At 54.4% G+C, this 68513-nt stretch overlaps 4 protein-coding genes across 6 annotated transcripts; 3 read left to right on the top strand and 1 right to left on the bottom strand.

Annotated features, from left to right (window-relative positions):
• Positions 1-10359: 10359 nt before the first annotated feature.
• Positions 10360-17121, top strand: AQP2 (aquaporin 2). The gene is made up of 4 exons (XM_039705767.1): positions 10360-10794; positions 13193-13357; positions 14091-14171; positions 15098-17121. The coding sequence occupies exons 1-4, from the start codon at positions 10429-10431 to the stop codon at positions 15311-15313; spliced, it is 828 nt and encodes a 275-aa protein (XP_039561701.1). The 5' UTR covers positions 10360-10428; the 3' UTR covers positions 15314-17121.
• A 6398-nt stretch (positions 17122-23519) lies between these two features.
• AQP5 (aquaporin 5) lies at positions 23520-28770 on the top strand. Its single transcript, XM_039705737.1, has 4 exons — positions 23520-24834; positions 26105-26266; positions 26494-26577; positions 28086-28770. Exons 1-4 carry the CDS (start codon positions 24472-24474, stop codon positions 28269-28271), a joined length of 795 nt encoding a protein of 264 aa, XP_039561671.1. The 5' UTR covers positions 23520-24471; the 3' UTR covers positions 28272-28770.
• Positions 28771-41417: 12647 nt separating this feature from the next.
• LOC120500628 (pro-glucagon-like) lies at positions 41418-43113 on the top strand. Of its 2 annotated transcripts, none has more exons than XM_039705763.1 (3): positions 41418-41514; positions 42172-42318; positions 43028-43113. In XM_039705763.1, the coding sequence occupies exons 1-3, from the start codon at positions 41420-41422 to the stop codon at positions 43035-43037; spliced, it is 252 nt and encodes an 83-aa protein (XP_039561697.1). In that variant the 5' UTR covers positions 41418-41419; the 3' UTR covers positions 43038-43113. The 2 variants fall into 2 exon arrangements, with proteins under 2 accessions (XP_039561697.1, XP_039561696.1); XM_039705762.1 differs by having other exon boundaries at positions 42169-42318.
• Positions 43114-46152: 3039 nt separating this feature from the next.
• LOC120500626 (electroneutral sodium bicarbonate exchanger 1-like) lies at positions 46153-64490 on the bottom strand. 2 transcript variants are annotated; one of them, XM_039705760.1, is made up of 24 exons: positions 64418-64490; positions 63156-63290; positions 62634-62769; positions 61768-61928; positions 60867-61052; positions 59121-59209; positions 58854-59011; positions 58434-58521; positions 57573-57719; positions 57322-57413; positions 56626-56800; positions 56248-56381; positions 55146-55391; positions 54951-55056; positions 53754-53915; positions 53031-53144; positions 52417-52578; positions 51629-51880; positions 50237-50305; positions 49457-49630; positions 48423-48560; positions 47742-47839; positions 47207-47310; positions 46153-46470 (listed from the first exon to the last, which is right to left on the bottom strand). In XM_039705760.1, the coding sequence occupies exons 2-23, from the start codon at positions 63259-63261 to the stop codon at positions 47223-47225; spliced, it is 3081 nt and encodes a 1026-aa protein (XP_039561694.1). In that variant the 5' UTR covers positions 63262-63290; positions 64418-64490; the 3' UTR covers positions 46153-46470; positions 47207-47222. The 2 variants fall into 2 exon arrangements, with proteins under 2 accessions (XP_039561694.1, XP_039561693.1); XM_039705759.1 differs by lacking the exon at positions 64418-64490 and adding an exon at positions 64153-64230.
• Between the last annotated feature and the right edge of the window lie 4023 nt (positions 64491-68513).

Here is a 68513-nt window from a genome sequence, read left to right as displayed (position 1 = left end):
TGTACTTCAGCCAATGGGGAGGGAGAAAAGGGAAATGCGGATGGGAAATTGGGATAAAAAGGAGGCTGTGTCCTCCAAAAATTGGAGACACCCCATGGGAATGCCCCGTGGCCTCTCCCTTTATTGGAATAAAGTAAAAGGACTCCTCTGTCTCCTTTTCGGACACAAACCTCTGATGTTTGTAGATTATTTTTCCCGACAGTGTGGACACGAAGGAGCAAACGGAAGCGAGATCCGTGCTCCCACGTCAGAGCAGCAGCTCTGTGTGCTCCCGGGGCCGAGCAAACACCGCAATCCAGGCTCTGCCCAGGATTGAATTGTGCAGCTCTCAGGCCTTGGCAGCGCTCCCTGCCCGCTGCCAGCAGAGCCTGTCCTGCCCCCGGGTGCAGCCGGGCTGCTGGAGGGCAGGAATTGCTCAAGAGCTCCCAGTCCTGGCTGGGAGGGGGAGCAGAACAGGTTTGGGGACACTGGCAGCGCCACCTCAGTGCCACCGAGCAGTTCCTGCTCCGAGCTGCTTGCAGGGGTTTTATATAACACAGCCCAGGGTGGCCACGGGGTGTGTGACACTGCTGCTGGTCCTGGTGGCATCACTGCATCCTGCCCAGCACAGCACATAGAGGAAGGACTTGGGTCAGCCTTGGGGCTCCTTTCCTACTCAGGGTATTCCAGGTTCTGTGGTTCCAGAGCCCAAATCGCCAGCAATTGGCTCAGAACCCAGGTTTGCTGGTGTTCTCCTGGAAGGATCCTCTGCCCTTGCCCTGGAAGCCCAAATTTAGAAGGAAGGGCATTTCCCACCTGGCCTAAGGATGTCCCAGGAATGGAACTGCACAATCAGGGGATCCTGGAATGGTTTGGGTTGGAAGGGACCAGGGCAGGGACACCTTCCACTGTCCCAATGTCCAACCTGGCCTTGGGCACTGCCAAGGATCCAGAGCAGCCACAGCTGCTCTGGGAAATCCATCCCAGAGCCTCTCCACCCTCACAGCCAGGAATTCCTCCCCAGTGTCTGAGCTGCACCCCTCAGGTTCTTGCAGCAGTTTGTAATCCAAGCCTGTGGATGATGCCTCCCTGACCTTCATCCCTGGGACACAAAGACCTCCCTGTCCTCCTTTGTGTGGCTCCAGACATCCCAAAAGCCACTTCTTTCTCTCTTTCCTCCCCAAACCCCACCTTTCCCATGACATCCCTGCTCTCACATCTCTGCCTGGAAAGCACCTTCAGCCCCTAAATGGGGGCAGATTTCTTTCTCTTCCCCGTTCCACCATGAGGGAACGGCTCCAACCCTCCCAGGATGGACCTGGGGCTGCCCCCAGCTCTCTCCCTGTCCCACTTTGTGATCTTTAGCCCCAAAACCTCCAGGCAGAATTCTTTTAGTCTTACTTTGTGCTCTTTGGGTGGACTGTCCCAGGTTTTGGGGTACAGCAAAGCTCCTCCACCCCAGCAAGGCCCAACCCCTCTTGGATTCCAGAGCAGCAGATTCACGAGCTCCACTGGGGCAGCAAAATGAAATTCTGAGCTCCCTGAGCAGCTCTGTCCCCACCCAGGAGAGGATTTCAGAGCTTTCCTCACGCTGGACTGGCTGGCATGGCCTCGAGGAGCTGCCAGGGCTCCCCGAGCCTCAGCACAGCTCAGAGAGCCAAAGCAAATCACAGTGACAGCGGGGCCAAATCCCATCAGCACGGGCATGGGCACGGAGGAAATCAGAGCCACAGCCCAGATTTAAAAACAAAACTCCTCCAAAAGTCTCTGTACCGTGGCAGGAGGGCAAATCCCAACCCAGGCCTCACCACGCCCAAACCCCACTGAAATCCAGTCACCACAAAGAAAAATATCCCACCCTGAACCTTCACCCTCCCCTTCCTCCTCCACAGTGAGAAGGAGACAGAGCCTTTGCAGAACCTATTTTGGGCTTCTCTTGTTTCAGCCTCGGCATTGAGGAGGGGTCAGGAAGGACCAGGAAGCAGAAAGAGGGACATGGAGGATGGAAGATGAAGAAGGTGATGAGAAGAGATGGAAGGATGGAAGATAAATGGCCCTTCCACTGAAGACTGGAAAGCAAGAGGTTGGATCTCCTGCCTGCACCTCCTGTGTAAAAACAAAAGTTTTGGGAGCGGTTTTGGAGCCTGTCCCAGCCCCTTTCCAGCTGTTGATCACACAGAGACCTCTGCAGAATCCGGGCTGGTGGGAAGGGCTGCCGCCAACCCTGACGGCTGTGGAGGCCTTTCCATGGGGATGTCCAGCTTGTGGAGCTTTGTCCTCCTTCTCCCGCACTCCCAGACTCCATCTCCATGGGAAAAACTTCCTGAAGCAACGTAGGGATCATGAAGAACATGAGGGTTTCATTTGCTGTGCCTGGAGGTTGCCAGACCAGCTCCCAGAGGCAGCTTGGTGGGATGGAACTCCGGGAATTCATCACAAGCTCCCAACCTTGCTCCTGATGCTGTCCCAGAGCCCAGGAATGGCTTCCAATGCCTTCCAGCCCCAGGAGGGACAGCCCCAGGCAGGGGGCAGCTGCTGGAGTACAGAAACCATCCCTGTCCTCCTGGCTCTGGGCAAGGTGACTTCCCTGGATCCCATCCTGGGTGGGATGGACCTTCAGCAACCAACTGGTCCTGCACAAACCCCACTGGACTGGGGAACTCAGCACTGGGAATGCTGGGGCAGTCAGAGCCCAGCTCAGTGCCCAGATCCCAGCTCAGTGCCCAGATCCCAGCTCAGTGCCCAGATCCCAGCTCAGTGCCCAGATCCCAGCTCAGTGCCCAGATCCCAGCTCAGTGCCCAGATCCCAGCTCAGTGCCCAGATCCCAGCTCAGTGCTCAGATCCCAGCTCAGTGCCCCCGATCCCAGCTCAATGCCCAGATCCCAGCTCAGTGCCTCTGATCCCAGCTCAGTGCCCAGATCCCAGCTCCACACCCACGTCCCAACTCCACATCCAGATCCCAACTCCCCACCCAGCTCCCAGTTCCCCACTCTCCCAAAGCAGAGGCAGGAGCAGTTCTTGCTCAGGAATTATTTGAAGATGTTCCATGGAAAGGCTGGGTGGTATTTGGTGCAGTCCAACACTTCCTCCAGCTTCCTCTGATTGCTGCATCTCAGCCTGAAAATTATCCTTGTTTTTTTTCCCCTGTGGACCCCAAAGCTCCCTGTCCTGCCTCTGCTGTGTCTGGCCCACAAAGGCCATGGACTGACCCTGGGCTCAGGTGAGAGAAGTCAAAAACCTTTTTCTTTCTGCCTCAATCCCAGCTGGTTTTTAAGAGGGATTTTTGGCAATAACCCTCTCTTCTTTCCCTGCCCATCCCTGCACCTCCTCACCAGGAGCAGCTCCCCAGGAAAGGCACTGGCACAGGGATAATGTGCAGGGGACAGGGAATGAGAACCTTGGATCCTGGGGCTGGAGGGGACAGGGAGAAGGGGCTGCAGGTGCCAGGTGAGGAAGGGATATGGGACATTATTCCTAGAGCCACCACCAGGACCAATTCCCAGCAGCATCTAACACTGGTTTTAATTTTCTTTTGAACTCTGGGGTCACCTGGAGCTGGCATCTCCCAGAGCTCATTCCCTTCCAGCCCACGGCCCCGGATTACTGAGATTTACATAAAATGAGGAAAGCTGAGCTCAGCCTGGCACTGCCCCGTGTCACTGCTCGTCACTGCTCCGTGTCACTGCTCGGTGTCACCGCACCATGTCACAGCCACTCCCCAGTCCCACCCGCAGCACTGGGGCTCTCGGAGGTGTTTGGTTGTGCAAACAAACCCCGGTGCAGCCAAGCTGAGCTCTCCTGCCCAGCTCTGTCACCAGGGTCGTGTCCCACCCTCCCTGCTCCTCACCGGTGTCACATTCCTGCCTGGTCAGGTGGCAGAGAGCTTCCAACACCCAGCAGGGCCATGGGGGCTCCATCACTTGGGAGTCTGCTGGTTTCTGGATGTTCTGGATCTGGCTGAGTTCTTTCATGGATTTGAGAGAAAAGCATTCATTATTTTCCTAGAAATGTTTATGTGCCCTGGCCTGAGTTTCAGCACCCAACAATGGGAAGAACGTTCTTCTCTCTGCCATGCCTTAGGTGGGACTGAAGGGAGGTCCCAGCTTCCATCTCTGATGTCATGGGATGTTGGGAATGGCCAAATCCCAGAGCAGCTGTGGCTGCCCCATCCCTGGAAGTGTCCAAGACCAGGTTGGACGGGGCTTGGAGCAACCTGGGATATCAGAAGGTATCCCTGCCATGGCAGGGGTGGGACAGAATGGCTTTAAAGTCCTTTCCAACTCAAACTGTTCCATGATTCCTGCTGGGCCAAAAGGCTCCATGGTCTCCACAGCCATGGGAATGTCTTGATCCCAGCAGGATCCACAGCCTGGCTCTGGCAGCACCAGTCTTGCTGTCTGCCTGCACTAAAGCCCGGGCAAACATTCAGGACTGAACTTGCAGGTCCTTGAGATGGGATAAAGAAACCAAGCAAAGCCTCTCAGGCGGGTTCTGCTCCTGGCCCACGCCCAAGGTCCCTTCGGGAGGCACTGGAGGGAATCGGGGCTGCAATAATCTATGTGCCTCCCTAAGGAACAACAAACACAGCCAGAGCCAACAGAGGCTTTGTGCAAAAAGGGACTTAGGACTCGGCCTGAAAGGCAGAGAAGGTGGGGATTCTGTCCCTACTTTGCTCGCCTGGGTGAACGCCCTTTGGATGGAATTGGGCAGTGGGAGAAAATCCCTTCTCCTGATGGTCACCAAAAGGGACCTTAAACCCTAAACTCCCTCACTGCCACAGCTCCCTGCTGGAGAGAGGTTTGGGACAAGGGGTGGAAGGACAGGACACAGGGAATGGCTCCCACTGCCAGAGGGCAGGGATGGGTGGGATATTGGGATGGAATTCTCCCTGAGACGGTGGGGAGGCCCTGGGATGGATATCCCAGAGCAGCTGTGGCTGCTCCTGGATCCCTCAAATTGTCCAAGGCCAGGTCCAGGCCAGGTTGGACAGGCCTTGGAGCAGCCTGGGGCAGTGGGAAGTGTCCCTGGCCATGGCAGGGGGTTGGAATTCTATGTTTTTTTAATACCCTTTCCAACCCAAACTGGTCTGGAATGAGACAGCAGGAGCTAAATCCTGGAAAAACCCAGCACAGGCTCCCTCCCACAGTCAGGGACCTACATTTGGTCCTGTCCCTGCTGAGGGACCCCCACTCACAGCCCCTCCTGTCTGGGGATCCTGCCAGGATCAGGACCTCCAGGGTGCAAAATCCCTGGAGCCAAACTCCTGCTGCTGCTCCAGTTCCCAGATGGAAGCCAGGCCAAGGGGTTTCTGCCCCTGCTAATCCCAAGAGAGATGAGCCCATTCCTTCATTCCCATCTGCTTCCCACATCCACGGCTGCCATTCCCCACACTTTGCTGGGGAGCAGGATGGGACCAAATGCTCAGGCACATCCATTTTTCCAGGCAGCCAACAGAGAACCAAGAACAGCATTTGCCACAATACAAGAATTTATTTCTTTTCTTTTAAGGGCCGCTCCTGGAGAACTCTCTGAGACAGGATTTCAGTTTTACCTATTCCAGTTTTACACATTTCAGTTTTGCCCTCCTTTGTGGGACAGAAATCTTGCATTTCAAGGAACAGCAGAACCAAAACCATTCAATTTGTGCAAAATTTTCTCCTAAGCCTTATTCCAGTGGTGGATTCTCTGGTGTCCAATGAAAAGGGCTTCTGCTGCCTTGGGAAGCAGCAGTTCAGGTTGTCCCTTGGGCTGTTTTAGAGGAGAGGGAGTTGCCTGCAGGAGCTCCCTGCTCCCAGAAAAGAGCAAAAAACGGGATTTCCAGTAGGGTCTGGCACATGGGACTCCTGTGACAGGTTGGATCCAAGCAGGAAAACTGTGTGTTGTTTATGCAATAAGTGTTTTTGTGGCTCCGAGGTATTTCAGATGGAATGGAGATACCTCGGGATGTTTATACTTTCCTGGAAGCCAGGGGAGCAGAGATATCAGGGCCATCTAAAGCACTGGAGGAGCTCCTGGTTGTGCAAGAACCATTCCCTGCCTTGCAAAACGTTCTTCAAAATACGGCACCTTCAAAACATTCTTCGAAACGCGGCACCGGGACCTTCCCTGCTGCACCAGCACGGGGCTCAAACAGGGGGTTCCAAACACAAACACCAGCACAGGGCTCAAACACGGGGCTCAAACAGGGGGTTCCAAACACAAACACCAGCACAGGGCTCAAACACGGGGCTCAAACACAAACACCAGCACGGGGCTCAAACAGGGGGGCTCAGACAGTGGGCTCCAAACACAGGGCTCCAAATACAGACGGGGCTCAAACATGGACACCAACATAGGGCTTCAAACACGGGGTTCCAAACACAAACACCAGCACAGGGCTCAAACAGGGGGCTCAGACAGTGGGCTCCAAACATGGGGTTTCAAACACGGGGTTCCAAACACAAACACCAGCACAGGGCTCAAACAGGGGGCTCAGACAGTGGGCTCCAAACATGGGGTTTCAAACACGGGGTTCCAAACACAGGGAACTCATAGAGGACTCCAAACACGGGGTTCCAAACATGGGGTTCCAAACACGGACAGCAATATGGGGTTCCAAACACAGGAAACCCACACAGAGCACCAACACAGGGCTCCAAACACGGGTTACCAACCCAGTGTTCAAACATGGACATCACCAGATTCCAAACACAGGGAACCCACACAGGGCTCCAAACACGGGGTTCCAAACATGTACACGAACATGGGGCTCAAACACGGGACACTAACACTAGATTCCAAACACAGGAAACCCACACAGGGCATCAACACCAGGTTCCAAACACAGGGTTCAGATATGAGGCACCAACACAGGGATCCAAACACAATGTTCAAATATGGGGCACCAACACCAGATTCCAAACACAGGAAACCCACACAAGGCATCAACACAGGGTTCCAAACATGGGGCACCAACATGGAGCTCCAAACTTTGGGCACCAGGATGGGGCACCAACAGGAGGCACCAGCACAGGATTCCAAACATGGGGCTGCAACATGGGACACCAACACCATGGGAGTTCCAATTATGGGGTTCCAACACAGGGCACCAAGATGGGGTTCCAAATACAGGGAACCCACACGGGGTTCCCAACACAGGGTTTCTAACATGAGACACCAACATGGGGCTCCAAACTTGAGGCACCAACACAGGCACCAACATGGGGTTTAAACACGGGGCACCAACACACCGTTACAAAGATGGAGTTCCAAACATGGGCATCAACACAAGGCTGCAAACACTGGACACCAGCCCAGGGTTCCAAACACAGGGTTCCAACACGGGCACCACCATGAGGCATCAGCTCAGGGAATCCACACAGGGCACCATCAAGGGGTTCCAAACATGAGGTTCCAGCATGGAGTTCCAGCATGGGACATGAACACAGGGGATCCATGGGCTGGAACACAGGCACTAACACAAGGTTCCAAATACAGGGCACCAACACAGGGCACCAATACAGGGTCCAAACATGAGCACCAACACAGGGCACCAATACAGGGCACAAATACAGAGTTCCAAACATGGGGCTCCAACACAGGACACCAAAATCAGATTCCAAACACAGGACATGAAGATGAGACACCAACACAGGGTTCAAACGTGAGGCACAGGACATCAACATGGTGTTCCAAACGTGAGACATCAACGTGGGGCTCCAACACAGGACACCAGCGTGAGGCACCAACAAAGGGCTCCAACATGAGGCACCCACAGGGGTTCCAACTTCCTGCAGATGCCAACCCGCTCCTCAAGATCATTAAATTTGCACTTGGTCCCAGGGAGGGCTGATAACACCGTCACACTCCAGGGGCTGGGGTTGACAGGTAAAATAATGCACTTTCCCAAACTCGTTGGACGCCCTGCAGGGCTGGAATGCTCCTGGCTGCTCCCAAAGCAGCAGCACACCTGGGGTGAGGTGGAAAGCCACATTTCCATCATCTCCAGCAGCTCCAGGACCCCCTCCTAGACACAAGCACAGATTCAACAGCCCATTCCCAGCCCTTCAGCTTGTGGGATCTCCCATTTTTCCGGGGCAATGCCCAACCATGGCACTGCCAGGAAACCTTGGCTCTGCCACTGGCTCAGTGCCTGGAGTCAGCAGGGTCTGGTTTTGTGCTGTGGATGGATTCCTCTGTAAAACCAGTGGAATTACAGTGCTGGGGGTCTCTGGGGAAAGCTGGGATGGGCCGTTCTTGCTGGAAAACACCATCTCCCAGCAAATGCCATGGACACCACGACAGCCAGTCTCAAAATACAGCTCTGACCCTTTCCCCACAGTCCAGCACCAGAGGAACCCCCCAGCCATGGCACAGACTGCTCCAAGCTCAAAACAAACGTCTCCAATTTCAGCACCAGCATCTCCAAGCTCAGTACAAATGAGCTGCAATGAGTTTTGCATCTCCAGACAAAAGTCAGGACCATGGGGTTGGACTTCTAAGTGGCTCAGAACTAATCCTGCTGACTTCTCCCTCCTTTTAATTAGTCCTGAGTACTGAGACATCCCCACGCTCCCCAGGAGTAACCACTAATCAGGCAGGGTATGATCTCCAGTAATTACCCAGATTTGCTCTCCATCCTCCCTGCAGTAATTGCAGCCCTGAGTAACTCCAGCCCTGAGTAGGGCTGAGCCCTGTGCCAGGCATGTGGAGCACGAGCCTGGCCAGGACTATGATCCTGAGGCTCAGCAGCACCCAAATCCCTTTAGCCTCCAAACCTGTTTTACGAGACTGACTCCACTGATGGAAGAGCTCTGGCTGGAGAGATGCTGGGGCGGGACACAGTCCAAGGGAGGATTTTCAGAGAAAAAGGTTTTATTGGACCTTGTTCCCATCTTGTTCAGACTCAGCCATGGGCTGGACTTGTTTCTCCCACAGTCCCTCACTTGTTAAGAGTGATGTTCCCAAAAAATATATATTCTCTCTTTTTTTAGAGGGAAGAAAAGGGAGAGGGAGAGGAAAGGGGAGGGGGGAAAGAGAAGGGAAAAGGGGATGGAGGAAGGGGGAAAAAAGGGGGAAGGGAAAAAAAGGGAGAAGGAGAAAGCAAAGGGGAAGGGGAAAGAGGAGGAGGAAGAAAGAGAGATAAGAAGGGGGAAGGGGGAACACAAGAAGAACAGTTCCATTGGAAGGGACCTACATCCATTCTCTGCACCTCCTGGAGTTCTGTTCCTACCTGTCATGGAGAAAAGAACCTTCACAAACCCCTGTGGGTCCCTTCCAGCCTGAGATACCCCATCATCCCATGATATAATCCCAGCAATAAGGAACATTGGCCACCAGTCCCATGGCACTTGCATAGCTCCTCTGGAAGGGAAAAATACTCCGTTTATTGTAGAGCAAGAGACTCTGTTAGAGCCCAAACATGGACACTTGGTCCTGCTGCTCTGCATCCCTCTGGGATAAAATGATCCCACCTCAGAGCCGGCTCTGGGGAGGAAAAACCAGCTCCTCAATCTCCAGTAAAGCCACCAACCCCAGTGACGAGGTGAGGAAAAGGTTTTGCAGACATCCCTCAGGAATGGGAAATGGAGAAAAGGGAAAATAAACTTTCTAGCAAGGAGCAGATGGGAAGAACCAAACCCCAGAGAAGAAATTCTCACTCTGGGATTGACACCGAGAACTGAAAGGATGTTTATGAAGAGCAGAGTTGACCAAAATGGCCATAATCAGGGTACAGTTGGTGCTCCAGCCCTGGGGTCACATTTTCACATGGGAATTTCTGACAGTCTTCACTGAGATTGGTTCCCAATTTTCTGGGTAGGAAATCTGTGCCTGGGCTGCAAAATTCTGGTGCTCTGGGTAGCTGAGCTGTAGTGAATCCCTTTTGTGCCTCCCCCGCACTCACTCTTCATGGAATCATGGAACATCCTCGGTTGGAAGAGACCCTCAAGGATCATTGAATCCAACTCCTAGCCCTGCACAGAACACCCCCAGGAATCCCTCCATGCTCCTGGATTTTCCTGGTTGTTAAATCACAGCCCACAGCCTGATTTTCAACACAACCCGACCTCAACTCCAGCTCCACGGACCCCCCCCCAGCTTCCTGCCCTCTCCATGCTCCCAGGTCCAGCTGCAAGAGCAGCTCTGGGGATTGATCCCAGGTAAGGAAGCCCAGGAGAAGGGGAGCAGTCCTTCCAGCACTGCTGGAGGCTGATCTACGACCTCCCCAGGGCGGCGAGCGCTGCATTCCCCGGCTCTAATAGAAGGGGCAGGATCTGATGTTCCCTCAGCTGGAACACAGCAGGAAAAAAGCATCAGATTTCCCGGGACCGTGATCCCATCCCCTTCAGCAGCTGATCCTGTGCCCCCCCCACCTCCGGGTATATAAATGTCATCCCAGGTCACCCTCAGGGACACAGCAGGAGGTGGCACTGAGGACGCTGCGGGCAGGATCGTTCCGGGGAGCATCCATGATGTGGGAACTGCGCTCCATCGCCTTCACCAGGGCCGTCCTTGCGGAATTCCTGGCCACTCTGGTCTTCGTCCTCTTCGGCCTGGGCTCGGCCCTGAACTGGCCCTCGGCGCCGGCCCCCAGCACGCTGCAGATCGCGCTGGCCTTCGGCCTGGCCATCGGGACGCTGGTGCAGGCGCTGGGCCACGTCAGCGGCGCCCACATCAACCCCGCCGTGACCCTGGGCTGCCTGCTGGGCTCGCAGCTGTCCCTGCTCCGTGCCCTCTTCTACGTGGTGGCACAGCTGCTGGGCGGCGTGGTGGGCGCTGCCATCCTGCACGAGGTCACCCCGGCCAGCGCCCGCCAGGGCCTGGCCCTCAACAAGGTGAGGCGGCGGCACAGCGCGGGCTGGCAGGCTGAGGGGAGCCTGGCAGGGGCTGGGGAGACTGAGGGGTGGCAGGAAAAACCCCCTCAGCTGGCCCAAGACCTCCAGCTGGGGATCCCAGAATTCCCCAATATTCCCATGATTCCCCAAGATTCCCATGGGATTTTCCTTAGAGAACCAAGAGAAGCCCAAAATCAGAGGAATTCCATGGGAGTTTCATCCCAAATCCACCCAAAAAATCCCTAGAAGCCCCCTCAGCTGCTCCAAAACCTCCAGCTGGGGATCCCAGAATTCCCAGAATTTCCAAAAATTCCAGGGATTCCCCAAAATTTCCACTGGGATTTTCCTCAGAGAACCAAGAGAGGCCCAAAATCAGAGGAACTCCATGGGAGTTTCATCCCAAATCCACCCAAAAAATCCCTAGAAGCCCCCTCAGCTGCTCCAAAACCTCCATCTGGGGATCCCAGAATTCCCAAAAATTCCCATGATTCCCCAAGATTCCCATGGGATTTTCCTCAGAGAACCAGGAGAGGCCCAAAATCAGGGGAATTCTGTGGTAATTTCATCCCAAATCCACCCAAAAATCCCTAAAAACCCCCTCAGCTCCCCAAAACCTCCTGCCAGGGATCCCAGAATTCCCAAGATTCCCAAAAATTCCCAGAACTCCCAGTGAGGAAGCCTCTGAATGTCACAGCCCAGCACCTGCTGGACCCTGCTGCTCCAAGGGTCCTGCCAGGGCCAGCGATGAAGGCAGGACTCACCTTCCTCCTCCTCTGATTTTATGGCTACAATTTCCTGAGGTCCATCAACTATTTCCCATTGAGCCACTTCTTCCACCTGGGAAATTTTTGCTCTTTTCATATTGGTGCCAAAAATGTCCCCTGTTTTTGGGGCTAAAGCCAGAGGAAGGATCCAGCCAGCCACAGACTCGTCCCTTGGAGTCACAACCATCTCATTTTTCCCCAGGACTGTACTCAGAGGATTTGGATTCTGGGGGTCCCAGGGGTTTAAGGAAGGACACATCCAAAACACCCCCTCTCCATCCCTCTTGTCCCAGGCTCATCCCAAGTTCCCCTCAGGTGTGGGCACAGGCAGCCTTTTCCTGGCTCTGCTTTGGCCAAGCCACGATTCCCAGGTTGCTGAAGTGGTGGGGGAGAGATTTGGAGAGAGATTTGGGTCAAAGTTGGGATTTGGGAGAGAGATTTGGGTCAAAATCCCAGACTTTCCTTAGGTTCAGCTCATTGCCTCCCACTGTGACGGGATGATCACACCAGATCCAGCTGGTTCATCCCAAAACCCAACACACGGATTCCCTCCAGCTTCACAAGGATCTCAGGCTGGTTTCAGACAGGGAAAAAATAAAGCCAGGGAAGCTTAGGATGCCCATGGGGGATTCTCCAGTGGCATCCTGGCCTCCAACAGCCCCTTCCCCACAGGAGGGGGAAAAGGAAATGAAACCCAGGGATTCACTGTCCCCTCCCAGGGGGGCACAGGCACCTGCCAGGATCAGCATCACCCAACCCCAAGGGAGCCAGGGAGGAGCAGGGAGCTGGGCTGGGAAGCAGCACATGGAAATTGCCTTTCCCCTGGCAGGGAGGCACTGCCAGGACTCAGCAGCACTGCCAGAGTGATTAAGAGGGTTAAAAAGAGGGAGTTTTTTGTGGTTTAATGTGAATGAGGGGATTTAGACTGGCAGTGACTGATGGTAATAAAAGCGGGAGGTTTAAGGGAGACTCAGACTGCTCAGCTTTGTTGGTTTACAGCTCAAAGTGGGAACTGGGGATTTTGAGAAGGCTTTTTTCCCCTGTGAGCTGTTCATGGTGTGGCTGCCCGCACAGATTATCCCTGTAAAAAGGGAGGGAAATACTGGGGAGAATAAAGAACATCTGACTCCGGAGCTTGGGCAGAAGGTCACTCAGGACCTTCCTGGGATTGCCTGGGATTAGATTTGGGAGGGGAGAAGGAAAGAAGGGACTGAGTAGGAGATGGGTTACCACCAGGATCAGCTCCAGATCACACCTGACAAATTCTCTGAGTCAAAAAAGTGTGGAAAGAAAATTTTTTTTCTTTTTTTTCATGCCAAAATATTTATTTTCGATGTCTTCAAAATGCAACTTGCAAACTTTTCCAAAAGGCATTTTGAGTAGGAGGAAAAGAAAAAAAAATAAAAGAAAAAAAGGAAAAATACCAAAAAATTGCCAATAAAATTTCCTGAGAGGTCAATCAAGCATTTCCCATTGAGCCACTTCTTCTACCTTGGAAGATTTTTCTTACTGGTGCCAAAAATCTCCCCTGTCTCCTTTGTCCCCCCCTGATTTTGGATTCCTCCTCCATATTTCCTCCATACCTCCATACTCACAGAACCTGGCCTTGGAACATGTTTTTCCTCCCATTCCAGCTGAACAATGAGACCACGACGGGGCAGGCGGTGACGGTGGAGCTGTTCCTCACCTTCCAGCTGGTCCTGTGCGTCTTTGCTTCCACAGACGAGCGGCGTGAGGACAACCTGGGCTCCCCTGCCCTCTCCATTGGCCTCTCTGTGGCCGTGGGGCACCTCCTCGGGGTGAGTGGATGGGCCAAAACTCGGTGCTTTTGGGGTTCTTTTTTTGTTTATGCCCCAAGTTGGTTTGGCTGCATCTCCAGGCTTGGCAGGGAATGTGTAACCCATGGTTTTCCAGTAGAGAGAGGGAAAAATCCCACTGAAGACATGGGAGAGCTGTGGCCTGAGCTCAGCCTTTATTTGGCATTAAAAACTTGATTTTCTGGACCCTGCCTCTCCTTGAGTCCCACTGGGAGTTCCAGGGATCTGTGGGATCTCTCCTGGAGTGAAGACGTTCGCCGCTGGGGCTCCCAAGTGCAGGATGAGCCTGGGAAGTGTTTGGGATGGACACTCAGGGAAATCCCACCTGGGTCACGGCCCAAAGCAGCCCCCACCCCAGTGCACGCAGGAGAACGCTGTTGGTCACACCACACCTCCCATCCTCAGCACTCCACGAGCCCCTGTGTCCGTGGGACCATTCCTCTCCTGTCCTCAGAGGCACGAGAGGGAATTTTCTGCAGGACTGGGAGCTCATCCCTGCAGGTCCTGGGGCTGCAGCACAGCAACACTGGGACACACAAGCTCAGACACCTCACAGTGCTGACTCAGGTGGAGGCAGCTCCTGGGATCCCTTTTCCTGGAACAGGAATGCTGAAGGGTGAAGCAGCAGCTCAGCTGTCACCCTAATGACACCCCAACATTTTAAAAATGGGATAGAAGGGCTCAGTGCTGACAGAGGCCGTGGTGTTCCCGGCAGATCCGTTACACCGGCTGCTCCATGAATCCCGCCAGGTCCTTCGCCCCCGCTGTCGTCGTGGGAGACTTCAGCGACCACTGGGTGAGAACTCGGCTCCGGGGGTTGGGTTGGATGAGGCCCCCTCACTGCCAATATTCCTCGAAACTCACCAAGCCAGACAAATTCCGGGCATTTCCATGCCAGCTCCCAGCTGGAGGAGAGATGGAGAGATTAGGAGAAGGAGGTGGGGCTGCTGGGTGCTTAATTGGCTTTTCCAAACTCCAAAGTGGGAGCATTGCAACAGGATCAGGGTGTGAGGTCTGTTGACATGACTTGGCACAGGGAACAAAACCAATGGAGAGCGCAGCTCTTGCCAGTCCTGGGGAACTTTCCTGGTTCCTGGATCTAGGTGCACTTTGGGAACACTCCCTGGCTCCCCAGGGAATGGCCATGGCTCTGAGCCTGCCAGAGCTCCAGGAGCATTTCAGCAATGCTCTCAGGCACAGTGGGGTTGGTGGTGGTTGTCCTGAGCATGTCCAGGGAGAATTTTCAGGATCCTTGTGGGTCCTTTCCAGCTAAGGAGATTCCATGCTTTTATTGTTTTCGTCTATAAAGAGCCTGGCTGGAGGCAGAGCTGTGGTGGCTCCTGATGTTTCCAAAGTGTCTGGCCCAGGCTGGTGCCTCCACCTCCTCCTCCTCCTCTTCCTCCTCCTCCTGCTCCTCCTCCCACAGCAATCCATGAGTGGGTAGGAAAATGCTCCTCCAGATGATGCCACATCACTCAGCACGTTCACAATGGGCCTGTCATTGATGCAGAGTCTGAGCAGAGGGGGAATGGTGGAAGAGGATGGTTGGGAATATCCTGGCACTGGAGGGGAGCTCAGATCCCCAGCGATGGCCAAAGCAGAGCTGATTTTGTGTTTTGCTCCCAGGAAGGAACACAAGCCCCTGGAATGCCCCTCAGAGTTCCTCCCCACCCTCCAGCGCCAGGCTGGGTTTTGCTCACCCCACTTTTCTCTCCTCTCCAGGTGTTCTGGGTGGGCCCCCTGATCGGGGCTGCAGCAGCTTCCATCCTCTACAACTACGTGCTGTTCCCTCAGGCCAAAACCCTCTCGGAGCGCTTGGCCATCCTCAAGGGCTGCGAGCCCGAGCAGGACTGGGCCGAGCGCGAGGCGCGGCGGCGCCAGTCCGTGGAGCTGCACTCCCCCCAGACCCTGCCCAGGGGGATGTCTGAGAAGGTGTAGCCAAACCTCTCCCTGGGCCGAGAGAGGAGCTGGAAACCTCTGGCACGGTTTTAGTGCTCGTCCAGAGGAGCATCTCACCTCTCCCCTCTCTCCCTTCGTTTCTCCTGGGGCGCTGAAGTTGACTCCTCTCCCGGGGAGATGTGCGCTGGTCCCACCCACCTCATGTCCCCAGCTCCCCCCATGCCCGGGGGGTTCTGATCTGGGGGAGAGCCAGTAAATCCCAACCCCGCAGGAACGAGGGATCTCCCCAGGATGCCCTCTTCCACGTCCCCCTCGCAGGACACAGAGCTTGGCCCAGGCTGTTCCCTCCCGGAGAGCTCCAAGGAGCCTGAAGAGTGTTCATTACCCTGGGTGTGGAGGTTGCCACCCGATGCCTCATTGCTGCTGCGCTCTGCTCCCGTCTCGGGTCCCTGCTGGGCTCTTGGCTCACACACAGGAGCAGGAGCAGGAGCAGGAGCAGGAGCAGCAGCAGGAGCAGGAGCAGGCGCGCTCACTCTGAGCCATGAGTCCCACACATGACAGGTTCTGCTGTGAAAGGGACCAAAATGCCATTTCCCACCCGCCACGGGGCACAGAGGTGCTCCCACAGGGGCTTTCCTGGGAAGATGGGACTGGAAGCGTGGCCATGAGTCCCTGCAGGCCCCACTGGGGAGCACTTGCAAATTCTCCCTCCTGTGAAACAACAAACCCGGGTTACAGCCCAAACTCATACCCACCTTATTGTTGGGCCAGGGTTGTCCTTCCTCTCTCTCCCTGATTTTCCCTTCTTTCATCTGGTCCTGTTCCCCTTGGACGCTCAGATCACCTGGAACGATTTCACAGCCAGCGTGTTCCAGGTGTGAAGAACCAGAATCATGGAATGGGTTGGATGGGAAGGGACCTCAAACCCCACCCAGTCCCACCCCTGCTGTGGGCAGGGACACCTCCCACTATCCCAGGCTGCTCCAAGCCCCGTCCAACCTGACTGTGGACACTTCCAGGGATCCAGGGGCAACCACAGCTGCTCTGGGAAATCCATTCCAGGGCCTCCCCACCTTCACAGGGAGGAATTCCTTCTCATCTCCATCACTTGCTTCTCACAGCCCTTTTTCATGGCTGCATCACTCCAGACCCTCCAAACCCCTCCCACACCTTCCCTCTGCCCTCTCAGGACCTGGTCATCGTCCTCAGCCTGGCCAAGGAATTTGGGTTGGTCTTGGGTGAACTTTGCTCTTTCAGCCATTGATTTAACCCCATTTCACTTGCTCTGCCCCAAGTTCTCCATTCCCAGAGTGGATCCCAGCAGTGTGTCCAGCATTGCCCCACCAGTGTCAGCCCCACCAGGATTTCTCTGGAAAAGGTGTTATGGGAATATTCAGTGAGACTGGGCCCAATTCCAAATCATAGGGGTGATTTATGGATCATTCTGGATCATTTCCCTCCCCCTGTTCCGACAGGGAACCCCTCACCAGAGGATGCTCTTCACTCTGCTCCACTGGCACCATCCCCTCCTCCCATCAGATCCATCCTTGCCTTCCTCCCCGTGCTCTTCCTCAGATGTTGGAGTGGCTGTTGCTGGAGGGGTGAGGAGGGAGCCCAGCTTTGATCTGGCCCAGACCTGGTGTTTATCCACAGCCAATCCATGCAAATACCCGCAGAGGGCTTTGCCAAGGCAGCACTTCCAGCCCTGGTTTGATCCACCCAAAACCAGGGATTCTGCTTCCCTTTGCTCCTTGATGGTGAATTTGAATTTTAGCTCAGAAGAGGCTTCTCAAAAATTCCCTCTGTTCTCAGCAATGGCAATAAATCAATCCCAGTGTCAAATTGTATTTCTGTTATCAAACGCTCACTTTTAAAAGTCATATGGGGTTTTTGATGCTTTTTTAAAGGAAAATTAATCCATGTATGTGTGCAGGAAAATCCCAGCGGACTTTTCCAGAAGTCACCCTGAGCATGTTCTGCTGCAGAAAAAGCCACGGTTGAATTCAGTTATTTATTTAAATTAATGTTGGTGCGTTCAATATCTCTTCTCCAGATCGAAGCATTTCATTTATTATTTACCCTGACAATGTTTAAATCTCACAGGGCATGAACCTGAGGTTTAATGTCTGGTAATGGCTCTCCTCTTTCCCATTAAGTGCTTTAAATTCCCTTTTACCACCTGAATTCGGACACAGGGATCAAATACTGACACATTTATAGAAAGTACTGACACATTTATGGTAAATAATAGCTATAAAGTCACCTCCTAGACCCCAAACCCCTCAGCCAGGGGGCTGAAGCAGCCCCAGTCTTCCTGAGAATACAAATTCACCTTCCCTGTGGAACTGGGTCACTTCCTAAACTTGCCCTGTCAGGAAACCACCCAGACATTCCAGATTGCACCAGGGGGAGCTGGAATTGGAGGGCAGGACCAGGAACCTGGAGCTGCCACGGATTGACCACAATCCTCCCTAAACTGGCAGCACCTGGATGTCAGAGCCAGGATTTGAAGCATTCCCGTGTCCTTCCACCCCCAAGATCATGAGGTTTTCCCCTTCTCCCACCTTGGGGTCAGGGGTGCCTCAGCTTTGGGCTGATCCTTCTGCAGAGCTGCAAAAATTCCAGAGCATTTTGCACACCCCCACATCCCTGTCCTTGTCCTTGCTGCTTGGCCGCCATGTTCCTGGAGCCGTGGAATTCTTTTGGTTGGAAAATGCCTTGGAGATCATCCAGCCCAAGCATTTCCCCACCCCTGACCATGCCCCCGGGTGTCACAGCTTTGTAATCCCTCCAGGGATGGGACCCCACCCCTGCCCTGAGCAGCTGGAAAACCCTTTCCATTCAGGAAATTTCCCCCAATATCCGACTAAACCTCCCCTGGCACAGCCTGCACCACATCCCTTCCTTGTCCTTGATGCTTGGCTGCCATGTTCCTAGAACCATGGAATTGTTTTGGTTGGAAAATGTCTTGGGGATGATCCAACCCAAGCATTTCCCCAGCACTGCCAAGGCCACCCCTGACCATGTCCCCAGGTGTCACAACTTTGAAATCCCCGCAGGGATGGGACCCAACCCCTGCCCTGAGCAGCTGTTCCTGGTCTGGAAAACCCTTTCCATTGAGGAAATTTCCCCCAATATCCGACTAAACCTCCCCTGGCACAGCCTGAGGCCACTTCCCTTGTCCTGCTGTTCCCTGGGAGCAGAGCTCGACCCCCCCTCTGAACCCTCATGTCAGGGAGTTGTGCAGAGCCCCAGGGTCCTCTCCTGAGCCTCCTTTTCTCCGGGCTCAGCCCTGCCCAGGTCCCTCAGGAGTTCTCCAGCCCTTCCCCAGCTCCATTCCCAGCCCTGGACTCGCTCCAGCCCCTCAGGGTCTCTCCTGGCAGTGGGGCCCAAGGGGACCCCAGGATTTGAGGGGTCTCAGCAGAGCCCAGCCCAGGGGCTGTGCCCTGGTCCTGCTCCTCACAACTTTGGCCACAATTTGTAGTTAATCCCAAGGAATTCCCTCCTTTGCCCATTCCAGCTCCAGGATGGAGCATTGCCACACCCACCCACTGATCCCTTACCTGCTGTAGGGACCTGGGAGCATCCAAACCCCTGCTCGAGGAATCTGGGAGAACCTGGGAGCACCGACCTTGATCCCAGTGCCTGAGTGGTTTCTGTATCATGTGGGAAAATGATTGGGAAAACATGGAAGTAAAATCATGGCCTGGAGAAGCCCAGGCCCACCTGTACCTTGGAAATCCCAGCACAGGACAAACCCCTTCAGCCCCTGGTCATACCTGTGGGACAGGAAGGACAGAGATCAGCCCAGGGTCACCTCGAGGGGGGCACAGCTGAGTTCTCTGCTTGGCATTTCTTGGCCTGACCTTCCCAAATCTTCCCAGCCCAATCCCAGAGGCTGTGTGAGCCTCCAGCAGTCGCTTCCCTGCAGTGCCATGACCTACCTGGGATCAGGTATATCATTATTTTACATCATTATTTTTATGGATCTATTTGTAGATGGAGAAATATTTCCCAAGCATGTTTTCCTTGAGGAGCCAGGAGGGCAAGAGGAGGAGGCAGGGCCAGGTGTAGGAAATGACCACAGACCATCCCAGAAGTGCTGGTGCTCCAGGGGGAAGCCAAACATCCCAAAACTCTTCTACTCCCAGGGCTCTGCCAAAGGATCTGCTGGAGAGAATGGAGGCTCTGCTTCAATTTGTATCCAAACTTCCCAGGAATCCAAACAACCAAAAGAAAAAATCCACATTTCCAGACACCATTCAGTGCAAGCACCTTCAGCTTTATATCTGATGGCACAAGGGATTTTCCCAGCATGGGTCTCTTGAACTCCCCAGTGAAGATTTTTAAAGCTGAGAAATTCCTGGGTGCATTTGCTCTGAGTTTCAGTGGCAGAATGGAGGGGAAAATTGATTTCCCCATTTCCCAGTAGTCCATGTACTGTCCCCAGTTTTCTACTGTGAAACCTTGGGCAGAAAACTCAGAGCCAGGGGATTGTGTGAAAATCTTGGCTTTTCATAGAACCTTGGGAGGGTTTGAGTGGGAAGGAACCTTAAAGTTCATCCTGTCCCAAACCCCTGCCATGGGCAGGGACATCTCCCACTGTCCCAGGCTGCTCCAAGCCCTGTCCAGCCTGGCCTTGGGCACTGCCAGGGATCCAGGGCAGCCACAGCTGCTCTGGGAAAACCATTGCAGGGCCTCTGCAGTCTCACAGCCAGAATTCCTTCCCAATCTCCCACCCAGCCCTGCCCTCTGCACTGGGAGCCATTCCCTGTGTCCTGTCCCTCCATCCCTGTCCCCAGCCCCTCTCCAGCTCTCCTGGAGCCCCTCAGGCCCTGCAGGGGCTTTGAGCTCTCCCTGCAGTGGGGTGAGCACCCCCAGCTCTCCCAGCCTGGCTCCAGAGGGGCTCCAGCCCTGAGCAGCTCCGTGGCCTCCTCTGGGCTCTCTCCAGCAGCTCCTCATCCTCCTGTGCAGGACCCGGGGCAGGGGCAGCTCTGCAGGTGGGGTCTCACCTGGGCACAGGGGCAGAACCCCCCCTCTGGGGGGCTCACTCCAGGCTCAGGGGTCTCTGGGTCCTGTCCAGCTCTCATCCCCCAGAATGTTTTTAGGAGTTTCCAGATTCCTGCAGTGATATCAAGAACTTGTTACTTTAATTAGGTGATTCATTTATATCAGGTAATTCAGAGCCAGGTTCTGATTTCAGGCCCCTCTGTCTTTGTGCAGCAGCAGCTCCTCCAGGCCAGGTGGGATGGCAGTGCCAAGGGGAGGGGGAAAATCACCTTCCCAGGAACATCTCCCCACATCCTTCCCATTTATTCCAGGGTGTGCTCCTTGTAAACCAAGGAAGGACTGCACGGGTGAAGACATTTCCACAGCAAACAGCTTTACAGAGGAAAAACACCACTCCCCCCAGCTCTGATTCCTGAGGACACAACAAACGGCCCAAAGGAATTCCAAGTGAGCAGAAGGGGGCCTTGGGATGTCTCTGGTGCTGGTGGCTTTGCTGGAAAGGGCTGGACCTGAAAATCAGGACACCAGGGGTTCATCCCACCTTTCCCGCTGTGTGGTTTGATTTTCCAACCGGGCTTTGCTTTCCCTGACACTCATTATCCCATGGGAGAATTTAACAGAGGTTTCAATGCAAATGAACTCCTGGGGGGCCAGAGCAGCCCCAGAGCTGCCCTGAGCAGCAGGAGTTACTGAGCAAAGAGCAGAGCTGTCATTAAGCTTTGCCACCAGTCAGCATTAAAGAGCGTTCAGGTGGCATCCAGAGCAGGGGTTAGCAGGTCACTGCCACCCCTGGCAGCCACAGGGGGCTGCAGGGGCAGGGACAGCAGCAGGGGACGTGGGGACAGCCCCAGAGCTCAGTGTCACAGCGTTCTGGCTCTGAAGGCAGCACTAAAGGAAGGCAAAGCCTCGTTGCTGCAGGGCAGGAGAAAGTGGAAACGCCGCCAGCCCCAGGCCAGCGGTGTCATCACTCAGCTTCAAAGACAGGGCAGCAGATGGCGGTCAGATAAGAGGGATCCTTGAAATCCCCATCTGAAACACCTGCACAGGGGCATCCCAAAGCAGCAGAAAACCCTTCCCTGCAGCCCTCGAACTGAGGATCACCAGGGCAAAGTTTGCTGCTTCTGCTCTGTGGTATTTCAGTTTTTCCTTATCAATTCCTCATTGCAAAATGCTGGAGCTGAGCCAGCAAGAAACACCTTTTCTCTTGAAAAACTGAACCAAACTTTCTCTTCTGATGTCATCCCAACCAAGGTCATTGGGTCATCTAATCCCCGCTCATGACTTTAGGTCATGGCTTGGACTTGAAGATCTCAGAGGTCTTTTCCAGCTCAATTAATTGTGTGTTTCTGATCCCAGTCCCAGCAGAATTGGTGTCTCCTGCTCAGGACATCCTGTCACTGTTGTTATTCCTGCCTCTATTACTGGGCCAGTTTTAAGGTCCTTGGCTGAGGTAAGAGCCAGGTGAGGAGGAAATCCCAAACCCTGGCTCAGCAGCGTTTGTAACCTGAATTGGGAGCAGCCTCTGCCAGGCCCCAAGGTGCAGCACAGAGCTGAACTCACCAGAAAAAGCGAGGAAATGCAAATTAACAGCAGCAAATTAAGAGCAGCAAATTCACAACAGCCCCACACAGGCTCCAACAACGAGCTGGGTGACAGCAGGGACTGCCAGGGGCTGGCACAGGGTGGCCTCAGTGACACAGAGCCTCCCTGGGCGAGGCAGCCCCAGGTGAGGATGAGGCAGCAGCTGCCTCCCTCCCACCCCCTCCCCACTTTGGGGTCCCTCTCCTGAGTGGGAGATTGGGGCAGGTTTTGGTTGTGTTGTTTGTCTGCCGATGCCAGCGAGGAGGGAGGAGGAGGAGGAAGGAGGCAGCCAAACCTGCCCTTGTTGCCAAAAGCCTCCTGCGCTGTCTCCTGCAGGGCGGGTGAGGCGAGGTGTGTGTGACCCCTGCACGTGGGTGTCCGTCTGTCAGCACCGGCCTGCCCCAGGCCTGCAGCACCTTGCCCAATTCCATTAAACCTGACACATCAAAGCACTTTCAGTTCAGCCAAGCTCCTCGGGTGGCATGGAGCCACGCAGAGGACAGGGAGCCTTCCAAGTGCCAGGGCTGGCATCGGAGGAGGCAAGCAGGAATGCCCCAGTTAGAAAAGGTTCCCGAACTGCCTCGGGAGCAGAGGCTTTGCATGGTGTGTTTTCCGGAAGTTTTCCCCGTCATTCCCAGCCCTATGTGATCATATCTCCTAGTCAGCTGCAGGATTTTGCTTGTTATTATCCACGCTTGGGAGGCTGGAAGGGCAATTTTTTGGCCTTTCAGCCGAAGCGAGGAGTGTGCTGGAGGAGCACACTCAGCAAAATGCAGCTGCCACCAAGGGATGGGGACATCGAGGAAGGGTTTGAAGGATGGGAACAGGGATCATTTTATCCAGCTGGAGCCACAGACAGGGCTGAAGGGAAGTGGCAAGTAATTACCACCCTGGAATCCGGCCAGGGTGTCTTGAAATACCAGCTTGCAAAACTTTCACCAAAACACGCCAACGGACCAGGTGTTTCGAGGATAACAGATCTGGGCTTTGACTCTGCAATCAGCCCCAGGATCAGCAGATCCAGGAGAAAATCATTATCAGGAACTAAGGCTGTAACAGATCCTCAGTCCCTCGAGGCCCTCCAGGTCTGTTTTGCTCAGGATTTTGGGTACAAAGGAAGAAAAAAGCTCATTTATTTCCAGTCCTGGACAAGAAGTTCCTTCTCCTTGCTCTGGACAGGAATCCTCCAGGTGTTTGACCCCCCCAGGCTTCATCAGAAGGCAGCAGTGAATCCAACTTTTTGGATTTAGGGAGGATTTTACCCATGTCCAATTGGTTTACAACTTTTACCAACGCAGAGCTTTGCTCCCTGAGTGCTGCAGTGTGGCTGCCCCTGCAGAGGGACCTGGCAGCCAGGGATAAAACCAGCCTGGGCATCATTTGGGAAAGGAAAAGTGGATCAACCGAGCAAGGAGAGCAGATCTGGCACCCAAAGCCATCTAAAAAAAAATATCCTGGCACAAGGCTTCGAGGGCTATGAGAGAACCAAGAATTCTTTGTTAAGTGTTACCTGAGACCTTTTCCACCAGATCCATGTGCACAGCCCTGAGAGCCTCCCCTGCCCCTCCCTGCCAGCCAAGCATCTGCCAATGTATTGGTTTGGGATGGAGGGCAGCGCCCCAGGAACATGAAAGGGGATGTGTAAACACAGCCTGTGTCCATGCAGAGCCTGTGCCTGGGTGCTGGCATTCCCAGGAGCAAAATCATTGCTCATTGAGCAAGAGCTGGAAGGGCAGAAAGAAAAGGAAAGGGCACAGGGTGACGGGGAGGAGACACCATTCCCAACTGCACGCCCCAACTCCAGCACTTGTTCCAGTGCTCTGGAAGGAGCAGCAGAAAGGAAAGAGAGCAGAGGCTCCCAGCCAGGCTCTGCACCAGGAGCCCTCTCCATGCTATTTCTCCATCTGCACACCTCCAGCAGCTCCGGCTCATCTACAGCTCCCCAGATGGACAAAGATTCCCCCAAACCCTCCCCTGCTCCCTGGACAACTGCAAACCACTTATTTCCTGGAGCTGAGCTCTCTTGACAGCCTGGGAGAAGCTCCAGGTGTTTGATTTTCCTTTACATTTCAAGGTTCCATGGAAATTGAACACACACGGAGCCCAACCCTAGCAGAGCTCCTCCAGCCCAACAAGGGTTTTCCAGCAGGAGGAGTGTGCAAGCACAGGGACGGAAGGGAGGGAGCAAAGATTAACTACACCTGTGCTAGTGAAACACCCAGGACCTGGCGAGAGGCAGGAAAAGCCAAAAGCAGAGGAGGGAGCTCAGCCTCGTTATGCAACCTCGTTATTTAACGACCACAGAGACACCCTATAGGGGCTCTTTGTTTGCAGAGGGAAAGGAGAGAAATACCACCAATATCTGAGTCACAGGTTCACCAAGAGGCTCTGAAGACATTTTCAGGTGGAAACTTTTGCATGTTCACATGGTAATTTGGGAGGACTGGCTAATCCCCTGGCTCCACCCACCACCCTGTAACACAGCTCCTGCTGCTCTTGCATATATAGATAGGTATGGCCCTACACCCGGCTGCACACACCAGAGCCCGGGCACACAGCAATCCTAAACTTTCTTCCTCCCTGGCTGCCCTCCACCTGCCCCCACCATGAAGAAGGAAATACTAACCCTGGCCTTTGCTCGAGCCGTCTTTGTGGAGTTCCTCTGCACGCTCATCTTCGTCTTCATCGGGCTGGGCTCGGCGCTGAAGTGGCCGTCAGCGCTGCCCAGCATCCTGCAGATCGCGCTGGCCTTCGGGCTGGCCATCGGCACCTTGGTGCAGGCCTTCGGCCACATCAGCGGCGCCCACATCAACCCCGCCGTGACCATCGCCTTCTTCGTAGGCAACCAGATCTCCCTGCTCCGCACGCTGCTCTACGTTGTGGCCCAGCTGGTCGGGGCCATCGCCGGCGCCGGGATCCTCTACGGCGTCACCCCCGCCAACACCCGCGGCAACCTGGCCATCAACGCAGTGAGTCCCTGCCCGGGGCACTCCCCTCTTCCCTTGCCTTCCCTTTGGCACCGGCACGGGGAGGAGAATCGGTCGGGATGGATCCTCAGTGCTCTGTCCCGCATGCACAGCGGGCTGGGAATGGGACCGGAGTGAAGCTGAGCTCTGACATGACGGCTTTATTGTGCGAGTGATGAGTGGGATGTTTTTCCCTCCTTTAATGAGGGCTTCCTCTGTCCTGAGGGCCCCGTGAGTCACCCGCACCACTGAGATGTGCGCAGTGCAGCCTCTCCACCTGGAGATTAGCGCGGGACAGGAGCCGTGCCAGCAGCAGGGGAAGGGAGGGAGCAGAGCCCAGTCAGACCAGTATGGGCAGCAGGAGCAGGAGCCCACTGGAACCAGAGCACTGGGGGAGCTGAGAACAGAGACGGGCGGGGAGAGTGGTGGGGAAGAGCTGGAGAAGGAGCAAGGGCAGGACAGTGTCAAGGGGCTGCTCCCAGGGGAGGAGGGGGGACAGCAGGACCCTCGGAGATAAGCAGGAATGAAGCACGGCCTGAAACCCTCGGGGCAGTGCTGGAGAACATCTGCAATGAAAGCAGTGGAGCTGCTGCTCCAGCCACAGACAGGCCTGGACCCCTGGGGGCAGCACAGACGTGTCAGAGGGTTTGGTCACTGGCATGAGGAGCTCCAATGCCTCTCATTCCACAGGTTCCACATCCCAAACAAGCCAGATTGAGATAAAAAATGATCCGTGATGGGTTGGGTCACTTTGTCCTTTTCATGTCCACTGGGGTCGAGTTTCCCTGAGAGTCCCCAGGGTTTTGTGCAGAGTCCCTGGGACAGAAAAGCCATCCCAGCCCATGACCTTCATCCCAACCTTCTCCCTCCATCCCATCCCAGCTGCTCCTCATCCTCCTGGGCAGGTGCTCCACAAAGTGCAGGGCAGAAGTCAGGGTGCAACAGCCTGCAAAGATCAAATAAATGCAGGAAAAAGGGGATTTGGTGGGAAAGCACTCAGTGTTGTGGAGACAGGGAAGTGGAGAGACATGTGGAGAGCCCAGGGGAGGGACAGGCTAGGGGGAGAGACGGATCTTGGAGAATTGCAAAGAAAGAAAGATAATTTCTTTCCTTTCAGAGAAGGAACAGGGAGCTCAAGCAGGGGTTGGGCAGGGCCCCTGCGGGTTTTCTCTTCCAACTTCACCCTCCCAAACCTCCCGGCAAAGCACCCAGGAGCCCTCCTGATAGTGCCGAGCCCTGGGAGGGTTAATTATTGTGGCTCTCATGGTTCCAGCTCAACACCAACGTAACCCCAGGCCAGGCCCTGGTGGTGGAGATCATCCTCACCTTCCAGCTGGCCGCCTGCATCTTCGCATCCACGGACAACCGGCGCAGCGGCGTCGGCTCCCCCGCGCTGTCCATCGGCCTCTCGGTCACCCTGGGCCACCTGGTGGGGGTGAGTCCAGGGGGAGGGTCCTGCGAGCACAGAGCTTCCCAAAAGGCCCTCGTGCAGCTGGTCCTGAGCGAGCTGCTCTGGAGGAGCAAACACAGGACATCTTGGGGTCTTTTGTGGTGAGGGGTCATCTCCAGCTCTCCCTGACACCATCAGGGGTCACTCAGTCGCTGCTCCCAAAGGGTGGCCCCTATCTGCTCCTTAACCCAGGGTTCTTTCCACCCCTCCAGATTTACTTCACCGGCTGCTCCATGAACCCTGCGCGCTCCTTCGGGCCCGCCGTCGTCACCAGGAGGTTCAGCCCCGCGCACTGGGTGGGTGTTGGTGGCACTGGGGACAGGGACTGCTGGGGACCACATGGGGACAGGGCAGGGACTGCTGTGGGAATGGCAGGGGCGGGGGTTCAGAGCCCACCCCAGGCAGGAAGGATTAAAAGGGGCTGGAGAAGGAGGGAGGTTTTGCCCCCTGATGCATCGGGAACAGTTAATCCCCGGGCACAGAGCCAGCCAGGGGACAGAAATGAGCCCATCCCAGGGTAGCTTGGGTGGGAACAACCTAAAAACTCATCCAGTCCCACCCCATGCCACGGGCAGGGGCACCTTCCACCAGCCCATGTTGCTCCAAGCCCCATCCAACCCAGCCTCGGACACTTCCAGGCACAGAAATCAGCCGTGGTGCCCTCTGAGCACCATTGGTGCATCATCTGAGGGGAAGGAAGCCCACAGAGGAGACCAGCTTAGCCCTTCCTCTCAGCCAGCACTTCCTGCAAGCTCAGCCCCAGACTCACAGAGCAGGTTTGGCCCTCATTGAGCACAGACTGGGGGAGTTTCAGCCCAGGAGGTCTCTGGAACAGGTATTTTCCTCTCTGTGTGGCAGGAGATGTGGAGCAGGGATGGATGGATGGATGGATGGATGGATGATGGATGGATGGATGGATGGAGGGATGGATGGATGGATGATGGATGGACGGATGGATGGATGGATGGATGGATGGATGGACGGATGGATGATGGATGGATGGATGGATGGAGGGATGGATGGATGGATGATGGATGGACGGATGGATGGATGGATGGATGGATGGATGGACGGATGGATGATGGATGGATGGATGGATGGAGGGATGGATGGATGGATGATGGATGGACGGATGGATGGATGGATGGATGGATGGATGGACGGATGGATGATGGATGGATGGATGGATGGAGGGATGGATGGATGGATGATGGATGGACGGATGGATGGATGGATGGATGGATGGATGGACGGATGGATGATGGATGGATGGATGGATGGAGGGATGGATGGATGGATGATGGATGGACGGATGGATGGATGGATGGATGGATGGATGGACGGATGGATGATGGATGGATGGATGGATGGAGGGATGGATGGATGGATGATGGATGGACGGATGGATGGATGGATGGATGGATGGATGGACGGATGGATGATGGATGGATGGATGGATGGAGGGATGGATGGATGGATGATGGATGGACGGATGGATGGATGGATGGATGGATGGATGGACGGATGGATGATGGATGGATGGATGGATGGAGGGATGGATGGATGGATGATGGATGGACGGATGGATGGATGGATGGATGGATGGATGGACGGATGGATGATGGATGGATGGATGGATGGAGGGATGGATGGATGGATGATGGATGGACGGATGGATGGATGGATGGATGGATGGATGGACGGATGGATGATGGATGGATGGACGGATGGATGATGGTGCCATGAGCAGAGCTGGAGCAGCAGCCCCAGGAGCTCCTCTCACCACGCCCCTGTTGCTTTCCAGGTGTTCTGGGTTGGGCCCATCCTTGGGGCTTGCTTGGCCTCCCTGCTCTACTTCTACATCCTGGTCCCCTACTGCATGAACATGTCTGACAGGGTGGCCATCATCAAGGGCACCTACGAGTCCGAGGAGGAGTGGGAGGAGCAGCGGGAGGAGAGGAAGAAGTCCATGGAGCTGACCCCGCCATAAGAGCAGCTGGCAAAGCCAAGCCGAGGGAGGGGAGGAAGGCCCACCCGTGGGCTCGTGTGTGCCCCAAAGCCAGGCAACCACCACACCCAGCTGCAGCTGCTGCCTCTTCATCCAGACCTTCCCATCCAGGCCCCGTGGAAGGCCAGGGGCAGGGGGCTCTCTGTGTGTGTAAAGAACCCCTGCATGAGCTCTAGAACCTCCCCAGCTTCCCCACAGCCACAAAGCCCCTCAGCCAGGCCCTGGCACCCTTGGCTCCAGCTCTGCCCTCCCGGTGCAGCTCTGCACCATGGCAGGGCCCCACACCCCACAGTGGGCACCTGCAGGACCTCACCTGGCCCAGGTATGGGAACACCTGGGGGGCCCCGGGGGAAGGGGAACAACTGCTTAGGGCAGGGGGGTGCAGCTACCCCCAGCCCAGGGGCTGCTCGTAGATGCTCTTTCACCTTTCCTGGTGCTGGGAGTCCTTTTTATTCCCAAAAGAATGAGACTTTTTGGATTATGTGTTGAGATCTTTGTATTATAGTTTATTATTTATTGCAAATAAAGAAAAGTTAAAAAAATAAAAAAAAAAACCAAACAAAAAAAAATTCCTGGGTGCAAATCAGCTCAAGTCTCAAAGTTTAGGAAGGAAAACAGATTGAGCTGGGCACAAACTCATCCCAGAGAGTCAGGGAAATAGCAAAGGCTCAGACCCTGGCTCCTGTGGAGCTGGTTGGTTGGGAGGGGAAAACATGAATCTGGGAAGGATAAGTGGGTGCCTGTGCTGGAGCAGGGAAGAGCAGCAGGTGCAGGGCAGCTGGGAGTCCACCCGGGGCTGGAAGGAGCAGGAGCCATCCTTCCAGCGCTTCCAACCCTTCCCACACAGCCAGTTTGACTCCAGCCGTACCAGTTCTCCCAGACAGCTCCACGGGTGCCCTCAAAAAGTGACCCACAACTCCCCAGCCCCTCCGCTGTGCCAAACCCACACCTTCACCTGACCTTCTGCTCTGGCCCTGCTCTTCCAGTTCTACCACAACCCTCTGCCAGAGCAGCTCCCGGCACAGGGACAGGGACACCGGCACAGGGACACCGGGACACCGGCACAGGGACACTGGGACACCAGCACAGGGACACTGGGACAGGGACACCGGCACAGGGACACCGGGACACTGGCACAGGGACACTGGGACAGGGGCACAGGGACACCAGGACACCAGGACAAGGACACTGTCACGGGGACAGGGACACCAGGACAGGGACACTGGCGGAGGGACACCAGGACAGGGACACCAGGACAGAGACACTGTCACAGGACAGGGACACTGTCACAGGGACAGGACACCAGGACAGGGACACCCACCCCGGCCCCACTCCCCAGATCCAGCCCCTCCTCCTGCTGCCAAGGGGAGGTTCCCACCGGGGACCCCCAGGGACGGGGAGACTCTCCCCTGGGAGCTCCCCCAACCCGGAGGGTCCTGCAGCCTTGGCCGGGGGTATGGGCAGCCTCACCTGGATTTTGACACCCTGGACCTGCACTCCCAGCTGAGCCTGGGAGCGGCACCTTCACTCCCCCAGCTGCCCCCAGAAGGGGTTGGGGACAAGCAGGAGGAGGAAGGGAGGTACAAGAGCCCTTTGGGTCAGCAGCAGGGCAGGAAATTAAACCCTGCAACCCCCCCAAGTGTCCTCAGGGGTGGGCTGAGGACCCCCCCACACCTCAGTTTCCCTTTTTGAGGGATATTTGGCCATGTTCCCATGAGGAGATGGGAAAAAACACAGCCCTGGGGAGATTAAAGCAAATCCCAGAGATGCCCTCTCAGGGGCTGGGGCAGGGCAGCCCCCCAAAACCTGCACCCCCAGTGTGCTTCCCCTGCACCCCAGGACCCTCAGGATGCACCCAAAGGGTGCATTCAGCCCCTACAAAGTGGGAATCTTGGCCATTCCCCTGATTCTGGAGCTCTGAACCCCATCCATCCCCACTCCAGAGCAGGGATGGGGGAGCCCCAGTGGGAACAGGGGAGCACCACCCCCCACCAGCTGTGCCCAGCCCCCCCAGTCCCTCCAGGTGATCACCAGCAGGGGAAGGAGCCCGGGCTGGGTGTGAGCCCTCCCGGGATGAATCAGAGGCTCCTGCACCTCCAGCTCTGTGTCAGCACAAAAACCATCCAGGGCCCAGCCCTGAGCCCAGCTCGGGCACTGCCAGGGGGATTCGGGGTCAGTGGGACCCCAAAGCAGGGCAGGTGCAGCTGAGCCCAGCAGGAGCAGAGCCCAGAGCTCCTTCCCCCCCCAGCTTCCCTGGCCCTGAGGATTTGATCCAGGCAGGGAGGTGAATTTAATCCAGACTGGATTTTGGCATCCAGCAAACCCCGTGACCTCACCTGGCCAGGGCAGGGCCCAGGGGCAGGGCTGGGAAAGGACTGAGGGCCTCCCACCTGTCCTCACCTGTCCAGGAATGGGAACAGCAGCACTTGAAAACCAATGGAGAATTTATTATTACTACTTCTTTAACATTCCAGCTTCTTCAGACTAATTTTTAATTAGATTGGAAGGCTGGGAGGCAGCAGTGCCCCACTCACTCCCTGAGCAGAAACTGGCTTTTCATGGAAAAATCCACCTTTATTTCAGCAGAAACAGCAAGGCCAGGTACAAACCTGTGTGTTCACACTGACTTACCTGCAGTGCTGTGCTGGTTTTCCTGCTTCTCCCTAAAACAGGGGTTTCCATTCCATTCCATTTCCCTCCCTAAACCACACAGCTCCACCATTGTTTGGGATATTAAAAGGTGAATTACATTTTATTACCAGCTTTTTACCCTAATTTAAGTGTTTCTCACCAGGTAAAACCACTCCAAAGGCACCTCATTACCATTCCTGCGTGGTTTTGCTCTAATTAAGGGTTATTCCCTGAACGTGCCCACGAGCAGCTGCTCTGCTCTTAAGAAGATTTCACAGATAATTCCTCACTCCTGAGTACCTTTTCCATCCTCAGGTAATCACTGCTCAGCTTTAAAAAATGGATTCTTTTCTTTTTTTCTGGAGGGAGGACAAGCCAAATCATTTCCACAAGTTGCAACAGTCTGGAAACTTCACATTTTTAATACATCAAAGGCCTTACAGGTCTATTTAAGTCTAATTAAGAAAGATCTCCACTAGATAATTTAAATTCCCTGAACCCCAAGTTTTCAGGACAGGGGAAGGAACCAGGGCCATGAGAAGAAGCAAAATTCAGTAGAAATGACCCAGTTAAGGATTTTTCTGTGGGATGCAGGAGCTTCTTTGTTTCTGCTCCTTGCAGAGGGTGAGGCCCAGCTCAATCCATGAGGGAGCAGGGACAGAGCTCCTCATCTGGGACACATCCCTTCCACCCTGCTCCCAGCTCCAGCTATTTTGTGTCCCTGGATGCTTTGCTTGAATCCTCAGGTCTGGAGAGCAGAGCCTGGTTTCACCTGGAAGCTCAGCCCAGCTCACTGGAAGGTGAGGAGAAAACAACCCAGGAAATCCCAGAGAGGGAGAAAAGCCTCACAGGGGGCTTGAATCCCAGCTGGGAAATCCCAGCAGCCCAGGGAGCAGTTCCCTGCTGCAGGAGGAATTCCAGGGCTGCTCTGGAGAGCCCCGAGCAAGCAGAGAGCAGCTCAGGAGCACCACGAAGGAGCTGAGCCAGAGGAGAGAACTGAGAACACAGAACAGAACCCAAAACACAGAACAGAGCCCAGAACTCAGAATAAAGAACACAGAACAAAGAACCCAGAACAGAGCTCAAGGCTCCACACCAGGAAACTTTATTCCTGCAAATACTGACATTTCCAGAGCATTTCCAGGGTTGAAATGTCACTGGAGAGGAGGGAGCTGTGCCCCAGGAGGAGAACCCGGCCTGGGTGTTGGCATTAGTCACAGCACAGGCTGTGCCAGCACCCACCTCCTCCAGAGCCTTCCTCCTCCTACTCAGCCTCTTCCCAGCCTGTTGTGCCATGAGATCCCTCGTTAGGAGCCAGGAAACAGCTCCCAGGCCACCAAGGGACAACAGCCACCCTTCCTGTTGTCACCCCGGCCAGGAACACGGCCTCTGCCTGAGCAGCACCTCCTGGAATTTGTGTTTGGCTCCCTGGCTCAGTTCACGGGGATCTGGGGGTCAGGCTGGGCACCCCCCAGTGCTGCCAGTGCCACCAGTGCCCTGCCTGGTCCCCACAGTGCACAGAGACCCCAGTGTGTGCATGGCAACACCATCATTCATGGGAAGGTGAGAGCTGCCCAAAAACACCCTGGGCATTGACGAGGCGAAGGGCCGGAGATGTCCAGAGAGCAGGGAGGGCAAGAGGAGATCCAAAGGTGCTTCTGTTCCCACTAAACACCTCCCACAGCCCCCAAATGCCTCTTTAATGACTCCCAACTTTAATAAGTCCCAACTCCTACAGCCCAAAAAATGCTTCTTTAATAAATCCCAACAGCTTTAGTGAGTCCCAACTTAGCTTTTAATAAGTCCCAACTCAACTCTAATAAGTTCCAACTCCTTCAGCCCCAAAACCACTTATTTCAAGCCAGAACAGCTGGGAGTTTTTAGCAGATGTCCCAAGGTGGGGACCAGGAGGGGACAGGCGTCCCCCTGCCCTGGCTGAGCCCTGGGTGCTCTGGAGCAGCACCCCTGGGAGAGCGAAGGGTGCCGAGGGCATCTCCTGCTGCCCTCTGCTGGGATTGCCCGTGGGGAAAGGACAGGTGGCAGGAAAACCCTCCCCAAAACAGCCCCAGCTGAGGGAAAACCCCTCTGTTGTTTCCACCCACCCTTCCTAAAGCTCAGCCCCAGCACCCCATGGGCACGGAGGTTCCTCCCTGGCGTTTGGGGACTCCGCTCACGCTGCCGCCGGCGCGCTCTTCCCGCTGCCAAGTTTCCTCTTGCTCAAGGTTTTGCCTCGGCTTTCCAGGATCAGTTTGTTCTTAATCACCCTCCAAACAAAGTCCAGGCGGCTCCTCTGAGGGCTGCTGGTGATGGCATCAATAAAAATCAAGAGTAATAAGAAGGGAAGATAAAGGCGCCCCGCAGGCCTGAGCTTGGCCTAACAAAGGGGCTTTGTTGGGAAAGGTCAGCTGGAGCTGCGAGGGTTTCCCAGGCTGGAGAAAGCAAGAACCCAGCAGGCAAGGAGGGGATTAAACTCAGCTTTGTTAAACCACAGCCTGGGGTGAGGTGTCGGAGCTGCCCCAGCTCCTCCAGCCAGGTTTTGAGCTGGGTTCCTCCAAAACAAGAGCTCTGCAAGCTCCGTGCCTCCATCCAGCCCCAGGATGTGCAGGAAAAGGAGGACAGGACCTCGAGGGTCCTCTGCATGCTCAGAACCACTCGGGAGAACTGGGACTTGATCCATGGCAGAAACAACCCCTGAAAAATCACCGCAAACCAGCAAAATAAACCAAATTAATCCCCTGGCACGAGGCCTCCAGGATCCAGGCCCGGCTCTGCCACTTGACATTAATCCTGCTTGGCAAAGGCCAAGGGAGCTCCTGTGCCCAAGAGCAAGGTGCAGCTGCAGGTTGGGATAAAGCCCTCTTGTGCAGCCAGGATTAAAAATGGGGATGAAAACAAACTTCAATGTCCGGCACAATCAGCCTTTTCTAAAATGTCAGCAAGAAAAAAAAATAAATCAATTCCTCTTCCCCAACAAATCTTTCAGCTTGTACCAGCGGGGATTTTTCCCTCCTTCCCAGGAGCTGGTTTCTCTCGGGACAGGGCTGTTGGTTCCCTGCCATGCAGCCAAAAATGAGAAATGAGCCCTTTCTCCATTCTTTTTTTCTTAATTCCTTATTTTTTAAGCTACTTATCCCAACAGCCAATTGTTTCCTCACCGGGAGCCCCCCATTTGGAGATCAGAGTCCACAGGAATTCTGAAAGCTGTTATCACCCTCATGGGTGATGAAGGGATATAAAACCCAGCTTGTTTTCTTATCTCTTGGAACAGAAAACGCTGGTGTGTTTCGCAAAGGAGCCCTGTAGGAACAGTTAATCAGTGGATAAAAGCGTGTTGGGTGTGCAAACACAGCCTTATCCCACTGCTGACATCAGGCCTTGCATCTCCACGGCTTTGCCCTGGATTTTTGCCACATTGTGCTTGGATTTTGAGCTCAGCTGCAGAGCTGGGCTCTCTCTGCAGCAGCAGAGCTGTGCTGGGGTTTGCTCATCCCTGCTGCACCATCCAACCCCCAAATGCTCTTGTTTCCATGCTTTCCTGCATGGAAACGAGGGTGAACCTGAGAACTCCCCTCCGTGAGCAGCCACCCTGACTGACCCCAGGCTTTGCAGCAGGACAAGGTCTGGGTGTGTTACCCAGAGCCTTCCCAGGGCAGGGAATGCCCCCCACCCCGGGCACGACCCCAGAACAACCCTGGAGGAGCCATCCCACAGCACCGGCATCGGCAGGAGAGAGATCCAGCGGCAAATCCAGCCCTGGGCTCCTTCAGCTCGGGCCGATGCTGTCTGGGACCAGTTCTAGTCTCAAACCCAGCCCAAGGGGGCCAAATCAGGCACTGCTGGGGGTGTCTCAGGTGGAGGCAGCTCCTGCCCCAGCCGGGGGTCCCAAATCCTCCTGCCCAACCTCTGAGGATGGTCAGGATAAATCCTGCACCCTGGGCAAATTCAGCCCAGATCTGAAACCTGAGCTCAGGCTGGGGCCAGAAGAAAGACCCCAAGGGCCTGGAGTGAGTCTAGAGCCAGGAATGGAGCTGGGGAAGGGCTGGAGCATCAGGGAAGGGTCTGGAGAACTCCTGAGGGACATGGGAGGCTCAGCCTGGAGAAGAGGAGGCTCAGGTGGGACCCTGTACAACTCCTGGACAGCCAGGGCAGCTCAGGCTCTGCTCCAGCAAACAGGGACAAGAATAAAGTGCCTGGGGAAGTTTAGGTTGGGAAATTTCCTCACTGGAAGATTGTCCAGCCCTGGCACCAGGGTAGCAGTGGAGTCATCACCCCTGGAAGTGTCCAAAACTCACGGGAATGTGGCCCTTGGGGACCTGGGTTAATGCCGCTGATGCTCTCGGAGGTTTTATCCCAGCCTGGATGATTTCTACAACCATGGGAAAAGCAGGGCTCAGACAATCCAAGGCAGCCAGAGAGCCGAACTTCCCAGCTCCAGGGGAAGGAGCCGAGGCTGAAGGGTCCTCACTGTGCATCTGCAGCTCCCGGGGCTCGTTCCTTCCCGGGGAAGAGCAGAAGCTGCAGCCAAGCCTCGGCGGCTGAGCAAACACGGGCGGCTTCTGTCCAAGCAGGCAAGTGAATCTGGAGGCACAATTTGTCATCTAATTGCAGCCACACCCCCCGGGATTAATTGCTGCATTTGAATTCAAAGCAGGGCAGATTTACGGCCCCATCAGGTTTCATCAGCCGTTACTGGTGATTGATGTCCGACTAAAAGCACTGCAAACAGCCAAAAAAAAAGAGCTCTCATGTGGTTTTTTTTCCAGAGCTAGGGGTATTTGGGTTGTTTAATCATCCCTAAGCCTGCAAAAGGGGGGAATTAAAACCTTAGCCACATTGGCTCCAGACTCCTCTGAAGGTTTTTGGCTCCTGCACGAGGGGAAGTTGCCTCGGGAGGGTGTCTAAGATTTCCACAGAATTATGGGCAGGAAGAAGAGACAGGGAAACAAAATCCTAATGTTTTTCCACATTCAAAGCCAGAGGGACATTTAGCAGAAATAAACCTTTAACCAGGATAAACCATTAACTACCATCTGCCTCTGTCTCAGATAAAGAGGGGAAATTAACCCCACCCTGCCCCAAGTTCAGCCGTTGTGAGGCTGCAGGTGTGTAAGCACCGAGGTGCTGGGTCAGAACCATCCCACAGCTTCCCAAACCAACCCTTAGCCACCCAAAACCATCCCTCAGCCACCCAAAACCATCCCTCAGCCACCCAAAACCATCCCATAACCTCCCAAAAACATCCTTCAGCCACCCAAAACCATCCCATAACCTCCCAAAAACATCAATTTCCCAAACTATCCCTCAGCAACCCAAAACCATCCCACAACCTCCCAACACCATCCCACAGCCACCCAAAAAATATTCTACACCCTCCCCAAACCATCCACAGCCACCCAAAACCACCGCACATTCTCCCAAGCCGTCCCTCAGCCACCCAAAACCATCCCATAACCTTCCAAAACCATCCCACAGCTTCCCAAAACCATCCCATAACCTCCCAAAACCATCCCACAGTCATCCAAAACCATCCCACCACCTCCCAAAACCATCCCACAGCCACCCAAAACCATCCCATAACCTTCCAAAACCATCCCACAGCTTCCCAAAACCATCCCATAACCTCCCAAAACCATCCCACAGTCATCCAAAACCATCCCACCACCTCTCCAAACCATCCCACAGCCACCCAAAACCATCCCACAGCCATCAAAAACCATCCCACAGCCACCCAAAACCTCCCCACAGCCCCCCAAAACCACCCCACAGCCATCCAAAACCATCCCACAACCTCTCCAAACCATCCCACAGCCACCCAAAACCTCCCCACAGCCCCCCAAAACCAGTGCTCAGAGCTGATGATGCCCAGAGCGGCCCAGTTCAGCTCCTGTGGGGTCCCAGTATGAACCAGCAATCGCTGGTGCTGGGTCCTGAGGGTCTGAGGCTGCTCAGAGCACCCAAGAGTTTCCCAAAAACATCTGATAGTACCCAAAAAATTCTTTCCTCCATAAAGGAGGAAAGACTTTTTTGGGTACTTTCACTGTAGGGAATGGTGCTGGGAGCACACGGAGAGTGAAGGAGCACCCAGGAGGGTCAGGGAGCAGGAGGAACCAGAGAACAGCCAGGGAGAAACAGGGAGAAACAGGGAGAAACAGGGGTCACTGAGGAGCTCCAGAGAGCAGGAGGAACCACCAAGGAGGGCCAGGGCTGGAGACCGTGCAGGGCTTGGACCCCAGGTGTTTTAGGCAGCGTGGGCTCAGCCGAGTGTGCCCCACGCCCTGCTCCACCCACCAAGGCTGGGGTTCATCCAGAAGAGGTGAAATGCACAAGTTCACCCAGGTGAGAGGACTCAACCTCCAGCCTGACCTCCAGGTGACCCCAAAGACCAGCTCCCAGTGATGAGGAGGAGCAGTGACACCACCAGAGGTGTCACCATGGCGGGGGACCCACAGGTGTGCAGATCCCAGGGGTGAGAGCCCCATGCTCGACCCCAAAGAGTTTCACCTGCAAATCCCATTTTCCCACCCATTTCCCAGCCCAACAACGGGCTCAAACTGGTTTTTGCTCCAACCCCCACTGATGAAACCACTTCCACTCTCCAGGCTCACATCCAAGTTTCCCAAGGGCAAAGCCTGTCCTTGGCCCCCCAAGGCTCCGTGTCCGTGTCCATGTCCAGGGATCATGAGCATTGAGAGCTCAGGGAAGGTGCCTGGGGACAGAAGAGTGCTGGCAGCTGGGGACGAGAGGGACCTCACCCAGTTTGTCACCAGAAATGTGAGAAGAGTCATAAATCCATCAGAAATGGGGATCCACCACAGGGATCAGCCTGAGCTGGGTTTTGGGAAGGGCCCAATTTTTGACTTCTCACAGCTCAACCCATCAGGTCCCACTCTTGGCACCAGCTCAGCTTCCCACCCCACTGCTCCTCCCTAGCACCAAGCCTGTGGGACATCAACTCCAAGATGTTTCCTGCCAAAAACCAGGCACAAAGGGGAGAGGAAATAATCCCCAGCCCTTCAGAGCTGCGAAAGTACCCGGTGAGAACACAGAGTTTCGCTCTGCAGTGGCCCCTCCCTTGGCTCTTCAACACCTGGAAAGGAAAACAGAAAAAACCAGCCCAAAAAATGCTGAGACCAAACCCAGGCACTCAGCGTCACAGGGGAGGTTCCAGGTGGAACCAGTGACCCAAGGAGGTTTTTCTTCACCAGATTTGCCTTGGCCACTCTGGCACCTCCAGCTGTGGTGGGGAGGAGGCCACAAACGCCTTCAAGAGGAAAACAGGAGTGAAGAGTGCTGATACCCAGGGCCCGGGCTCGGAACCACAGCTGGGGACGTTCTCCAGTCCCTGCCCTGGCTGGAGCCTGGGCTGGGCTCTGTGGGCAGCAAAGGCCTCTCGGAGGAGCTAAGGAGAAGCCAAAGTCTCTATTCTTCCCTGTTAGCTGCAAATCCCCTCAAAATGGAGCATCCCCTGGTCTGACCCCACTGCAGAAATCTGGGTTAAATTTAAGAGCAGGTTTAAACATAAACTTGCCTGCCCATGGCGGGGATGTGGAACTGGCTTTAAGGTCCCTTCTAACCCAATCATCTGTGCTTCCATGACAAACTCATCGTGTTCCCAGCCTGATTTTAGACAGTCCCAGCAGGGCCATGTCCCACCATCCCATGGGAGCAGCCTTGGCTCCTCCTGCCTCTCCCCACTCCTGGAGATCAGCTCACCCTCATGCGAGCTCCTGGGGAAAAACAGGAAAGGGCTGGATGGGGAATGCATGAGCTTCTCCAGAGCTCCTGGATGTGGAGTCTGGACACGCTCCAGGAGTTTTCCCTCATCAGCTTTTTTGGTCCTTGTTCCATCAGAACAGGATGATCCGGTAGCCTCAAAGCTGCTTCTCCAGGGGTGCTCCCAGAGCCAGAGTTTGACCCCAAACCGTCCCAATTCAGCTGTGATGTCACTGTGAGGTCACCGACAGCACCCCTAGCTTGGGGCCTCCCACCCCCAAAACGAGGGAATCGCCGCAATCCTTGGAGGGGCAGGACGGGAGTCCTGGGAGCCTCGGAGAAGGGAGGATGATGAAGGGCAGGGGAGGAAGGACGGGCAGAGGAAGGACAGACAGACAAACGCTGCCACCTGGTGTCCATAAAAACCTCTCAAAGTCCTGAACCGGGACGAATTCAGCTCTGCGGGATCCCAAAGCTCAGGATCCTGCCTGTTGGGCTCCTCCAGCCCGGGAGAGCCACCAGCAACTCCATCCAGCTGGGAGAGGGAGCATGACTGGGTTTGCTTGGAATGGGGAAGCGCCACGTCCCAAAGGGCTGCAGAAAATCACTGGGGGCTATGGGGAAAGGGGCCCATGGGACATTTCCTGAGGCCACTCCAGCACTGGGAGCCACGACGAGAAAACCGAGGAGCCTGACGGGGAGCATGGGCTGAGCTGAATCTCCCCTCCCTGAGCTGCCATCTCCGCAGGCAGCACCGTGGCCTGCCGGGCCGGGGGACATTGCAAACAGTGACACCGTGAGCTAATTTGGTGGCATTAATAACAAACATCCCACCTGAGTGACGGGCAGGAGAGCTGGCCCTCTCCTCCCGAGATTCAGCTAATTAATGTCCCTCTCCCTCGGGTGATGTCAGGCTCCCTCCAAAGGCCGTGAGTGGCCCTCATTAAAGGCTCCTCAGGATGAGTGTCCCCCAAACACCGACCTTATTTTGACAGTGGCAGTAATTACAGAGCTCTCCGTGGTGGAATGACAGTAATTACCCAGGCACGAGCAGAAAGGTCCTGGGGGGAGAGCACAGAAAGCTCTGGAGAAAGAGAGAAAAAAAGAGAAATCTGGGCTTGAGCCCCCATCTCTCCTGGTGGGAGAGACGAGGCCCAGCTCCCCAGGACTGGCTCTTGCTTCCCACTGCCCAGGAGAAAAGGCACATTCAGACCCCCAAACACCAAACTCCGGACATCCTTCTTTCTTGGAAACTCCCCAGAGATCTCAAACCTGCCCTGGAAACAGCTCCTGCTGTCCACACTGGGAATGGGGAGCCCCAGGAGCCCACCTGACCCCCAGGTGGGGAGAAGCTCTTCAGGGAGATGAGGGCTCTGCCCTGGGAGCCCCCACCCTCCTCCAGGCCCAGATCAGCTCTTTGGGGTTGCCCTCAGTTTTCCTCTCCTCTTTTTCCCTTTTTCCTTCGCTGGATTCAAGGATTTGAAACAAACGAGCCCAGTTCCTATGGGACACCCTTGGAAAACTCTGAACAGTGAGTTCCAGGTGTTCCCAGGGCTCCTGGGCTGAGCCTGGATGTCTCACGGGGATCCAGAACTGCAGCCCCTCATGGGGCCTCCTTTCACCCCCAAATCCCATAATTTGTAGGGAACAACCCAAGTTTCAGGTCTGGACTCAGGGAGCCACACCAGGCTAGGATCACAAGTGGGATCTGCCTGGCTGAGGAGCTGCAGCAGGAATTTCACATGGCAGGAAGTGTTTGGAGACACAAATCATTGGTTTATGCCTTTGCTCTTTTTTCCTTCTTCTCTCCAGTGAAGGTGCTGGAAAGGGGAGCCCGTGGGCAGAGGAATCCGTGCAGGACACGCTGTGCCAGCAAGAGGCCACCTCACCTGAGAGGAGGAAACCCACAGGTCACTGCTTTGGTCCAAAAAGTGGGGGGCAAAAAAGCAAATATAAGAAAAACAGCAACAACAATTAGAAGAAAAAAAAAAAAAAAAGAAAAGAAAAAAGAAAAAAACTTCATTGAAGGCGTCAGTTGGAAAATCCACCAGTAACAATGTTGTCTGCAGCAGCCCCACTCCAGAAAAGCTGTAATGATTCACAGTGACCCATCCGAGGAAAAGCAGGATACCTGTGACCCACCTGTCAGCTCTGGGCATCCTCCAGATGAGCTTAAAAGCACCGGAGAAGAGAAGAGTTCAGCCAGAACCGGCTCGAAGCAGGAAAATCGGATCTGGTGTGGAGGGAGCAGCTCAATCCCCAAGGTAGGTGCCTCTTCCTCCCTCCGTTCTCCCAATCTCCAATCTAACCAGGTGAAGAAAGCATTTGGTGATGGGCAACAGAAGTCTGAGTTTTGGCAAATAAAGGGTGGGAGGTGGCATTTAATTCCTGCAGAATGTCCAAGGTGTCTGGCAAAAATAAGGAATGTAAAATATGAATAAACCTGCTCATCTGGAAGGCGCTTTTCCAAGCAGCAGGAAAGTTCTCCAGCGCTGTGGTGATAATTCCAGGATAGAAATGTCACCCCCAGACAGAAAAGGCAGGTTTGGGATAAAGCTCATTGCAATTTTATTGTTGGGTGCCGTTTTGCATGCCATGTGCCCACAGGGAAGGGTGAGGATGGGTTTGTCACACGCACCCATCCCAATGCTGCCCCCACCCCGGGAAGGGGCTGTCCCACCTGGGTCAGTCCAGGCTGTGCTGCCAGGGCTTCCTGCAGGGCTTGGGGGCTCGGTGGGAACTGCAGCCAGGGAATTCCCGGGATTTCTGCCTCCCCAGGAGCTCAGATGGTGCGGTGGCTGTACCTGTCCGGGCTGCTGCTCGCCGTGCTCATCCCGGCTGGAGGGCAGGTGGCTCCCCAGGACTCGGAGGAGCTGTCCAGGTACGAGGGTGGGGTGGAGCAGCGCTGTAGGAGCAGCTTATCCCTCTCCACTCCTGTCCCAGCTCTCCCTATTCCAGTGTTCCCGTTTATTTTGTGTGGATCCAAACAAACTCCCTCCTGGCTCCCCACAGCCCAGGCAGGGACATCCCGGGATTTCCTACCTGGGTCAGAGCAGAGACACCTTGCTGAGCCCCATCTGAGCTGGTGCTCCCATGGCACAAAGTCCTTTGGGAATCCTCTGTGGTGAATCCCAAAACCACCCTGGAGCTGTAGAGGATGATCCAAACCTCAGATCAGCCCCACGTTCCTGCTCTGATGTGGGCAGCAGGGACCGGGGTGGAGGTTGGGATCCACCGAGCAGGACAGAGGGGGATGATTTGGGACAGGACACTGGGTGTATTTATTGGATGCCAGGAAATCCAGGCCGGGCTTGGCAAACCTCCAGAAACTGAAACAAGAATTGTGTGTTTGATTGTAGGAATCATATAAAATATTCCAGATTTATTCCTCTGCCCTATTCCATATTTTCTGGGGGATGATCCTCACAGGGACAGGGTTTGGAGGGCACAGCCCTGCCCTGGGCATGCCCTGAGGGAGGATCCTGCTGGGATGTCCATTAAACCCCATTTTCCTCTCTTCTCCTCCCACCCCGAGCAGATGGAAGTTGTTTGGACCCCAGAACTCCCAGAGCTTCCTGTCCCACATCAAGAGACACTCAGAGGGGACCTTCACGAGCGACTTCACGCGGTACCTGGACAGGATGAAGGCCAAGGACTTCGTGCACTGGCTCATCAACACAAAGAGGTGCCGGGAGGAGGGACAGGGGTGGGATTGTGCTGGGAAACAACCACCCACCACCCCAATCCTGATCCTAATGGAGAGCTGGAGAGGGACCTGGAGCAGTGCCAGGACTCAGGGAATGGCTCCCACTGCAGAGATGGATGATGGATGGATGGATGGATGGGAGATTGGGAAGGAATTCCTCCCTGTGAGGGTGGGGAAGGGCTGGAATGGATTTCCTAGAGCAGCTGTGGCTGCCCCATCCCTCAAAGTGTCCAGGGCCAGGTTGGAGCAGCCTGGGATAGTGGAAGGTGTTCTTCCACAGCAGTGGATGGGGTGGGATGAGCTTTGAGGTCCCTCCCAACCCAAACCATTCTGTGATTCCATGAAATCTGTGGATCTGGTGCCAAGGCAGGGTTGGACTCCCTTTTCCTGATGCCCCACAGCTCCTGGGGATCCTCTGGTCTCTTGCAATAAGGTCAGGAAAATGGAGGCATTTGTGATGGGGTTGGAACTATGGCATGGGAAGGGGCTGTTTCATCCTCCCCGTGATTTGTCCTCACATTTTCCTCCTCACTCCAGCCTTACCCTCCTGGGATCACCAGCATTTCTGTTCCAGCCATTCCCAAGGGGCACCTCCTCCCTGAGCGAGGGAACCCTCCCTGCCCTTTCCTAGCTCCTGATTTTAGCAGGAGTTCCCATCCCCTGAAGCTCTTTGGGGTTTGTTTTTAAGGTACAATTAACAGCAGATCCAGGCAGCAACTTTCCAGCCACATCCACGCAGGAAGGTTGGGCCTCTCCTTGCCCACTGGGATCAGAAGCTCCATGGAAGGATTCACCCATCACCTGCAGCTCCCAGACCCAGCCCATGGTCCCTGGGAGCTCCACGGAAGGATTCACCCATCACCCACAGCTCCCAGACCCACCCCGTGGTTCCTGGCAGCTCCAGGAGAAGGATTCTGAGCTCCCAGACCCACCCCGTGATTCTTGGGAGCTCCAGGGGGAGGATTTCCAGCTCCCAGACCCAGCCCATGGTCCCTGGGAGCTCCACAGAAGGATTCCCCGCTCCCAGACCCACCCCATGGTTCCTGGGAGCTCCACAGAAGGATTCCCAGCTCCCACACCCAGCCCATGGTCCCTGGGAGCTCCTCCTGAAATCTGCCCCCATGGATCAGCCGTGCCTCCAACCTGGATTTCTCTCTGCCTTCCTCCTGCCCGCAGTTTTCCCTAAATGCCAATAAAACCTTTGCTCAGTCCTGCAGCTGGTTCCTGATGTCTCCAGCCTTTCCAAGCATCCCACCGGGATCCCACACCGTCCCCGGGGATTCTGAGCCTCTGACTCCCCACTTGGTGCCTCATTTTCCCTCAATTCCTCAAGTTTTGGATAAAAGGGATAACCACAACATGCCCACCTGACCCCACTGACCAGGACCAAAAGAAATTTAGGAAAAACCCTGCAGTAATTACCTTTTTGGTGTTAAATTATTCCAATTTAACCTGGATCCAAAGAACCTCTTTGGAGTTAATTTAGTTCTAATTAATTACAGGGCAAGAGGGCCCAAAAAAAGCCCAGAAAGGCAGCAGAGGCGACAGCTCTGGATGGGGAATTTCACCTCTCCAAGGCATCCCTGGAGTCCCAGCACAGCCAGGGTTGGCACAGGGGACACATGTGACACAGCTACTCCCACTGTGAGAAATTAATTTAATTAAGTTAAATTAAATTTAATTTTAAAATATATAATTAAGAATCAAAATTATTTTTTAAATATAATAGTTTTGAGATAAAATAATTTGAAAAAAGTATAATAATTAAACAATACTTTTAAAATAGAGTAGTTTAAAAATTAAATAATTTGGAAAATATAATGCAGAAGTAGAATAATTTCAAAATGAAATAGTTTTAAAATTAAAAATATATTAATTTTAGAATAATATAATTCTAAATAAAAATAAAATAAATTCATTTTTTTAATTAAAAATTCCCCCCCTTAGTTTTATTTCCAGCCCAGAGCATTCCCAAACCCCCTTGGGATAAAATAAATAAAATTATTTCCGCCTCTCAGAAAGAGAAACAACTCCAGAATTTTCACAGAGAGCACAAAAACAACACAAAGAAAGTGTCAGCACCTCATTTATTCCCTGTTTGAGTTATTCCCTGTTTACAGCCTTTGTCATCCCCATGCCCATGGATTTCCTTTTGGGAATAGTCTGGAAGGGCCCGGGGGGGGGAGGTGGGAGGAGATTGATGTCAGATTTCACTTTCTGGGTCATTCCAAAGATATTTTGGGTTTCTCCCTAAAGCAGCTCCAGGAGCCATTTCTGGAAAGTTTTCCCTCCGTGTTGTTTTCCCCTGCACAAGGAAATAGCAAATCCTCCCAAAATACTAAGCTAGCCTCCTCTCCTTTCCTTTCCTCTCCTTTCCTCTCCTTTCCTTTCCTTTCCTTTCCTTTCCATTCCTTTCCTTTCCTTTCCTTTCCTTTCGTTTCCTTTCCTTTCCTTGCCTTTCCTTTCCTTTCCTTTCCTTTCCATTCCTTTCCTTTCCTTTCCTTTCCTTTCGTTTCCTTTCCTTTCCTTGCCTTTCCTTTCCTTTCCTTTCCTTTCCATTCCTTTCCTTTCCTTTCCTTTCCTTTCGTTTCCTTTCCTTTCCTTGCCTTTCCTTTCCTTTCCTTTCCTTTCCATTCCTTTCCTTTCCTTTCCTTTCCTTTCGTTTCCTTTCCTTTCCTTGCCTTTCCTTTCCTTTCCTTTCCTTTCCCTGGATGGAAGTTGAACCCAGCCCTTCTCTCTACTTCCAGAGAGAAAGAAAACAAGAAAACCAAAGTTGTCCAAGCGTAGGATCCCACCGATCCCAACTTTCCCTTTCTCCAGAACTTTGTTTTTCAGCCCCCTCTCCTTCCTGAAGGCCCCAGGCCCTTTTCCTGCTCGGCCACTGCCCATCCCAGGCTGACAGGAGTGAAACTCCTCTTCCCAAATCCCCATCCATCAAATCGGATGGAGTTTTGCCCTTTCTGGGGAGGTGGCACCTCCATCCTTACAGAGATTCCACATCTTCTTTTCCCCAGCCATTGTCCTCGTGGGGTGGTTCCATGCAGGAAAAGGCTCCCAGATGGGTGGGATCAGCAGGAGCGGCGGTGCCCCCGTCCCAGCTGCGTATTCCAAGAGGCTGGAGTGTGTTCCAAGCCTCCCAAGGGCTCTGGGAGCACCTTTTCCTCTGGAATGTTCTCCCTTCCCAGCTCCACAGCCCCCAGACTCAGCCACACATCCCAGGGGGACACCAGAGCCCCCCAAGCCCCCCAAATGTGGGGAGAGCTTCAGGACCTTTGGGGCTTCCCAGCCTCTCCCTGTGAAACAGCAGGGAAAAGGAGGAGGAAAAGGCACTTCCCACTTCCCTGCCAGCTCCAAAGAGGATTTGCAAGGACGGAGTGAAGGAAAAACCAGAGTCCAGGGAGGTGACAGGAAGGGAAGGGGAGGAACAAGGGTGGGGGTTCTGGGGCTGCAGAGCTCCACATCTCACCTGGCTGCTCCCACCACCAGCGATTTCATTTTTAAGCTTCCCTTATGGTCATTTTGGAGCTGACTAAAAAGGGACATTTCTGGATTTTACCGCTTTCAGGCTGGTGGCAGAGCCCAACAACAACCCTCAAAAATATGTGAAAATGGAGCATAGGAAGCTTTTCCTTTGTGTTATCCTGAGTGCTCAGGGGTGGCTCATCCCAGTTTCTGAGGTGCTCCCAATGCTGCCCCACCATGGAGAGCATCCCTCTTGTATCAGTAAGAGACAGAAGTTATCCAAAGGAGGATCCCAAACCAGACCAAAACCCCGGCTGTGAGGAAGGAGAAGGCGCCAGATCCAGCAGGGAATGGTTTTGTACATTCAGAGTTTATATTTGGAAAAGAAAAAAAAAAAAGAAAAGAAAAGAAAGGAAGGAGAGGAGGAATTTGAGATTAAAAAAATAGAACTGATGGGAAGCGGTAGCGGAGCCTCCACCACTGCACAACACACACACGAGGACACACGAGGCTGGACAACACGGATCCCCGGGACGCAGCAGCCCGGGGAACGGGAAACTCTGCATGGCTTTATGGGACCCCTCGGCTGGGAAACGAGCTGCTCCTCCGTGTCTGCCTTGGCACATCCCTGAGTCACTTTCCTGCTCCTCGACGGCAGCGTCGAGGCGCCTAAACGTGGGGATGGGGGGAAAAGAGGGAAACAGGGGGGGTAGCATCAGTGGAAGACCCAGAATTAGAGATCCATGGAATTGTTCAGGTTGGAAAAGGTGTTTAAGATCATCAAATCCAACTGTCAACCACTGTGTTCACCACTGGCCATGTCCCCAGGCGCCGCACCCAAGTTTATGGAACTCTTCCAGGGATGATGGCTCCATCCCTGACCTGGGCAGCTGTGCCAGGCCTTGGACAACATTTCCATGAAGGAATTTTCCCCAGTATCCACCCTGAACCTTCCCTGGTCAACTTGAGGCCATTCCCTTTCCTCCCGTTCCTTTTCCCCAGGAGCAGATCCCAAACCCCCCCAGCTGCCCCCTCCTGTCAGGAGCTGTGCAGAGTCACAGGGTCCCTCCTGAGCCCTTCTCTCCAGGAAAGAGGAAAGGCTGAGCTCCTTTCCAGCTTCCTCAGGAGCTCTCCAGACCTTCCTCCTGCTGCTCCAGCCCTTCTCCAGCTCTGGAGATGCCCCCAGCCCCTCAAAGCCTCTCTGGGTGGAGGGTCCCAGGATTCCAGGTGCAGCTCCCACCCTTCCCTGCAGAGAGGAGCTGGTGGCCATGGTCCTGCTGCTGGTGGCCATGGTCCTGCTGCCTGTTCCCAGGAACGTGCCCCTTGCTCAGCAGCTCTGGCAGAGCGCAGGGAGGCCATGGGCACGTGCTGTCCCCACAAGGCCACGCCACAGCTGAGCCTTTACCTCCTTCCTCCCGGCTTCAGAGCGTTTCTGTGTTCATGGTCAGAGCCTTCCACACCGTGGTCTTGGACATCTCGTCCGAAATGTTGATCTCGGAAGGATCAGCCCTGCAAGGAATATTCCAGATGGTTTTCCATGAGGATGGGTCTGATCCCACCAGGAGCATTGGCAGCAGCCAGAGGAACAGGAGGGCCTGGAAAACCGGAGCTCAGCTGGTGAGGATGGTTTGGCTGGGTGAGGAATTTTGGGAATCAAGGCCCAGAGCTGCAGATCCACAGCTGGTGTTTCCCCCTGCGACCTCTCAGGTGGGAACAGAAGGGTCTCCAGATCCCAGAATGCCACTGGTGATGTAGTTTTGGGATAAAACAGGAATTATGCAGCCACTATGTGGGGTCAGAGCTCTGCCATCACCTCCTAAATTGCCAGTAAATTGGGATTTTCCCACTAAGATGACTGGGGATAAATCTGCAAGTGGAGAAACGTGAGCCCGACACTTCCCACTGATCCTGCCAGGGGTCCTGACCTGGGGGGTCTTTACCTGTCACTGCTGGGCTTTGGGGTGTCCACCCTGCTGGTCTTGCCCAGCTTCAGCTGAACAGAATTCGCAGCAGCTGCTTCCATCATTTTCTGGGACTCCTGAAAAGAGACAAGTCAGGTTTTCTCTCCTTGATGCAAGATGGGGAAAATGAAACTCCAGTAAAAACCTGGCAGGCTGCCCTCTCCTCTGACCCACAGCACCTTTAGCAGCAGGTAAAGACCTTCCCCTGTGGGTGTGTTTGGGGTTAGTGACACTGCTGGGAGCAAACCCTCACAGAAATATAGTAATTATTTTTATTATAAGGCTCATTTAAAAATCATAGCAATGTCTCTGTTCCAGTGTGGGACTCTCTCAGAATTTAGGGAAAAAGGTTCAGAATGTGGGATCCAGGCTATGAGATCTGTTTGACTCGGTTCTGATGTTCCCCAACAGCTGCTGCCCAGAGGAGATGTGGATTCCCCATCCTTCTCCAGCCTGGCAGTGCCCCAGGCCAGGCTGGACGAGCCTGAAGTACCCTGGCATAGTGGGAGATGTCCCTGCCCACAGCACGGGTGGCACCAGATGGTTTTAATGTCCATTCCTACCCATTCCATGGCCCCACAATTCCGTGATCGAAGGATGAGCTGTGACAGGAGTAGGGAATCTCACAGCCCAGAGGAGATTCCCAGCTCCTGGCGTTACCTCCTCTTCTTTGGCTTCATTTTTGGCATCGTCCAACTTCTTCTTCTTGCTTTCTGGCATGAGGTCATCCAGGAAGCTGAGCTCCCGCTTGGAGAAGCAGAAATCCATCACTTTCCGGACAAAAACGAGAGCCAAAACCTGCAGGAAGGAAAGGGAAGATGGGTGAGGCCAGAGATGGTGCTTCCCATCCCTCCAGGGCTGCGAGCACCGGGAGCAGTGAGGGGCGCTGGGAGCACCAGGAACACCGGGAATACTGGGAATACTGGGAATGTTGGGAACACTGGGAATACCTGGGAACACCGGGGATACTGGGAACACTTGGGAACACCGGGAATACTGGGAATATTGGGAACACTGGGAATACCTGGGAACACCAGGGATACTGGGAACACTGGAATATACTTGGGAACACCGGGAATACTGGGAATGCTGGGAACACTGGGAACACTGGGGATACTGGGAACACTGGAACACCGGGGATACTGAGAACACTGGGAACACTAGGAACACTGGGGATATTGGGAACTCTGGGAACACTGGGAATACTGGGAACACCAGGAACACTGGGAACACCGGGAACACTGGGAATACTGGGAACACCAGGAACACCGGGAATGCTGGGAACACCTGGGATACTGGGAATGCTAGGAACACTGGGAACACTGGGAACACTGGGAATGCTGGGAACACTGGGAACACCGGGAACAGCAGGAACACTGGGAATACTGGGCACATCAGGAACACTGGGAACACCGGGGATACTGGGAATACTGGAAACACTGGGGATACTGGGAACACCGGGGAACACTGGGAATATTGGGAACACTGGGAACACCGGGGATACTGGGAGCACTGGAAATACTAGGAACACCAGGGATACTGGGAATACGAGGAACACCGGTAACACTGGGAATACTGGGATCACTGGGAATACTGGGATCACTGGGAATACTGGGAACACAGGGAACACTGGGAACACTAGGAACACCGGTAACACCGGGAACTCCGGGAACACTGGGAACTCTGGGAATCACCATCATGGGGAAGATGATGGCAGCGCGGGAAGCTTTGATGGCCCAGAGCAGCACGAGGCAGAGCAGCTGGATGAGGGTGAAGAGGTGCACCTTGCGCAGGGGCACGTGCCGCAGGTAGATGAAGTCGGGCTGGTGCTTGGCCGGCATCCAGAACAGCTTCAGGCGGTCGAAGAACTGCAGGGAAAAGGGAGCACTGCCACAGCTCCTGCAGCTGCTGAGATGTGGAGGATTTGGGAGCAAGGAGAAATCCGGGATTCCCTTCTGCTCCTCCTGGGAGCAGCACCTGCTTTCCCTTCGCTCCATCCAAAATCCACCTGGCTTTGCCCACCACATTCTGAATTATTTCAGGTTTTCTCTGGTCAGCATCTCTTGGCCCAGGGAATCCCACAGCGAGGATTCCCACTGGTGGAATTTCCTTCCCTTCACACTGAATTCTACCAATTCCCATCACCAAACACCAACCTGTCCTAAAGCCTGAAACAGAGAGAGCTGAACTGGCCCTCCCAGCACTGAACTGCCCCTCCCAGTGCTGAACTGGACTCTCCCAGTGCTGAACTGGGTTGTCCCAGCACTGAACTTGCTTCTCCCAGTGCCCAACTGGGCCCTCCCAGTGCTGAACTACGTTCTTCCAGTGCTGAACTGGACCCTCCCAGCCCTAAAAACTTCCGTAGCCTCCACCCATCAGTCCCTGACAAAAACCACCTAAATTTCCTCCTCTCAGAGACATTTTCTCCCATCCCAAGGCCTTCAGGGAGAGGAAATTCCCCGGAGCAGCTGTACCTGGATTCCTCGGAGTGACGAGACCCCCATGTACAGAAAGACCCCGTAAAGCACTGGCATCGGGATAAACTGGGGAAAAAATGCAATAATTAATGGCTTTCAATTTCATTTGCAGTATTGTCACTCTCTCTCACCACTCCTTTCTCAGGTACTGCCTGAAGATTCCCAGCTTTCCCATGCTGGGTTTTATCCAGCACAGATTTTGTTCTCTGTGTCAGGCTGATCTTTTGATTCATTTCATCAGAATAATCCTCTTTTCCAGAGAGGCTGGAGACAAAGAGGGGATTTCATCCATCAGGACCACATTTGATCTATCTGAGACCTCCTGTGGGGGTAAAAAATTATCTCGAAAAACTCTTGTGGGAATGCATGGAAGTGACATCTCCTCTGAGCCTGGAGTTGGGATTGTGTCTCCTCTGAGCCTGGAACTGGGATTGTTTGGTGGGAAGAACAGGCAGGGAAGCCTGTGGAGGGAATTCTGAGGGTTGAGCTCCTGGGAATGGCTCTTCCAAGGCTCCTGGGGAAGTTAACTGCAGCCAATAAAGTCCTGCTTCTCTGAAAATGCTAAATTCTAACCCAAAGTGGGGGTGGATGTGTAGAGTTTGTGTGGCCATGTCTAGGGAGCAGGGATGGCCCCTGTAAGAAGCTGCTGGAAGTTTCTTCCATGGTTGGCAGATCCAGCTCCAGCTGGCTCCAGGATGGACCTGCTGCTGGCCAAGGAGCAAGGACCCATGCTGGAGCAGTTTGGGGAGAGCTGTCTCCCATGGGATGCACTCAGGATGGAGCAGTTCCTGGAGAAGTTCCTGGAGAACTGTCTCCCCTGAGAGGGACCGATGGGGAAGGGCTTTGGCTCCTCTCCCTGAGGAGCAGCTGGAACAATGTGGGATGATCTGACTGAAACCCCCAATCCTGAAGGGAAGGGAAGGGAAGGGAAGGGAAGGGAAGGGAAGGGAAGGGAGTTTTTAAGGTTTGGTTTTACTTCTTTGATCCTGCTGTGATTTTGTCAGTAATAAATTCAATTAATATCCCTAATTCCAGCCTCTTTTCTCATGATCATGACTGGTGAGGGATCTGTCCCTGTCCTTATCTCAAGCCATGAACCTTTGGTCTATTTTCTCTCCCATCCAGCTGAGAAGGGCAGGTATGGACCAGCTTTGGTGGGATCCAGCCAGGATCCCTCTCACTACAGAGGGTCTGGAGGACACCTGGGAATTAAGGGATTTGTTTTGTTTGCTTGGCTTGAGCATCCCAAGCCGGGTCTGAAGGGCTGGAAGTCACTGAGGCTGGTTCCCATTCTGTCTTTGGCATCACCTCCTGGGGGAGAGAGGCTCTAATTCCACATCCCCTCCCAAACTCCCGTGGGTCACCAGGGGGTTTCCATCCCGCTCTCACCTTGAGCACAGAGGTGAAGAAAACGGAGCAGCCCATGAGCACGAAGATCATCAGGCCAGTGACCCTCTGCTCCCGGATCCCCAAGAACTTGGGCTGCTCGCCCGGCGCGGAGCAGTCGGACTCCACCTTGAGGCTGTTGACGTGGGTGATGGACAGGACCGTGGCGGCCACGAACCAGGGCAGCCCCATCACCGAGCACACCCCCAGCATCACGGCCACCATGAACAGGTCCAGGTGGTACCCACAGCCTTTCTGGGGAGCAAAAACGGAACAAGAGCATCCCTCAGGGACCAGGACAACACCAAGGATGGGGCTCAAACCCTGCTCAAACACAAGCCAACTTCTGGAAAATTTAAGTAAGGTTTGAAATAAGAACTGGAATCAAACGTGGATTTGACATCTTGCACAAAAGTCTGGCAGGATCAGACAAAGTGGGTCTGGAAAGTTTGTACCACCTCTGCTTCTCAGAAATAATTTAAAAATGTATTATTCTTTCATTCATAAAGAAATTCCCACCACTTGTAGGTAGGACATGGCTCTGAGTGATCCCTGGAGCTCATTGAGATCCCTTCCCCAGCTGCCACTGACATTTGAAAAAACACCACCCTTCTACACTCCAATATTCACTTGCTGCTCCCAAAAGTTGCCGTCCCCTCCCTGCGTCCAGGAGAGCTCCTGCCACACAGCCTGGTGCTATCCCAAACCTTCCCAAAGCATTTGGGACAGGAGCTTGTCCCAGCCCCACAGCCTGAGCGGGGTGGGGAGGGGTGACCCCTGCAGCCCCTCACCTTGAGCCTGTGCTCCTTCCTGTTGACGATGACGGCCGTGATCTGCTGGTCCATGAAGATGAGGATGGTGCAGAGCAGGGCCGGGATGAGCGCGGCCAACACTGTCCACCACGGGTTGGGCCCAATGGGGCTGATGAGCCACCCACGGTCGTCCCTGGTGGGCTGCAACACAGGGCAGGATCAGCCCCCAGCCCAAACCCTTCCCTGGCCTCAGTTCTACTCCATCCCTTTGTCCAAGCATTTCCCATTTCCCTTCGTGTCACCCTCTCCCAGGGGGCTTCACAGTGCTGGTGTCATCTGTCCCAGAGTCCCCTCGCCCCTGGTTTTGGGGCTTTCTTCCCAAACAACAGGAAGGAATTAATGCACTTGGATGTGGCAGAAGCTCACACCACCAGCAGCTCCTCCAGCCCAGCCCTGCCCTGCCCTGCTGGAGATGGTTCTCCTGTCCAGTGTCTGGTTTTGGGGCTGTACCCTGGTTTCCAGGGGGATTGATGCTCTTGGATGTCGAAGAGGAGATGGTTCCACCACCAGCACCTCCTCCAGCCCTGCCCTGGCGTCACCTGGTGGCACCTCAGGTGCCAAAAGCCCTCTCCACCAATCCCCAGCCCCATTACCTTGAACACGTGGGGGACTTGGAGCTTGGGGGACGGGATCCCGATCCCGAGGTCGATGAGCACCATGATGACAATGGTGAGGAACACAGCAAAGTCACTCACTGTGGATCGGACCTGGGGCGAGAAACCGGGGATGAGAGGGGCCAGGACACAAGGTGGGAAACCTGGGGACACCCAAGGAGTTGGGACTGGTTAATCCCTAAAATCCCACCACTCCAAGGACATGCAGCCAACTCCCCGGGGTGGATGTTGCTGCCATGTTGGAGATCTGGGGATCTGGCGTGGGACAGTAGAAAGAGTTTAATTAGGGGGAAAATTCAAATTTTAATTCAGACATTAACAAAAATACTAAAAATGAGGAAAGGTGCCACGCTTCTGGGTAAAATGGGAATAAGACACTGAGGCATCGTTCATTCCTGTTTTTCCATGGCAACTCCTCATTCGAATGCCACTCCAGAAAACGATGCTCAGAAGGGAAAGAAAAATAAATAACTCTGGAAGAGCTGATTTCCCACTGCCTGAGCCAAAAAACATCGCTCTGGAACAGGTAGTGAGGCAGGTGGGGAATGCCACAACCTCTCTGCACTCATGGAAACGAGGGAGGGACATCCAAGGTCGGCGTTTCCCAGCCTGACTGAGCGGTGGCCAATCCCTCAGTGCTCCAGGAATGGCATTTTGGGAAAGGAGCATGGAATCTGTCCTGGGCCACCACCTTCTACCTACTCTGGTTGGGAAGTAACGGCTGGTTTTAAACTTCTTCAACAAACTCGACAGGACAAAGGTGGAGAAGAAGAGGATGCAGCACCAGAAGAGGACATTGGGCGCGTAGGGGCCGTTGTGTCCACAGGCAGGTCCGTGGAACTCCCCATGCAAAGAGCGACATTCCTGGAGAAACAGAGCATCGGGACACAGAGGAAAACAAGGAGAACGGGGGGGTTGAGGGTCTTGGTGCAAGATCTGTGACCCTGCAGCTGCCACAGAAGTTATAAATATGAATATATCAATATATTCTAAATATATCTGTATATTATAAATATATAAATATTTATATATTTAAATATATAAATAAATAGAAATATACAGTATAAATATTATTATATTTATAAAATATGTGGGTGTTTATACATAAACAAAAATATTTATATATTTATATAATGTAAATATGGGCAGCAGGAGCTGAACAAGTGACACATGGAGCTGGAATTACACAGAGGGGAGCAGGGGTGGGATGTGGTGGGACACCATGGGCCCACAGCATGTCGTCTGCTCCACCATGGCTGAGGAAAACATTGGAGGGGAAGGAAAAGCTGGAAATTTGAGGATAAAGAAGGACGAGGGAAGGAGGGCTGGGACAACCATGGGGGAAAAAGAGACAAATTGTAGAGAGAGCAGGGCTCTCAGGACAAGGCCAAAAGGGGCTGGAGATGTCCCAAAGAGCCCTGTCCCACACCTGGGCTCTGCTTCCAGGGACAATCCCTATGGGGCTGCTCAGACATGCAAATTTACGTGAGACCCTACAGACAGCAGGGCCTGCAGTCATTTGGAACAAATTAAGGGGGTCAATCACTGCCTTCAGGCAGGAACTTCAGTCCTCCAAATGCTCCAGGTATCAAAGCACTCCCTTAACCCTGACTGAGGTCCCACAGCCCGGCTGAGGGGGACAGTTCTTATCCCCAAGGCTGGGGACAAAGTGAGCTGGACCAGGTGGGCTGGATCGGGGGCTGGACCAGGGGGGCTGGACCAGGTGGGCTGGACACCCCTGGACTCTCCTTCCCAGGACCAAGCAGGCTCAAAGTACTCATGAGATTTAAGCAGGGACTTGTCAGAGCACTTTGAAGCCCAAAGTCACCTGAGGATGGTGGCTTTGGCACCGTGAACGCCCCTGGCCTCCCTGAGGAAGTGGTGGCCCAGGGCACTTACGGTCACAGTGAGGTTTCCCCAGGTGATTCCCGACACAGAGATCCCATTGCTCCGCCAGAACCGCAGGGTCTCGTTGCTGGGATGAGCTGGGGGCTCACACTTACAGCTGGAGGAGGGAAACCAGGACAGGGCTGAGGGAACAGCGCCAGGACGAGCCCAGAGGCACCTGCTGGGGGCGAGGAGGAGAACACCCACTAATAGATAGTGAGGAGGTCCAGCTTGCTGTGCATGTGCACGGGGAAGGTCTCCCGCAGGTGGCTCAGCTTCTCCAGGGCCTCGTAGATGAAGATGATGCAGATGAGGGAGGCGAAGGCCTCCTCGGTGAAGCGGGTGATGTAGCACACCAGGCAGCTGGCGTCCGTGGCCACCAGCACCACGCAGAAGAACGCGGTCCAGAGCCCGATGCACGTCCGCAGGGACAGATAGGAGAGCGTGTATTCCCTGGAAAACCACAAAACCTCCTGGGGAAAGGCCAGCACAGGCCTCGGAGCTGAGCCTTTCTGCAGAGAAAATTAGGAGCAGTGGGGGTGGGTGTGGAGGTTGCGGGTGGTAATTGAGGTTTCCATGTCCTTGAGGTTGCAGGGTGCGGGTGGAGAAGCCAAGTGTTTAATGAGCATTAATTAACATTGTCTTAATGCCTTGGAGGCCAGTTGAGGTTGTGGAAGGTTCTCCCATGTCCCCCAGAGCCCCGAGACCAAAACCAGCTGGGTTTGCCCTGGTCACCCACAGTCAGCTTGGGGGTGAATGAGAAGTTTAATTCCGGTGAGGGGGAATTAAACTTTGGAATCCCACACCAAAGTCACCAAGATGAAAGGACTGTCACAGAAAAGAGCTATTTCCCAGGAAAAGCTCCTACTTATTCAATAAAATACCCAAAACTCAAAATATTCCAATTTAACTACACGGATATTTGGGCAAAATCTATTTCTTCTTCCAACAAAAACCGGGTTTAAAAGTTTTGTACTCAGTGGAAAACAAACCCTCTGTCACTCCCAAACCAGAGGGATTTGTCTCACCTTCCTTGGGAATCCACCCAGAGCCTCTGGTTCCTCCTCCTCCCACTGCTTCATTACAACCCTAAAATCCTGAAATTACCCCAAGCCAAAAATCCCAAATTACTCCCAAGCCCAAGGACTCTCACCCTTCCTGCGCGACAGCAGCAGCAGGAGACCTCTGTGACCCAGCAAACAACTTAAATCTGACAAATCCCACTGAGAAAATGAGAAGAAAAATATCTTCTCCCTGCCCAAAAAACAAAAAGTCTTTTCCCCAGAAGAATAGAAGACAAACATCTCACTTGCAGAATTTGTAGAGAATCTTCTCAAAGACCAGGACAGGTCCAGTGCTGCCGAGGATGGTGAGGGGTTGGCCAGCAAAGAGGGAATAAACCACGCCCGTCATGGATGCTCCCAGCAGTGACTCCATGGCACTCTGGCAGGGAAGAGAGGGAGCAGGGAGTAAATCAATCATTCGGGATAAACTCCCCCCAGAAAACCCAAAGGAAGTTCACAGCAGCAAAAGGATTTCCTAGGTTATGGAGCGGGTTGGGTTGGGTTGGCAGGGGCTGGTTTGGGCTCCAAACACTCCCCACGAGCAGGGACACTTCCCACCAGTCCAGGGGGTCCTTCTGGGGCGTTTCCCCCTCCCCACGCTCCCTACAGAGACAGGAGCTCACAATGTGGCCGTGGGTTGCCTCCCCCAGCAGTCCCCCGAAGGTGATGACGGGGGACATGCAGGCACAGTAAAGGAACAGGAAGGACGCCAGGCACTGCAGGCTCAGACCGTCCCTGAAGTCACTCCAGAACCACGGCGCCTTGCGCTTCACGTCCAGGACCAGACCTCCAAAGAGCCTGCAGGGAGGGAAGACCAGGCTGTTCTCTTGGGAGATCATGTTCGGTTTCCTTTGGGCAGAAAATGTCTTCACCTGGAGGTGTTTCCAGACCTGTCCCCACTCCAAAGCCAGGAAACCCCAGTGTGTTGATGCTGGGGCGGGGCCCACCTGCCCAGGTGTCCCCCCCTGCCCAGATCTCCCACCTTCCCAGACCTCCTCCTTGTCCAGAACTCACACCTTCCCAGACCTTCTCACTGCCCAGGTGTCCCCCTTGCCTAGATCTCCCACCTTTCCAGACCTCCCTGCCCAGACCTCCTCCCTGCCCAGATCTCCCACCTTCCCAAACCTCCTCCTTGTCCAGGTGTCCCCCTTACCCAGATCTCCCCCCTGCCCAGACATCCCCTCTGCCCAGCCCAGGGGACCAAGGACATGCAGCCCTTTCACTGAACCAGGTGACCCCAAAAGCTGCTGGAAGGGGAGGTGCCTGCTCAGATTTTGGGGGCAAAACAGAAGGCGGCCCCAAACCGGGAGAGCTCCCACCTCCCAGTCCGCTCCAGTTCAGGACCGCTGTGTTTCTCTGGTTTGCTGTGGGAAGAACTCTCATCCAGAGCTCCCGGCATCTTCCTCTTTTCCTGTGAGCACAGAATTCAGCTCAAAACTGGCATTGTTCAGGTATTTTATCAACCACCAGCTTGTTGTGCTCCTGGCCTGGGTGTGGCTGTGCCAAACTGGAAATTCCAAGTTTACCAGAATTTGGGGTGTTGTGCTGCCTTTCCCCTTGCAGCACCCACCTGGGAGGGGACGTTTTTGGGGGGCTCGATTCGGATGGATGGGTCCCACTCTCCTGGTGGCAACACCGTGACCTGATCCAGGAACTCGTCGATGCCAGCCACGAGGTCAGCCCGGTCCTTGGCTTTGTAGGCAACGTCGTGGAAAACCTGCCCAGAGGAGACCCCCAGGTGAGGGCACAACCCACCCTAGGTGTCCTCACCTGGGCAGCTCCCCTTTGGCTATGGCAGGATCATCTTCCCCAAATCCCCTGCTGGAAACGGCAGCTGGAAACGTTCTGGGAGAAAACTTCACCCAGTGCAAATTCCTGGAGAAAACGTCACTTGGTGCCAAGTCCTGACAGAAACCTTCAGCTGGTGTCACATCTCCTGCTGGAAATGGCAGCTGGAAATGTTCCCCCAGCAAGAAGAATCTGGGCATTGTGGTGCTTGTAATCATCTCCTCCATGAGGTCACTGTCCCTCACGGCTTTGAGGAGAAGTTCTACCACCCTGACAATGCCAACCCTGGGATGGTTCCAGCCCTGGATGTGGAGAGGATGAGGTGCAGGATGAATCCCGGGTGGGATTTCAGCCCTGCCCTCCATGCCCACACTGGAGATGCTGCCTTAAAGGGGAGAAGTTGTTCTGGCTCGGGCAATGCCACCACTGGGGACAACGTCCTGGGTACCCCGTAGGGAAGGATGGGGTGTAGGATGCACCCAGAGGGGATTTCAGCTCCCAGGATTTGGGGTGGTGTAAATCTGCCTGGTTTGGGGTGTGAGTGAAGGGCTGGGACAGCAAATCCTCTTCCTCGCTGCTCTAGGGACAGGGAATGGTGAAGAACCCCAGAAGTGACCCTGAGATCCCTCTTATCTCATCACACCTCATCCGTCATGGTGGTGGCCATGGACCTGCCGATCTCGTGGTACTGATGGGCTTTTCCTCCTGGCCCCAGCAGAACAAACAGGAACCTGGACAAGGAAAACCAAACTGAGAGAGGGGAATGTGGCTTCACTCCAAGAGCACCCAGGGAAACCCCTGGGACCTCAAGGGGAAACATGTTGGCTCCCTGCCTCCTCCATGGGTTGAATTGCTCACCAAAACCAATCACAATTCTCATTTTAGGGCAAATTTCATTGAAATTAGTCCATAGGTTTCAAAGATCCAGCAGGGAAGGGAGGAAGGTGGGGAGCAGCATGGGAGAAACATGCAGCTCCCACTTGTTCCCTTGGGCCCCAAATCATGGGGCGATTTCGGGTGGGTTTGGGGTTTTTTAAAATAAAACTCTGCTTTTCCTTCAGACCTTGTTGGGATGGGAACTTCTGTCATTCCTGACAGGAGCACGGCCGGGGTCAGGCGGACAAAGGCCACGAGGGGCTGGTGGAGGAAATCCAGCTCTCCCACCAGCACGTTGGACGCCTCTGCTCCACTGGGGATCTTCTTCATGAAGTGTAGCTCCGCCTGGGCAGGACCAGCCATTCTCAGGGAATCCCCCAAAAACGAAGCCCTCAGGACCCCCCAGAGTCTCTCTCACCCCCCTGGAGGAGTGGGAGAGGTGCAGGGGTCTCACCTTGCTCAGGTCCATGGCACTGGTCTCAGGGGTCACCCCATTTTTAGCTTCTGCAGTGGTGGGAGAAGGGTGAGGGGTGAGGGTTTGGGCTGGGAGGGAAGAGAAAGACACTCAGAAAGGGAGGAAAGAGGAGTTGGGATGTTTGTTATTTGCCAGAACAAGTCATATGGGGACAAAGTAATCCAGAAACCCCCATCTGGTGCCAACACCTGGACAAACCCTCAGCCAGTGTCAAATCCCTGGAGAAACCTTCACCTCAGGCCAAAGACAGGCAGAAGACCTCACCTGGTACTAAAGCCCTGGGAGAAAACTTCACCCAGTGCAAATTCCTGGAGAAAACATCACGTGGTGCCAAATCCTGATAGAAACCTTCACCCAGTGACAATATCCTCCAGAAACCCTCACCTGGTGCTGAAAACTGGCAGGAACCCTCACCTGGTGCCAAATCCCTGGAGAAACCTTCACCTTGTGGTAAAGCCTGGCAAAAACCTCACCAGGCTCCAAGCCCCGAGGGACCTCACCTGGTAGCTGCAGAACCTCACTTGGCTCCAAACCGCACAGAATCTCACCAGCTCCAAACCCCTGCAGGATCTCACCTGGCTCCAAATCCTAAAGAACCTCACCTGGCTCCAAACCACACAGAACCCCATCTGGTTCCAAACCACACAGAACTTCACCAGGCTCCAAGCCCTGGAAGACCTCATCTGGTGGCTGCAAACCCTGCAGAACCTCACCTGCCTCCAAACCTTGCAGAACCTCACCTGGTTCCAAACCCTACAGAAACTTACCTGGCTGCAAACCACACAGAACCTCACCTGGTTCCATACCCCGCAGAACCTCACCTGGCTGCAAACCCCTGCAGAACATCACTTGACTCCAAATCCCACAGAAACTCACTTTATACCAAACCCTGAAGAACCCCATCTGCCTCCCTACCTTGCAGAACCTCACCTGGCTGCAAACCCCACAGAACCTCACCTGATTCCAAGTCCCAGCAGAACATCACTTGACTCCAAATCCCACAGAAACTCACTTTATACCAAACCCTGAAGAACCCCATCTGCCTCCATACCTTGCAGAACCTCACCTGGCTCCAAACCCTGCAGAACTTCACCTGGCCCCAAACCCTGCAGAACCTCACCTGGCTCCAAACTCCTGCAGGATCTTATCTGGCTCCAAACCCTACAGAAACTTACCTGGCTGCAAACCACACAGAACCTCACCTGGCTGCAAATGCCTGCAGAACCTCACTTGACTCCAAAACCCACAGAACCTCACCTGGTTCCATACCCTACAGAACCTCAGTGCCTCCAAACCCTGCAGAACCTCACCTGGTTCCATACCCTACAGAACCTCACCAGGCCCCAAACCCCTGCAGAACCTCACCTGACCCCAAACCCATACCTTGCAGAACCTCACCTGGCTCCAAACTCCTGCAGGATGTTATCTGGCTCCAAACCCTACAGAAACTTACCTGGCTGCAAACCACACAGAACCTCACCTGGCTGCAAATGCCTGCAGAACCTCACTTGACTCCAAAACCCACAGAACCTCACCTGGTTCCATACCCTACAGAACCTCAGTGCCTCCAAACCCTGCAGAACCTCACCTGGCTTCAAACCCCACAGAGCCTCACCTGACTCCAAGCCCTGCAGAACCTCACCAGGCCCCAAACCCCTGCAGAACCTCACCTGACCCCAAACCCCTGCAGGATCTCACCTGGCTCCACACCCCACAGAGCCTCACCTGGCTTCTCAAGCAGGTGCAGGTCCTGTTTCTTGCTGACATCAGCAAAGGAGCGCACGATGGGCAGGAGGTTGTTCCTTTTCCTCTCGTTCTGGTGGTGGTGCTTCTTCAGCAGCACCTCCCGCACCTTGGCCCGCGTGCGCTCGTCGAACTCCGGCGACAGCTCCTGCTGGGCCAGGATCAGGTCTGGTGGGACAGGGACAGAGGTCAGAGCATGAGCCTGCCCTGCCACAGCCACTCTGCCCTTAAAGCCCTGAACCCCGGCGTGTGAAGGGAAAATGAAATCAGAGTGATGGGAGGAAATGGCTTGGAGCGAGTCATTACTGAACAAGGGTCAGCTCTTGGGGAAGCCAAAGAGCCACGTCCCAAAATACTCAAAAATGTGCAGGACATTCTCCTTCTGTGCTGCAGAATATTCTCCTTTTTACTGTGGAAAATTCTTCTTTTACTGCTGAATATTCTCCTTTTTACTACAGAATATTCTCCTTTTTACTGTGGAATAATCTCCTTTAACTGCAGAATATTCTCCTTTTTTCTACAGAATATTCTCTTTTTTGATGCAGAATGTTCTCCTTTTACTGCAGAATATTCTCCTTTTACTGCAGAATGTTCTCCTTTTTCCTGCAGAATGTTATCCTTTCTCCTACAGAACATTCTCCATTTTCCTACAGAATATTCTCCTTTTACTGCAGAATATTCTCTTTTTTGATGCAGAACATTCTCCTTTTTGATGCAGAACTTTGCTCCAGTCTCTCCCCAACCCAAAAATCACTTTCCAAAGGACCACACATTGCCAGCAAGAGCTGCACGCCCAAACTCCACTCCCACCCCAGAACCCCACCAGGGGAGCTGGGAGCCCCGAGCCCCAGGACAGGATTTCCCCGGATTCTCCCCACGGTACCGGCGATGTCCTCGACGCTGGTGGCGCGCACGTCCAGCAGCACGGTCCCGTTGATGATGCAGCTGCGCAGCTCGAAGAGGCTGTGCAGGGACAGCGTGGCCACGTAGGGTTTGCTCCAGCGCTCGCCCCCGTCCTCCACGTCCTCCTCAAACTTCAGCCACCTGTGGATTTGGGGTGGGATCAGCCAGGAAAAAACAGCTCCAGCCCCGCAGCCTCTCGGATAAAAGTGTGGAGTGGCTGGAGGAGGTTCCTGCAGCTGGGAAAGCTCCATGTCCCAGGGAACAGGGACTCCTCTGCCACCGCAGCTGGCAGCAGGGATCACGGAATCCTGGAATGCCCTCAGCTGGAAGGGACCCACAAGGATCACAGAGTGCAACCCCTGGCCCTGCGCAGGACATCCCAACAATCCCACTTAGAGCTGTCCCTGACCTCTGGAAACATGGAATCATGGAATGTGCAGAGGTGGAAGGGACCTATGAGGATCACAGGATCACGGAAACTCTGGAATTAGAAGGGACCCATGAGGACCATCAAGTCCAACTTCTGGCCCAGGATAACCCTGCAAATCCCACTGATCCCCAAACCCCAATGTCCAAGCATTTCCTGACCTCTAGAACCATGGAATCTCCTAACTGGGAAGAGACCCACAAAGATCATCAAGTCCAATCCCTGACCCTGCCCAGACACCCCAAAATCCCACCCTGTCCCAGAGAGCTTTGTCCAAATGCTCCTGGAGCTCTGGCAGCCTTGGGGCTGTGGCCATTCCCTGGGGAGCTGTTCCAGTAGGGGAAGAACCAGGATCCAACCTAAACCTCTCCTGACACAGCTTCCTGCCATTCCCAAATAAATCCCAGGGATTGATTTACCTGGCTGTCTCCTTCCACTCGGCATCTTCGCCCTCCTTCACGCAGATCTCGTCCAGCTCCGTGAACAAGTCGTGGGGCACGTGCTGCTCGTCCTCCTCCGTGCCCAGGATGAACTGCACCCGCTGGGATGGGGTGTCTGGGGACAGGAGGAGATCCCCATCCCAGTACTGAGCCTGGATCCTTCCTGGCACGCTCACATTCCAGTGGCATCACACTGGGACCAGTCCAGCCATAAATGCTGGGCTGGCCCCTCTCCCACGGCTCCCTCTGGGCTCTCACAGGGAAGGTGGAGCCCCCATCCCAGGCTCCATAAGGATGGGCTGCTTTCCTTCCCCACACCTCCACTTTTACACCAGGATCCCGAAATCATTATGGATTTAACTCCAAAACCAGAGAAAAGTTTGGGAAAAGGGAAGTCTTGCTAAAAACAAAAACCCACTTTTCCTCGGTAGAACAGCCCCACAAAGTGTCCAGAGGGACCTGGCTGGGAAGTGCCGTGGTGGCCACCCCAGCAGGACTTACAGTGGTATCCCTGCTCGGCGGGGACCGGCTCCTTCTCCCGCTCCCGCTTCCGGTGCTTCTGGCTGTGGGCGCGGTGGTGCCGGTGGCCCTGGCGCACCAGCGGCATCCGCACGCCCACGTACAGGGTCCGGTGGCCTGGGAAAACGGGGAGGTGGCAATGATTGGGGGCTCAGCCACCCCAGGAGGAGCCAGGGAAGCTCCTCAGTGGGAAGGGACCTGCAAGGTTCATCCAGGACCCACAGGACACCCCAGAAATCCCACAGCGACTTCCCTCCATGTAAATGTCAGCGGATCCCTGACTCTCACAGACGTGTCCTTTTTTCCAAGCCTGTTTTACTCAGGCTTTACACCAATGGATGGTTTGGGGTCACCTAAATGTGCCCTGAGAGCAATAAAACCCTTCTCGAATTCCAGCTTGGGCTGGACAACACCACCACCACCACCAACCCTCAGATTTGCTCATTAAACAGGAGATAATACAATAATTATAGTTTTGAAATCTTTTTGTGGCAGAAGGTGACAAGGAAAGATCAAAGGAGCCCCATGACAATGAACTCCAGGAGGAAAACGGGGACTCTGCACCACATCAAATGATTCTCCTGCCCTCTCCAAGCCAGGAGCAGCTGCTGTGGGAAAAGCAGATGGGAATTATCCAACCCCATGGACACATTTCACACCGGGGCCTCCACCAGGGCTTTAAAAGCCATCACATTAAAAAAACAAATGAATAATTTGTCGTTTAAGCAAGAACCACAACAGATTTTGCTGCTCTTGATGTGACACCAGGCAAAGGACATTGCAGGGACTTTTGTTTTTAACCAGGGCCTGGTGGCTCCTCCAGCAGGAACCCAGCATGATCCCTGCAGGAACCCAGCAGGATCTCAGCAGAATCCCAGCAGGAGCCCAGCAGGATCTCAGCAGGATCCCATCATGATCCCCCAGCAGGATCCCAGCAGGAGCCCAGCAGGAGCTCAGCAGGAGCCCAGCAGGATCTCACCTTCCAGCTCCTCCTTCTCATAGTGGATGTTGACCACGTTGCTCGTCCTGCCCTGGTCAATCACGGCCTCCTCGTCGTGTCTCTAAGGAGGAGACAGGAACCCAGCAGGATCTCAGCAGGATCCCATCATGATCCCCCAGCAGGATCCCATCATTATCCCCCAGCAGGATCTCAGCAGGAACCCAGCAGGATCCCAGCAGGATCTCAGCAGAATCCCATCACAATCTCCCAGCAGGATCCCAGCAGGAGCCCAGCAGGATCTCACCTTCCAGCTCCTCCTTCTCATAGTGGATGTTGACCACGTTGCTCGTCCTGCCCTGGTCAATCACGGCCTCCTCATCGTGTCTCTAAGGAGGAGAAGGGAAAATTTGGGGATGGGTCTGTGGAGCTGCCTCCACCCTCCCAGTCCATCCACCATTCCATGAGGATCACGGCTCCTCCTCCAGGCACAGCCCAAGAAACAAGGACCTGTGGAAGGTTCTTTTCCCAATCCCAAATAAACCCATCCACATTGTACACGATGGGAGTCTGGAAGGGTTACTGTGGGGGGAGAGGGACTTCAGACCCAAATTTGAGCACTTCAGACCTAAAAAAACCCAACCAACTGCCTGCTTTGTTTTTGTGGTTCCTTTCCTAAAAAAGAAAAAATACACAGGGGGAAAAGAGCCGCTGTTGGTCCCAGAGTGGCTCCTGCAGGACTCCCTGGGTGGCTCTTGGCCACAGGACATGGACACCAATGACCTCCAAAAGCCTTCAAGGTCCTGCAGAGGCCTGGGCTCGCCTTGGTGCGAGTTCTCCATGGAAAACAGCATTTTTCATCTTTTAATTGAGATTTCTGAGCAACCTGGGCTCGTGGGAAGTATCCCTGTCCATGGCAGAGGGGTGGAGCAGGATGGTCTGATGGTTTTCCAACCAAAACCATTCCATTGCCTTGGTGCGAGTTCTCCATGGAAAACAGCATTTTTCATCTTTTAATTGAGATTTCTGAGCAACCTGGGCTCGTGGGAAGTATCCCTGTCCATGGAAGAGGGGTGGAGCAGGATGGTCTGATGATTTTCCAACCCAAACCATTCCATGATTATTTTATGCTTCAAATACTAAAGGAAAGAATCACCACTGCTCACCTTCCCCTTCCTTGTGCTCCTAGACAATCCAAGAAAACCGAAATCCCATCATCTGTGCAAGCAACCCTGCATGCCCAACAACCCATATTTTCCATCAGTTTCCCAATTATTCCTCATTTAAAGGCTCAAAGAGAAGTTTTGGGATGATTGAGTGGATGAGGTTCAACCTCGCCTTGATGCCATCACAGAGACCAAAAATGATTCAAACAACAAAAACCACACCCAGATTTCAATTCCTGAAAGTGAAGGTGGAAAAGGAGAAAAATCCTGAGGGAACTGGGGGAACTGGTGGGGCTGCTGCATGAAATTCCAGGAGCAAGAGCTCCCCTGTGCCCAGGGAACCAGCTCAGAGCAGCCACAGGTGCAATCTGGAAGGAAAGTTTCCAACACCACTGGGCAGACGCTGCCCTTGGATTGATAATGGCGCCATGAAGTTATCGGAAAATGGAGAGTAAATAATGGATTATGATTTCAGCTGGAACAACTGGATTTGGGGGAATCTGCTCCCCCAAATTCCCACTTTAACCAACGGATGGAAAACCTTCTTGTCCCTCCCAGGCACTGGTGAGTTTGATGAGGAAGAGGAGCAAACATCCCTGCTGGTGATTGCTGGTCCCTGAGCACCAATTCCAGAGTTCACTGTCGCTCCCTCTGCCTGCTGCTGGAGTTGCCCTCCCCACGTTGCCCAGCAGCAGGATTTTCCTGCGCCAGTGGCTCTCTGTCCTCGCTCCAGTGACATCCATCACCACCCCCCTGCCCTTCCCAGCACCCTGCTCCCTCCAGAGTCACCAAAAGGGACTAAACCCCAACCCTGGAAAAGGCACGGGGTGAAAGGGCTCGATAAATCACAATTTAAAATGGGAGATTTAATTAAATGGAAAATTTGAGCACCGCTGTGGCAGTGGGAGTAAACAGGGATTTGGGAGGGGCAGACTCAAACCTCCCGTTGGTGACACAGGCAGCCTCTTTCTCCCCAAAAATGCACTTTGTCAAACCTCGCCTCCTGCACCAGCAGGATTTGGGGGAGTTTTCCCTCCATCAGGGGGATCCCAGCCCCCAGCAGAGCCCCTGGGATTCTCCCAGAAAGGGTCACTTTGTCACTGCTGTGACCTCGTGGGTCCCTTCCCATTCAGGCCACCCCTTCATCCTCGTGTCAGTCCCCGGTTTTGGGGGACTCTGGATGGATCAGGGGATCAGATTCCCTCAGGACAAGGTGGCACCCAGTGTCCCTCAGCTCCAGAGACAAAAAGGGGCAGGATCAGAATCCAGGATGCCAACCCAGGGATTATTTACACTCTCCAAAACTCTGCACACTCAGAAAACACAGTGGAGGGGAAGAATCCAGCTCTGGTTTATGGAAAATTCTGTGAAATGGGGTGAAAACACCACATCCTGCCCGGGAAAGGACAATCAGCATTTGGGTGGATTTTAAACCTGAATTCCAAAGAACAAGTGAGGTACAAACTGTCAGGAAAAGAAACATCATGGGCAGGGCTGGTTTCCATCCAAATTTCCTGCAGAAAGTCAGGGAATTCCTGAAAGGTCTCGCTTTGGCACAAGCCCCATCCCTTGGGGGATCCTCATCAGCCAGAGCCAGTCCTGCCACGGGACAGAGGCTCTGGACAAGCCCCATTTTCCCTCTCCTCGCTCTCCAGCTCTGCCTGACTTCCCGAGCTGAGCTAATCCGGCTTCTCCATCCTCCAGACTCGTTTGCTTTAATGAGCTCCCTCCCGGCGCCGCGGACTCAAAGGTCACCTGCCCGGAAAGGTGACCCGGGTGTCAAATGACCCGGCCGGGGAAGGTGACACCGAGGGCTGGGCAGGGAAAATCCAAGCTCGGAGCCCCACTGCGGGTTATTAACCAGGATTGAGGCTCCAGGACCTTTAGGAGGGGCAGGTGGGCACCTGTGGGTCCAGGGATGCTCTGACATCCCGAAATCACACCGAGGGAAAGGCTCCCCTCCAAACTGCCCCAGTCCGGGCACTCAGACTGGGAGGGGCTGTTCCCCGAGGACATTCCGGGCATTTGAGGATTTATGGCCGTGGAGCCGTGGGTTGGGGTTGGGATGGAGCAGGAAGGGGATGGCTCCACAGCAGGGGTTATCCCAGGATGCCTGGATGGGTGCCAGCCTTGCCTCTCCATCCTCTCCACTGCCAACAGCCCGGGAACCATCAAATCATCCAAACTGGGCTGGGAAGGGGATGCCGAGCTTGGCATCGCTCAGCCTGGAGTCTCAGAGCAGCCAGAGTTGTTTCAATTTGCTGTTTTCTAAGGAAAAACCTCGATTTGGCTGCCTGGGAGTTGTTTTCAGGGGAGACTGAAAGGAATTGTTGCTACTAGGAATGAAATCAGGAATGGCTGGAGCAAGGCAGGAAAACCCATTTCCATCCCCCTCCATGTCACCAGCTCAGTGTGTCCTGTCCCCTTCTCCAAATCCATATTTTGTTGGGATTTTGTGTCCCCCAGAGAGATCTCTGGGGGTTCTGCCTCAGTTTTCCTGACTCCCTGCAACTCCTCAGGTTAGGGAAGAACAGCTCCTGCTCTGGGGATGTTTTGGGTAATTGAGGAGGAGGAAAAGCCCCAGGCAGAGGCTCAGGAGCAGCCCTGAGCCCCCTTGGCCCCCAGCCCAGGGCACACCAGGAGCGCTTGGGAGGATTGATGTCACTCACCAAGCCAGAGGTGAGTGACATCAATTAATTAATAATTAATTAACAACTGACACACTGTTCTGATGGGATGAGGGTGACAGGGGGGACCTGGGGGCTGCTGAGGTGGCAGAGAGACCCCCCCTCACCCCTCTCCATCTCCCTCCTGCTGCACAAAGGCCTGGGGTCCCCTGGGCCGTGTCACCCCCAGGGACCAGGTCTCGGACCCCCAAAATGGGGCTGGGGAGGGTCACAGCCAGGACATCGCCAGGACACGATGGTCACCAGGGCAGGGGGACAGAAACTCCGTTCACGCTGTCATGTCCGGGCAGATTCATTAATTCCCAGCCTCTCATTAATTAATTCCCGCCTGCCATGGTCACCCAGAGCAACCCCGGCCGCCCCTGTGGGGGCAGGGCAGGGGGACAGGGACAAGGAGACGCTGAAGGGGGGGACAGCCCAGGTGTCCCCTGCCCCCTCCTGCCCCGGGCAGAACCCCTGAGACCCCAAATGGCAGGGCTGGGACAGGGGACAGGGACGGGGGACAGTGATGGGGGACAGTGACTGGGGACAGTGACTGGGGGACAGTGAC

Source organism: Passer montanus, unplaced genomic scaffold, assembly GCF_014805655.1.
Source record: "Passer montanus isolate IOZ18808 unplaced genomic scaffold, ASM1480565v1 scaffold183, whole genome shotgun sequence".
NCBI lineage: Eukaryota > Metazoa > Chordata > Aves > Passeriformes > Passeridae > Passer > Passer montanus.
Note: the sequence above shows the minus strand (reverse complement) of the source record. Positions and strands in the feature narration are given on the sequence as shown.

Coding starts and splice junctions, on each gene's coding strand:
- AQP5 (XM_039705737.1), top strand. CDS start 24,472: ATGAAGAAGGAAATACTAACCCTGGCCTTTGCTCGAGCCGTCTTTGTG. Junction 24,835..26,104: donor GCAACCTGGCCATCAACGCA/GTGAGTCCCTGC, acceptor TCATGGTTCCAG/CTCAACACCAACGTAACCCC. Junction 26,578..28,085: donor GGTTCAGCCCCGCGCACTGG/GTGGGTGTTGGT, acceptor GTTGCTTTCCAG/GTGTTCTGGGTTGGGCCCAT.
- LOC120500628 (XM_039705762.1), top strand. CDS start 41,420: ATGGTGCGGTGGCTGTACCTGTCCGGGCTGCTGCTCGCCGTGCTCATC. Junction 41,515..42,168: donor GACTCGGAGGAGCTGTCCAG/GTACGAGGGTGG, acceptor TCCCACCCCGAG/CAGATGGAAGTTGTTTGGAC.
- LOC120500626 (XM_039705760.1), bottom strand. CDS start 63,261: ATGCCGCTGGTGCGCCAGGGCCACCGGCACCACCGCGCCCACAGCCAG. Junction 59,210..60,866: donor GCACCTGCTTGAGAAGCCAG/GTGAGGCTCTGT, acceptor CTTCCCTCCCAG/CCCAAACCCTCACCCCTCAC. Junction 48,561..49,456: donor CCATCATCTTCCCCATGATG/GTGATTCCCAGA, acceptor TCCTTCCTGCAG/GTTTTGGCTCTCGTTTTTGT.
- AQP2 (XM_039705767.1), top strand. CDS start 10,429: ATGATGTGGGAACTGCGCTCCATCGCCTTCACCAGGGCCGTCCTTGCG. Junction 10,795..13,192: donor AGGGCCTGGCCCTCAACAAG/GTGAGGCGGCGG, acceptor CTCCCATTCCAG/CTGAACAATGAGACCACGAC. Junction 14,172..15,097: donor GAGACTTCAGCGACCACTGG/GTGAGAACTCGG, acceptor TCTCCTCTCCAG/GTGTTCTGGGTGGGCCCCCT.